Below are 72089 nucleotides of genomic sequence, written 5' to 3'. Positions count from 1 at the left end.
TTGTCAAACTGTAATGTTCTGCATGCTATGAATTCCTGATGCTATACTAGACTTTCTGGTCTAATAGAATCACCTCACTAGAGATACAATGCGTAAGTGAAAGGGTGAAGTTCTTTGTTGGTGTGAAATAAGTCATGTTACATATTCATAAAATTGTTCTGGCTTAGAAGATCTATATGCGCCTCATGATGTCTGTCTATTTTGTAAATTAGTAAGACTAAGCAGACCAGTGTTGTGTCATACAAGTTGCTGGTGTTATGTTTTCATCAGAATTCTATACTCTAGTGAGTATAGGTTCATTCAGACTGATGGTACCCCTGGTATGGAGCTCTGAAGAATCAGCAGAAGCTAACCTGTTCGGCTGTCTGTCATTTCTGATGAGTATGAAATCAAAATTTCCTTGAACTGCTGTCACAGGTTTGGGGGGGAGTGGGGGAAGGGAAAGTAAGATTGTGTAATATTTCATTTGTACACCTTGGAGCACAGAATATTATGAAACCTATCTAAGGTAGGTATTTCTGTGGGTATATGTATATGAGTGTGCAGTCTGTCTGTTTGACAGGCTGTTTTTTTGGAATGTTTCAAAAACTAAACCAATATTTCCAGGGAAAATATGTACATAAAACAACAAAAACATAACAGAAGTCTTTCCTTTCTCTTAAGCATTGACTTACAGAACAATGTGCTGTGAGCATGTTAAGCGATCACAGGTTGCTGCATTGAGACAGTGCTTCTCTGGGAACATTTTAAAAACCTGTGATCCATCATACTTCTACTTCATGAAAAGAATAACAGTGCTATTGGTACTTTTTGGATTCAAGGGCTGCCTAAAGATCTGTCAACACTTTCTGCTAAGTTACCTGCAAAAATGGGTTTTGAGTAGCTTTGTTCTGTTGTGAAACAGAACTGGTACACATACAAGCTGCTTAGCTGGCCCTGCTTTTGAAAGTGCTGAACTAAGACCAGAAAAGGCAAATGATCAGACAGGAGATGCAGAAGCTGCACAATGAAAAACTTAATAGCTTGTAAATGGTGAAAGAAGGAAAGAGAGGTTGAAAGAGAAAGGAAGAAGGCAGATAAACTTAGCTTTCAAACAGACGTTTTGCCTTTCTGAAATTTCTTTACTTTCAGATTTAACAGGAAAAGCATTTGCTATTTTCAGAATGCTGGGTTTGATCTTAAAATAGTATAAATACATTTAATATAGAAATAATTCTATGTCACAACAACAAAAGAATACATAAACCCCCCCTGTCATTACTGTCCTAGATGCATTTACAGTGTCCGTTAGTATTACCATCTCATAAAATCAGGCCATTTCCCTGAATACTTAAATATGGTTTGATGGTACCTACTCTTAGGTAACCAAGTTTAAAAAAAGACATTACTTTTTACTTATGATGAGAAGAGACGTGATGCATTCTGGAAAGCTGTAGAATGAAAAATATAAATATATCATTCTGTGGAGAAAAATTTTTAAAAAATACAAACATAATTTATAAAAAAGCAAACTGAATACATCAGCATTAATATATCTGCAATACATATTTAACTTGTATAGCCAACACAGTCAAACATGAATCCCATGTTCCTGTGTGGGAAGTCCAAATAGAAATGTGGGTGAGTGTATGGCATACTTTACTCATTTGTGTGGGATGCTTGGGTGTCAGGAAACCTGGATGATGTCTGGGAGTTTCAATTGCCACACCAAGGTACTAACTTCAAGGCAAAAGTAAAGCTCCCCGTTAAGTCTTTTTCTGTCAATGGCAATATACTGTAAGTTACATAAACTTTCAAGGAAAACTGAATAGAACTGAGAAACTTAGGTATAAAACTTTTCTAGAACCTACTAAGTCAATTTCAAGCAAATGTTGTTAAATAACCAGGGATCTTTCAACAACTATCAAGTATGTGTCCAAGGCTTTTATATATCTACAGGTACATAAGTGTGTAAACACATTGATATACTTATATTTTAAAATTAATGTAATTAAATGTGCCCTGTAGACAAAAAAATAAAAATCGCAAGTGCAATTAGAAATAAGAAATAAGAAAGCATTACATAGCTAAAATGGACTTTTCAATATGTCAAGACAACAAAAAGAGTATCTCCACATCACAAATAAGAAAAAACAATAGATAAGAAGCAAAATAAATGGTGAAATTGAGAAATAGAAACAAACAGAGAAAAGATGAAGGAGTTAAGAGGACGGTGTGAGACATCACTTCCACTATATCAGGAAAAAATCTCTTGTGATAATGCAGGTTATACTAAAACCATGTACTGACAAGCAACTTTTGGATATGAATTTAGGAAAGAACTAAAAGAAAAATCTCCAACTATAGAAAGATGTGTAAACAAATAACATTTAGCTATACACAGCTAGATATAGAACAGAACCCACGTTTTGATAAAACTTCTTTAGACAAATGAAGGACCTGGTAAATAATAAGGGTCTGTTCTCCCTTTGTTCTGAGTGTGGCTCTCCCAGTGAGATCAGTGAGAAATATATTTAGGATATTTGTAGGATCAGACTAACAAACCACTCTGATTACAGGGAACTTGTATATCTTTAAAAAATGAGTGCTTTCTCTTTCCACAAAACCACTTATAACACCAAATAATTAAAATGCTAACTTTTCTTTGGAGCAAAAAGGTAAATACTTTTCATTAATTACATTTTGCATAATGTGGAATGATTTTATTTTACAACACATGTATTATAATGCCTTATTATATGGGAAAAATAGAGCCATAGAACCAATTGTCTATGGATGTCCATTTCTATGGATGAATACAGTTCCAAACTTTTTCAGTTGTGCTCAAATCTAGCAGGAGGCTTTGAAACTTTCACTGTTGGTATTATGCTCCAGAGAAAACCAAAGAATGTCTATGAATCTTAAGAAACTATGCATAATGTACTACGAATCAGGTCTTATGGCTGCATTTAGAGCTGTAAGACACAAAGGTGAACTGAACCTAACTGATACCAAAACTAATATTTTGGATACCTATATTGGAAATTAATAAATTTAGGTGCATAGGTCCAAGTAAGTGATCCAGAAAGTTGTCATTCCAGTAGCTAACTAGTCTAAAAAGTGCTTGCTTTTCACTATGTGTCCTATTTATTTAGACTAGTAAATCAATAGGTGTCAATACTGCACCTAGGCTATTGAGTTCTAGATTGACTCACAAGGGCTGTCTTATTTGTTAACTGTGAAACAAAAACTGTAATCAGAAAACTACATGTGTCATTTACATCAAAACACATAAACGATGATGCTTAGCAAGCAGCAGACTTCATTGCTATTTCCTCCTCTCTGCGTTGCTATTTAATCTAGTGACTAATACACCATGGGTAAAGAGACTGCAGATTCTGGGAGTAGTAACTAGAAACGTGGGGTTGTTTTTCCCCCCACAGACTTGCATGCTCCAGAGTCATGTTTCTTTTTGATTAATCTCCATGTGACTTTATCAGTTTTTCAGTCTTGTAGGCAGTGATTCATGTATAAAGGGATAACTTTCCTGCCTATACTATAAGGTACAAACACGAATTCCAGTAACCTGAAATGAGCAGTAAGTTCAGGTTCCCCATTTCTGAGGTAAAACTGCCACACAAGCAAACAAAAAAAGTAGATACAGTATGCATGTTAGACATATTTTGTAACATATTTTGTAATGAGTGAATTGTATTCATTTAATGTTCTAATCCAAGAAAGGCTCCCATGAATGGACAAGGGTATTAAATGTGCTGGTATGAGTCAAAGACCAAATTTCAGAGACAGAACTTCATGTTTACATTAACAGTTTGGATGCTAACTTCATCCATATCAACCACTTCTAAAGTCTAGACAACAAACTTCTGGGTAGAGAGATGCTTTGCTGGGTACACAGCATTACATCAGTACCAGAAAAACTCCAATGTATAATGAAGGTTAGATATGCTCCCTATATCCCTAGATATATTACAGAGAATATTGCCAACTAGTGTCTCCTATTTCTGCATACAACTATTCTGTGCATGTAAATCAGCTATTCAAATAAGCACTTTGTATATTTGTTTTTTAAAAAACCCACAAACCAAAATGATGTTTTATACCCTCAGATCAATGCACATTAAATTTAATTATGTGGAAACTCAACTGCCCATACCAGCAGTACATCTAGAAAATTGTATGCTGAATATTGAAGTAACCATTAAGTTACTGTTAGGTAACCATAACAAGTTAGGTAACCACATAGTTGTGTAACCACAGTGTTCATAAGGAAGAATGTATTTCAGAAATATCTTGGAAACCTAGTGACAAACATTGATAGCCAGAGATTCCACTAATAAGAAAAGAAACATGAGAGGAAAGCTTGTTATAAAAGCAGGGTACCTTTTTGGTAATTTTCAAACGTTTCATATTTATAAGACATTTCTAATTTAAAATACATTATGTCTGAAAACTATTTTGTTTATTTTTTCAAATATATTTCCTGTGATAAATGCAAAGAAAAGGATGAAAACGTGATTATTTAAATAGAATTTTGCTTCTATACCACTACAAGCTAATAGCTTCAGTATTTGTAGAATTATGTTGTATACATATCAGCCAGCTACCATGTAATCCATCTTATTCCAATGACATATGCCACGCTACTGACTGTGGTCTTACTTTTCCTTCCAGATAACACTCACGGTCAACTGCTTTAATTTGGGATGCATAATATGTTTTTAAAAATTTATTTTACACCTCATCTTTCCCCAATTTTAGCAAAGTCCTGGTTCACGGTGAAGTGTAATCGCATTCTAAATGGTGGTCCATATTGTTATTTTTCCTCATGGTTATTCTACATTTATAAATTAATTTCTCTGTCCTTCTAAATTTCAGAAATGGCAATGCTTTTATATTTGATTTTTCTTTCCATTAAGAGTGATCTGCAATTCCATTTAGTGGCAAGTTACATGTAACACGTCATCTTACCCAAGAGAAGTTTATTGTAACATATAATACAGATGCTTAGAATAAGGAAGTGAATGTTATAGTATAAAACTAATAGGATATAGATACTGTAAATTCTAATTTATTTATCCTTTGAAAATTTCAAAAATAGCCTCAAAATTTCTCTAAGTGTCTGATAATTTCTATGGGGGTGTTGTTGTTTGTTCGCTTTGTTTTGGTTTTTCCTGGTATCTCCCAAAAAACTGTTTATTTGTACATTGATTTATCTATATTTATCCATGGGCTAGGGTTTTACAAGAAAAGTGCATAGTTGTATATGACAATCATTTTAGAATGCATATGCTAATGAAATTTAAATTAATAAAAAGGTACTTGCTTAGGACAGTTATCACAATATAAATGAAATAAAATCTTGTCAACAGAATAATTCAGTCATTAGTAAGCACTATAAAATTAAAAGTATGTAATATGTAAATAATGACCATCTTTAAAATTCACAGTTATGTGACAGAAAGTACGCATGCATTTAACACCACTTTGATGCGACTGGTGTAAATTGTAGATAAAACACATGGAAAACATACAAAAAGCATCCTCTTCATACTGCCCAAGTGATTCAAAAGTTAATTTATTGGCCAACAATATTATTAGTCTGAGCATCTACTTCTGTAGTATTTAGTATACTTTGCACACACAAAATACATTTACAGTCTTGCTAGTCACTATTTTTTTCTCTGGTGTTATAACATTCTATCTAACGATTTAAGGACCTCATTCATTTTCCATTGAAGTGATGGGAGTCTTCAGACTGAGTGCAATGTATTCTGTAACAGTTCAAGAAATATAAAGATATGTTTGGTTTAGGTATCAGTTAAGTTCTGTACATAATATACATAAAATCTGTACATACGTATAGTAGACCTGATAATATACCTACTGTAAACATTGGAAAGACTGCTATTAACTTCAGTGGCTTTTGATCTAGCATTTTAAGTATATCAGGTATCAGAAAGCATACTAAATTCAGATGTTCCCAGTTCTGATGTTTCTCATACCTGAAAACTTATTTGCGTATATACCCCCGTGTACTGTGCAGTGGAACATTACACTTTTGCCTGTTATGTACATGCAGTAAATATTAGGTATGGTCTGATTGACAGTGGAATTTAGCATTTGTTACTTGACAACAGAGAGGTATACTCCTCATTGTCGACAGCAAAACCCCACTAACACATCTAGCACAACTGTCTAATTACACAGGGTAAATGATGTGAATGTAACTTGTCACTAAATATCAGATGACATTTGTACCTGAAGCCACAAAAATATACTTTCTCCTAATATAGTGTCACCTATCTAATATATCAAAGAGAAGAAATTATACATAACAAAACTAGATGAAGAAACACAGTTTGAGCTTATCTATTAGCCCTCTCTTTATTCTTGGAAGTGCCAGGTGGAACTTTTAACCCTTACATTTCGAAATGGTGCACAAATCTTCTTGTTTCCTGATATTAAAGAAAATGTTTTAGCAAAGCCTTCACAAATAGCTTTGAAAAATCAACGTGTTCATCATGTCAACACTGAGGGTGTTGTTTAATGAAGCATCCTTTCTGATTTTAATGAAATGTATTTGGTATTGTGTTGGTGTTTTGGAAAAGAAAAAGTAAAAAAAAAACCACACACACAAAAAAAAAACCAACCAACAACCAAAAACTTTGTCATCATTATAGAGCCTCTTTCCCTGAGAAATTAGAAAGAAAACATTATTTAAACATACGGTATTCCTGTTGTTGAGACAGGGCACCAGATAACCCCCTATCACTATATTTTGTCTGCAGTCATTTGAAGCTGGCAAAGATGCTCCTTGGTTGTGGCTCTGCAGTCGGTTGACCATTGTAGCAAGTAAAGCTACTTGCTGTGGAAGCCAATTAAGAGCAAAATGATTTCTGCAGTGGTAAATTGCAATGAGATGACTTGGATATGTGCTTCTTTTCTCCTACATATTCTTTTGAGATTTGTTAAGATCTACTTTCTCTTCCATGTGTAAAATTTATGGTTCTGCACAAAAACAGAAAGACAAGTGTCCTCAGCAGACCACTTTGTTCTTCTCCTCAAATTCATCATAATATGAGGGCCTCAGACACTTTATGGCTTTTCTTTGCTCTTTCTTCTCATTTTAACTACAAAAATAAGAACATGCATGTACACCTATATAAATATGTCTCATGGAGTTTATGAGGTACTTATGACACTTATTAACACTGCTGCTAATCCATTTATGCTGAACAGTGAAAAATACTTTATTTTACAAATGATTTTTTGTATTTTTAGATAACTTTTCCCTCCTTTTTTCCCCACCTGTGAAATTTCATCACATAGCCCTAAAATCTTCAGCGTGACTGGGTTTCACTAGGGACAATATTTGTTTCCTATGAATAATGCAGTCACCTAAAATCAAGTATTTAGAAATTTTTCATAAGGTACGACATTGTTCATATATATTAACTTCTATTTTTATCGTCAAACAACACCTGTATATGTCTGAATAGACTCTTTAAGATGTTATTTTTGCTAGCTAACTCCCTATCCCTGATGTTAACCAAGACGTGCAGTATTTGCCTTCTTTAATCGTTATCCAAACTCTGATACTTTTATAACATAAGTACACTTATTTTCTTGGAAAGAAGAGATTCTAGGGAAGGATGTGTGCTGGAGGACCCCTCATCTTTCTGCAAGCAGCTGAAAAACCCATGGATGTATCCTCATGTTAGGAATGCAGGTAAAAAAGGAAATAAAATAGCTTTTGACTTCTATCTGTTGAGTTAGGACTTTCAGGCTGGGATTCACCTTTCAGATTATGCAAATTTATGTGTTACCATGTAGATGGCTACAGATTAAATAGGTGCCTAATATCCACCAGACAACATATATCTAGATGTGCCTCAGCTACCCACCAGCTGGCATGATGCCACACCACTGGAAGTGCTCCAGCAACCTGGGGGCACCTGCAAAGCTGACGGACAGGTTGCAGGACCTGCTGGGGCCCAGCAGACATAATGCCCACAGGGCATTTTAGACCTACTTATCTGTGGACAGCTGAATGCTTCTGCCTCTTCATCAAGAAGGAGAGGTTGTTCTTTTCCATATCATGAAGGTGGTCATGCTTTGACTGGAATACATTTTTTCTTTCTTTTGGCCCAACATGTTACACAATACAGAACAAAGCATGCCAATCTTAATATTGCTAAGCTGATTAGGGTTTGAAACTAAAATAAACTAGTAGGAACTAAAGGAAAAAATAATAAGGAAAAACCTAAGAGAACAGAGGGGTAGAAGATCCTATAGATGGAATAAGAAAGGAAGTAGAATCTTAGCTGAAACTTGCATATATATTTAAAATCAATTGGCCAAGACTTTCACTGAAGAGAATTTTGCCTAGGTCTCCAGCCAAGGAGAATCAATAGCTTGTTACTTATCTGCATATTAAAATTGTCAAGATTTTTTAAAATGCGAAGTAAGTCCCTTCATTTCTGAACCCTTTAAAATGGTTAATATTATCAGTGTTTTCCTCAAAATTTGACTTTTCTGAGAAAATATTAAATTTGTCAAGATTTTTTAAAATGAGAAGTAAGTCCCTTCATTTCTGAACCCTTTATAATGGTTAATATTATCAGTGTTTTCCTCAAAATTTGACTTTTCTGAGGAACACTGAAGTGATTGCCTCGAGGGCACTGTTTCAGCCTATTTCTTCTATTTTATCATACCTTCCCAGTTTTATGTGTGCCTGCTCACCAAACTGAAATTGTGTTTATGTATCAGCTCCATTGTATTAGTGAAAATCAATACACTAAGACTCAGTGGAAACCCGTACAAGGTTAGACTGAAAAGAGGCAGAGAAGTTATAAAAAAGTTAAATGCTATACAAATTATAACTGTTTTATTGGACAAATTGTGGTTTCGCTCCCCACTAAGCCTATCTTGCCTTCTACTGCATATTTATTTCTCCATCTGAGTAAACAGAATATAAAAGATTTGCAGAAAAAATCCCCATGAAATTTCACAGCCCTTTCCTACTAACAGTCACGTCTGACCATCTCTCACACTGGTTTATCTATTTTTCTATGTTAGAAATTAGGCTTACTGATAAGTGTTGTAAATACATTAAAAGTTGGAAATAGCAGAGTATTATCACTGTCCAGGAAGATCCATCAGCTTCTAAAAGCTAGAATTTTCATTTTGATGGTATATCCAAAATATGGATTAAAAAATTCATGGCAGAATGTGAAACCAAGCTCTAGAAAAAAACAGCTAAGTATAGCAAGGATTCATCAAATTATAAAATTACTCTGAAAATTAATACAATACAGGTTTCCTATAGAGGGAAAAATGTATTTTTAATAGGAAAAAAAAAAAGCCCTTAGTCAATCCATTTCTATTTCTTGTATTTTGCATAATGTTGAATGGAAAAAAGGTACAAGCTTCAGCTAGCTGGAGAAATATTGTGTTATCAGCAGCTACCAATATTTATTCAAAACATTTCAAGTTTCGCCTGTGAACAAAGTTAATTACATTTACAAATATTATGGGCAGCAGCAGAAGAAATGATGGTATCTGAAAAGATTTAAAGCTTCAGATGACACATTTACTGCAAGTGTATAAAATATGCAAGTCAATTGTGTCAAATTACACCTATACTTGCTGAAATATTTGCAGATAGTAGTGGCAGAGTATTAAAAAAAGTTTCAGCTTAGACAAATGCATAAAAATTAGCTGTAATTCATCTGATAAATTAATAACTTATACCAGTTTTTCATGGTGTAAGTGTCCAGGCAACATCAATGTTAGGGCAAATGTTCTGAGGTAAGTGTTCTTGAGTAATACATTGAACGCAAAATGGAATCAAACTACAAATAGACTTGTCGATTTATCTACTAGGAAATAGTTAGTATGACAGTACTTAAACCTAACAGCACAACATCCTGACAATAGAAATACACCTGTACACTTTCTCATGCCATTGTTTTGATGATTTGAAGCTTTATGGCCAAATAATGAGAGCACAACATATTAACTATTCGCTACAGACCAACAAAGCAGCAAAAATATATATGGAGTGAAAAAAACCACCACAATTTTCTCACAATACTTGGTTCATCAAATGATCTCAAAATAGACCTGCCTGTTGAAGCATGTGCATCCAAATTTTCTCATTATTAAATAAATGAAAAACACCCACAAACTTTTTTACCCAGAAAAAAATATTTTGGTCCTTGGTAAATAATTACTTGTATGGTATTCTTCTTGTGTGGTAGAAAAATAGTATGTAAAGCATTATTTAAGCATCCTCCCAGCAGAGACAGTTTTTAAGCAAAGAAAGATATTAAGTTACTTATTAAGCAATTCAAATATAAATATAAACCAAAATATTAAAAATTATTTTAATGTGTTGCAGTTTTCAGATAGAAAAAGGTTTGATTAGTCTGAGAAAAGCTCTGCATGGGTTTTCCTGGAAATTAGCATGTTTATAGAAATACCATCCATACTCAACCTTAAGGTTTCCACGGCTTTACCATAGAGCTTTTCAAAGAGGTACGTCTAGTAGCTAGCAAAGCCAGTGCCTGCTCACTTCCACTCACAATCACAACAATCACAACAATACATGCCTATTTACCGTTTTAAAACAATAATTATATCAACATTTTGGTTTATATTATTATTTGGTTAACTTTAATTCAGCTAGCTAACTGTGAAAACATGTAGTGTACCAACACAGATGAACACAGGTAACTTATAAAAAAACCAATTATAAGCCAACTCAATAATAAATACTAGCCCAACACTTGCATTCATTCGTTTTGCAAAGTTTTTGGTTGTGCAGTTACAGGGTCATGAAGAATGTGCCAGAAGGACAGGACTACTTTTTGCCTACTTATATAACTTAACTCCTCGTTAAAATACTCAGAAAGCTCACTTCCTTTTCTTGACAGGTTTTTCTGCCTAATGAAAAATTATGATTGCCTGTATCAGTCAAGATTTCATGGCTGTGGGGTTTGGGTTTGTTTGTTTGTTTTTTCTCATTTCCTCAGTGGTAAAGGCAGTGAAATAAAGCACTTGCCTTTAAAATAAGCCCTCATAGATACAAGTTTTCAGTTGTACTGAGGGATTAAAAGCCATGTTCTGCCTGTCTGACATTTACTGCAAGATCAAGGTATTAACTTGTAGATAACCGTAGGAGAATGCACATGAGTATGCTGAGTCCCTGTGCTAAAAACTCCTGAAATGCTTTTTCACTGAGAATGTGAAACATATTTTATTTTTTATTAAGATAATAAAAAGGATTAGTCACATTACAGATTAATTGCCAGCACAATTTATAATCCGTATTATAAAATGAAGCTCTTTGCTTAGCTGAATTCAGAAATCCATCTGAAAATGTAATCGTCCCTTATGTTTGCAGGTCTGTAAAATATAAATTAATGCTTTTCTGTGTTAAATATTTTGCTTAGTGGTGAGATATATGCCATGCTTTGGCCTGGATAAAAGATTTATGGAATAAACTTTTTGAATTAGAATGAAAAATCTGATTGTTTACTTGAGACAAAAAAACTATCAATGTTTTGTGGAAATTTTGAAAAGAATGTTAGATGTTAAATATCTGTATGGATTAACTTATCCAAGCTCTAATATTATCACTCTTTTAAAAAATATGTCACTGTTTCAAACATGCAAACTATGAAATAAAAGTGTGAAATAAAAGTGAAATCCTGAAAACCTGCATTTGATCTAACTTCCCTCTTTCATTTATTCATCACTAGACTGGTACCTTGAGCAAACTGGTTTAAATATTTACAAGTAACAATTCCTGATATACCACCATTCCACCCTTTGTATGCCCATAAGGAAGCGGTAACATCTCTCAAGAGCTGACATGACATATCAGAACATACCAGCCCATTGCACTGAGTAATGTCTAGTGAACAGCGCTAAGGGAGTAGACTAGCCCACTGCACCTACTAATGTCCAGCAGATAAGGGTAGGTAGACAGCCAGACAGACACCGTTTCTGTGAACAATCAGTTCTTGTAGAAACTTTATTCCACATATATCCCTGGTGAATTAATGAGAACTATTCTCTTCTTTCTGTACAAAAATCCCCTGGTTACTTGGGCTACAAATCTTACTTCTTTTGTAAAAGCTCTTCCAAAAATCTGTTACCTTGCTTACATTCTCATAGCCAAACATATAACCAAGCAAGAAATCACTAGATGAAATGTAATTTTTCTTTGTGAAAGCTAAACATTCCTTTGTGATTTTTATTATCATTATTATTAATAATAATAATTTTTTTTAGTCTGTAAAAATATACTGATTATCTGTAGCTGCCTGTCTTCTGGTCTTTGTTTTCAACGATTTAATAAAGCATGTTAGAGACATGATGCATACATAATATTTCTACTTTTCAACATTTTTATTTTTAGTGTTTTATAATAATTTCTCATTAATCATTGATGGTTAATTAATATCCTAATTAGTATTAAATTATTTGATAATAATTATTTCTAGTTTTTTCTAGTTGGAATATTCATGATACAACAAAAATATTGTTATGATCTCTTTCCCATTATGCGAGATAGCAATTTATCTGATTAAATTTAGGAACTGAACCTAAACACATAGAATTAAACAATTTTTTTCCCTACTTTCAAAATCAGAAAGAGAAGTAGTGTTGAAGTTTCAAGAGCAACACTCACAGGTGAGTTTACTTTGTTCAAATGCCAAGAAAGTAGAATGTTTAGGTAGTTACGCTTGTCTTTTCCCTCATCTCCCTGAACTCTTACATGGAAAATGTAACTTCTTTGGGATTGTTTCATAAGCCCCCACACAGCAGTGTATGCTATATTTTACCCATACTCCCCTTCACACTAGTGGATCTGTCATATTTCATGATGATCAGGAATGGATGAATGAATGAGATTTATGCCAGCTCATAGTTCAATAGTTTCTTGAAAGGAGAATTTTCATTCACCTCTTTAGGAAAAGTCTACACTGCACAATCTGAAATGCCTCACAGTGTACAACTGAAATGCCTGTGAAAGGATTCAGAATAAACACAGAACCTGGATTTCAGGATTTGGACACAAACTGTGTTAAGAACTTTCCTGAAATTTAGACAGATTTTTTTTTTTTTTTTCTGTCTGTGATAGTTTCTGAACACGTTGAAAAGAAATATTATGAGATTTTATATCTCTGCCTGTCTTATACATACCTTTAAATCTATCCCCAAACAGATAAACCAGATTATAAAAGTACTGCTATGTACATTACAAACACATAGAAAACTATGTAAGACATAAACTGTATTACTGTTTAATGTTATTATATATATACTGTATTAATATATAATATACTGTATTGATGTTATGTAAGACATAAACTGAAATATTTCAAATCCAGCTAATGAATAAAAGGGGTCTGGAAATAAAAGCATAGATGTATTTCAACTGAATACAGAAAATACATCAGCTTGAAAAATTATTTAGTGTGACCAATAATTCACTAAGACTATTAGGTAAGATATTAATAAAAGGCAAAACGGTTCCAACAGTCAAAGAAAAATGCAATACATTACAAATGCTATACAGGTAACTCTTTCAAACCCAAGCACTTAATGCTTCACTTTCAGATGTGTATTTGTGAGTGGACCTTGATATTCAAAAAAATTTAAACCCTACACATATATGTTTCAGTGAGAGTAAAAGCAGCCAGCATTCCCAAAAGAAGAAGAACAAAATATTATTTAAAAATTATATAATTTTAAAAATTCTAAGCTTTTAAATAGCAAATCATAGATTAATCCAGGCTAATTTTAGGCACTTCTGATTTCACCTCTAGTAAAATCAACCTTTGACAATACCTCTCTTGTTCTCTGTTGACTAGAAATAGGTAGAAATCGTTTGATTCTTTGTTTAGGTACCTTTGATAGGTGCAGTAACTTATCTGATATTAACCCAGCACAAGGGTTTAAAAAGATTAGCTAGTCTAAACTGTTTCATTTACACTAACCCTTCACCATGAATTTTAAAACTGCATACATTTCTAAAAGAGATATTTTCTCTAGCTAGCCTGAATGATTTTTTAGATCTCACTCCTTTATTTTGGTTGTTGAACCATAAGCAAGTTGTTCTAGTTAATGCTATTTGGGTTTACATTTTTGTTAAAAGATGTACCTCAAAAGGTTAATAGAAAGACGGATACTGTTACCTGTTTCAAGGCTTTCAAAGGAAAGTTCCTGTTCTATGACCAGTCATAAGACACTAAAGAAGGTACTTGAAATTCATACATAATTTACATTACATGGGGTAAAAATTCCTATGTGCAGTTTACCTGCAAATAAAAGCTGAATTCATGAGAAAGAAAAGACAAATAAGAAGCCATAAGAAGCCAGTAAGTTCTGAAAAAATCGATTAAGAAACGTCCTTGCTAGGAGTCTTAAAATCATAGAGTCATAGAATAGAACGGGTTGAGTTGGAAGGGACCTTTAAAGGTCATTACTCCAACTGTCATGACACTGTCAGGGATGTCTTTCATGGAGTTTGCATCAGCCCATTCCTCAGGGTCTCTCTGGATGGTATCCTTTCTTTCAAGAGTATGAACTGCACAACTGATCTTAATGTCATCTGCAAACTAACTGAGGGTGCATTTAATTCCACCGTCTATGTCATTGCTGAAGATAGTAAATAGTATTGCCCCCAGTAAAGACTTTTGAGGGACACAACTTGTTACTGGTTTCCACTTGGACATTGAGCCATTGACTGTAACTCTTAGGACATGGCTGTCCAGCCAATTCCTTATCCATCTAACAGCCTGTCTGTCAAACCTACACCTCTCCAATTTTGTGGCAAGGATGCTACGAGGGACTGTATCAAAGCCTTTACACAAGTACAGGCAGATGGCAACAGTAGCTCTTCCCTTGGTCATTAAGGCAGTCACTCCATCATAGAAGGCCATTAGGTTGGTCAGGCATGATTTGCCCTTGATAAAGTCATGTTGGCTGTCTCTAACCACCTCACTGTCTTCCATATGTTTCAACGTAGCTTCCAAAAGATATGCTTAATGATCCTCCCAGGCAAAGAGGTGAGGCTGACAGGTTATTACTTCCCAGGGTCCTCCCTTCCAGCCTTTTTAAAAATGGGTGCAATTTTCCCCTTTTTCCAGTCACTGGGGACTTTGCCTGACTGCCATGACTTTTGGAATATGATGGACAGTGAGTGGGCAATTAAATCAGCCAGTTTCCTTGGGACCTTGGGATGCATCTCATCAGATCCCATGGGCTTGTGTATATTCATATTCTTCAAGTGGTCTTTAGCTGACCTTTTTCTATGATGGGAGGTAATTTTTTCCCCTCAGGTCCTGCCTTGAAGGTCAGGAACTTGAGACAGGAAACTTGAACCAATTGATATTAGTGTCAGCGTGTCCTTCTAATTCAAGTGCTTTAGCATAGGTGTTGGTGACATTTTAGGTGTCCTAGAACATGGTATCTGGTGTCCAGCTTTTGGTCCAGAAATATATGAGGTTCTCATAAGTCCCATGTCACATCTGCCATCACTATACGGATTTCTTAGCTACCTTAAAGTATCTTAAATGGTGCTAGGCACATACATTAGGGCCCTAATTTGCTTACTTTATTCCACACTTCTGACATCAACATGGACAAGATTTCTTCTGTGTATATAGTTATTCAGTTCTCAAAATAGGCAGAAGTAACTGAGTTTCTGGTGAAAGCACCACTTCATTAACCAGAAAACTCAACTATATCAGCTCTGATTCAAAACATAAGTTTTAGTTATTATGTTAATATGATTCAACACTGGGACTTAACAAAAAGCAAAATCTATTGGTCAAAGATTTGCCCATCGTTACTGCATTATTTGCACTGAATACATGGAATACATGTGCAATGAACACAGGACTATAGTATTCACACAGCCAGGCAAACAGAGTATTAATTTTTATTAGGCCTCATTTATGTGAATTATTCCATTAATGTAAAATACCATAAATGGACATAAGTCAATCCTACTATTAGAGTCTCACACTCGTTGATTTGAATGTCAGTTTACAGAACTATACATCAAAGTGAAATCGGATTATCATATTGACTATGTGGCCAGGTGTGCAATATACTAAAGGTATGTTAACAACTTCCTTACGTAAAGATCAGTAGGAAGGAAATGGTTATGGAAGAAGTTAAATCCCGTTCCATGTGTTTGGGAATTTATAGAGTTGTATTTTTTTATATTTTAAATATGATACCATTTATTTACCTTCCTCTGTTCTATTAACATTATTACAGCTTATTAATTGAAATTCTGTATTTATTTGAGTTGATTTTCTATTATAAAATATCAAAATATAGATGTGCAGAAGTGAGACTGCTTTTGAAGCAGCTTTGCATATTCAGTGTCTGAAAGCTCAGAAACTGCTCAAACTCTGAATACAAAGCAAAGATCTCCATTTTGTAAAGGGTCTCTCAGGATTTACACTAATGCATTATTGTCATATTGTCTGTTGAACTGACAAGGCCAAAGTCTTACCTCACGTGTTTGAAGACTTATCTACGTGTTGCAATTGATTTTCCATATGACTATTTCAAAATATTGGGAAACTGTTAAAAATAGAACACTCAATTTAAAAAGCCTCACCAGGATCTATCCAGTCATTTACAAATAGCTTGTTACACAAATAATATGATAGAATATAAGCTTGAAACTTTACTTTGATAAATGGAAAAATTCAAGAAAAGTTAATGAAATGAAACTGTTCTACCATTCTGTAGGGAAATTCAATGAAAATTTTAAAAACACATTGAACCTGATGAGCAAGATAGTGTGATGATGAACATAATAGTCATGTACAATATCTGGTTTGAAGTGTTACATTAACATGAAAAATAATTAAAACTTGCTTACAAAACTATGTTTATATGCATAATTTGCAAGGAATCAGAGTCAATTAGGAATGAAAACTTGAGCTGGTTTTGTTTGTCACACACAGTCTGCCTAATGTAGTGAAAAATCCAGCATGAAATACCTCATTCTGCTTCCCCCTCCTCAGACTTCTCTTCAAATGAAAATTTTATTTCATTGTAGACTTTGGGGGCGTTGATTTTTTTTTCGAAATAATTTTCTATGGATTATGTATGGTGGTTATGTTGTACAGCTTTGCTCATGGGAGACAAAAAGCAGATGACAACATTTACTTTTAAACCATCGCTGATGTTTCTGAAGCTAAGTAACTTAGTCCAATTAGTTTCCATTTATAACTCTGTTTCATGTAATCTTTTAAATTTGACTGAAGATAACAGGTAATTACTATAAATCCAAAGATATTTCTAGTGACTTGAACATAGAAATGGAATTTACCACTTGTTTCTGAACGATGCCAGGGAACTTTGTTATTAGTTTTGACTCCTCTTAACAATTTCTGCTAAAGTCTGCCAAGTTCCCTGCTAATCCTTCTCATATCTTCAACATTACTTTCAGGAGAAATGTTCAAACTTTTCTTCACTATGGACTTTTGTGTAATAGTATGCAATTTTGTGCAATAAATACCACATGGATGCATGAAAGGAGGAAAAGAATACTTTAATTATCAGCCATCAGCCTGATTTCTTTGGAATTGATATGACGTTTCTGCATATATGAGCTCTTCCTGAAACAGGAAACTACTTCCATGTGTTTTTTTGGTTTTGGTTTTTTTGGTTTTTTGGGTTTTTTTTTAACAACCCTGGAATATTCAGAGCTAAAAGGCCTATATTCCTCCCCCTTGCCCCCCTCCCCAAGACATAATCCAGAGCAAAGATATCTGTGCCTAATAGGGCCCTTTCCTCATGGAGTTAGGCTCCTTGAAGTGAAGGGGGGTCCCTTTGGGGTCTGAGAGCTCAGATGTGTTGTGGGGCTGGTGTTTTCCAGATACACTGCCTGTTGAGGTAAGGGGGGAGAGGGAAGGGGGAGAGGCCAGACACCCAAATCCTTACATCTCCCTTCAGGAAGTTCAATGAACTATGCCATTTTACAGCAAAAGAATATATGGTCCAAGTGAAGACTCAAAGTGTGGAATTAATTTGAGGAAATGTAGATGTTTATGGATGTAGATATATAGATATATAGGTGTCCTAAAATCCTGCTAGAGTTAGTGGAAAGAAATAAAACTACTAAAACATGCTTTATCTCTTTCTCAGTATGGGTAAGGCTTACTTAGAGATTAAGACTTCCAAACATAGATGTCCAAATATGAACTAAATATCTAAGTTCCACATACAGTCAATGAAAAACTTGGTCTTGGCCAAGGCATAAATGACTGGTAACATTTGAGATGCTGTAGGATATCTCAGGCATCCAGGACACTCACAAGTATGACACAGGATCTATGAAAGAACTACAGCCTTCTAAAATGCAGCCAGAGGCCAGGTGGGACACCCCAGGAAACCCAAAATAACACTACATTTAAAAGTTGAGTTCCATGTTAAGCATCTGTTTAAACTGAGCTGAGACACTTTCTATTCTCTGTTGACTGTACCGACTAGACCTTTGATGACCATAATCAGAGTTTATACACCCAGTTCACACCCATATGACAGTGTTTAGTGTTAGTTTAAGTTTGGTGCCTTAGTCTACAGTTGAACTGTTCTTCACATCCCAAAATGTCACATGAACCTTAATAGTTCCCATTTCTCCCCACTGACTGTGCAGAAAGCCAAAGCTGACTTGCTCAGCAGGAGGCCTCTGCACTGCAGGTGTGAGGAATTCAGCAGAATGAGTATACTGAAATTCAGCTTCAGAACTTAATGATGAAAAAAATCTCAGTACCCATATCTATTAATCTGATGTACATAATCTATGATCTATATTTTCAGGAACTTTATCCCTTTTGTCATTATCAGTGCATCGTATAGAAAGAAGGGGAAAAAAAAAAACCCAAAAAAATTTAGTATCTGGTTTCTTGGCCTCTGCCCTAATACTGTCAATTTGGCTTGTCGGTTAGTGTCAACTGTGGTTATACTGATCTGTGTGTTTTATGGATTCTACCTAGCTTTAGACTCATTCTACAAACACAGATATTGCATCAAAGTCCATGGCTTCTAACTTTCAATCACTATTGAATTAAATATTAAAGGTACTTTTCTAAGAATGAGTTGGGCTTAGTTATTTTCATTTTTCTGATTTATTTACTGATTTTTTTTAATTGGATCAATGTTAGTAAATTGGGCCAAATTTTACCCTGTTTATTGGGGGCATTATTACATAAATTATTCTTTGGTTATTTCATAATTAAGCATTCTGTAATATGATGAAAGTAAGTTAGCTGATATTCTTTGCCTTATTCTGATCCTATCTGTGTTGCACTGAATTGAGGATGTTCTCCTGAAGCCAAGAGAGGGACACTCTTGGGGGGCAGGGGGGAGACAAGAAATAATCACAAAACTCCTAATTGTTGTTGTTGTTGTTATTTTACTGGAATATTATTCTACTTTCTGATATAATGTAACATGAAATATTAATACACTGTAAAAACTTTACCAAGCAAATATATATCTGTCTGTGTCCTCATGTTACAACAAACATCACCAAAGATAATAATTTCTATGTATAATCTGTAGTATTTTTTTTTCTTTTAATAGATTGTGATTTGACAAGGAAAAAAACATTTAAATACTCTTTGGCTGCCTTCTTATGTGTGTGTATTCTTTTTTTTAATTGAAAGTTCCATCCTGAGGATGTTATTCATAAGTGTGAAACTCATCACTCTTAACTTTAGCAACATAAAAGTTAAATAGCTTAGTTGTGATTTAGCTCACCCAATCTTAGAAGCTGCAATTCAGTTACAGACTGAGATGTCTAAATTCATATTCTCACAATACAGCTGTTACATTTCAGCCAGGGAACACTTAAAATGCCTTAACATAATAATCCATAACACTTAAGGTATGCTAAAGTATCTTGCTGGGACTCCAGCTGCCAGTCTAGAAAAGAAAATGTGTTAAGCCTGCGCAGGTATCTCAGTACCTTAGGACACCTTAAAGACTGTCTAAGCATGCACAATTCAAATGATACTTAAACTCTTTTTAAAATCCAGTCCCAAATGTCTACTGTGAGTTCAAAAAGGATGGGATTATAGCTGAATGCCATTGGTAATAACTACAGAAATTTACATTAACTAATGTAAATGAACTAATTCAAATGAACTAAAATAAATTAACTAAATGCTAACACATTCTAGTAGTTCTAATATAAATATTAGCCCACATGACAGACAAAAATAATTCCTGGGTTTTATTGTTTTAAGTAAACAAAAATTCTCATTGACATATTCTTGTCTGCTTGTCCAGTCGGGCAATGTTGGTCAAAGCCAAAGGCAAGGACATCAAAGGTGGTTACAGATATCTACAGGATATCTGAGAAGGAATTGCACAAGCAAGCCCAAGTGAGCAGGAAGTGAGGGGCAGAACACAGCAACAAAAAATCCCAACTTTTAAGCCCATTAATAAATATCTGAGGCAAATGCTGAGCCTACAGCAGATATACTGTGCATACTAAGCAAGAAGAAAATTAAATCCCAGGCTCTAAGTCCAAGTACAAATTGTCTCATGTTCCCATTACTGAGGGCTAGTCCCCTCTGTAGCAATTTTGTCTTCAACAAAGTAGTGGAGAACTCCAAAAACGTGCTAGGTTATGATATAACAGTTATTCAGTAGGGCTTCTCCATTATGGATTATCTATTATGGATTATAGCTCCAGTGCTTCAGTTCACTCAGGTTCTGTTTTCATCAATTTAGCAGGATAGCGGATCCCATTCCAGCCGAAGAGGTATGGGCCACTCAATCCAATGCAAAAGATCTATGTCACACAGTTATGTTTTCTAAATTTTCTCTTTCTTCCACTACTGTTTGACAGTTTGGTCCTGTATGAGAGACTGATTCCTCATTAGTCCAGACAAAGCACAGATTTGCAACTGGCTTCCTTCTTTCTGCAGGAATAATTGTTTTTGAATTTAGTAAACCCCAACATTTGGGAAAAAGTTTTAATTCAGTGAAAACTACAGAAACCTATCTGTGCACGGGATTTAGTCTAAGAAAACATATATTCTGATGAAACACATGTGTTGAGAACTTCCATTTGCTTTCTGAATCATTCTAGATATTATTAAGGTTCAATTAATACCAGTACTATCAACTCTTCCATAGCAATTATCGTAAATTTAGTACTAAATGTCTTTATCATAAGCTTGTTGTTTCATAATCAGAAATTTATTGCTTTCAAATAACCAACTGCACTGATAAAATCCATGTAAATGAACCGTATTGCAACACTGTTGGACCAGTACTTTGCTAATGGTGTAACAGCAGTAGACAGAACTGATCCTTTAAATGTGCAACCTATTTTTAAACCTTATTAGCAAAATTTGTTCTTCACTTTTATTTCATTCCTAATTTCAGCCATACAATGTAATGGACATGCTCAGGTACAATACAGAATGAGGATAAGAATCTTTACACTTATTATTCAGATGGAACTTATGAATACTACAAATTTATTCAGAGCACAAATGGGCCTAATTTAATATACAACTCTGCAACTGAGCTAATAAGTTTGGGCAGACAGCAATTTATGAATCTCTAGTAAGAACCCCTTCCTTCTCAGCTTAATTTCAATATTGCCTTATTATAAGGCCCAAGTCAATAATCTAATCATTATCTTAAATATACCTTCTTATTTAGTTAGTTCCAGAGGACTGTTGTCTTATACTAAAATTTTACTTGGTTAAGATCATCTTTCACTTATAGCAGCATAGTCATAAAAAGACCTTTCAAAAACATGAGTGCTTCCTGTTCCCAATGGCACCTTTAACCAATGCCAGTAACATCTTTCACTCTGCCATTCAGACCTGCAGTTCTTCTTCCTGAATAATTTCAGAAAATCTGCAGGGGCTAGCATCTGTATTTAGTGCATTCCTCTTGTTTGTTCTTACAATGATAATATTTTGTTTCTGCATCATGTTCTTACATACAAAAGTATGTATATCTAAAATAAAGCACAAAAAAAGACAAAATTTAAATTAAAAAAAAAACCCAAAAGCCAGAGAGAGGGAGAAAATATGTTTGCATGTTTTTCTCCTTATAGGATATATGCATCTTAATTTACTATAGGAATTAAGAAAATAGAAAACCTTCTAAACATGAAAGGTATTATCATTATTTTTACTGCTATTAATATTATTATTCTGTGCCACACATAATGTCATAGGGAAGAACACAATTTCTGATAGGGATCTAAGATTATTGCAAAAGTAAAAATCACTCAAATATTTATAAATTTATTTCTATTTCAGTAGCTTAGAGGTATCCATCGACCTAGCTTTTTGAAGAATGTTTCCAGGAAAGGATCATCTTTTCATTCACATTATTTTTCAACTACTACAAACTTCACCACATACCAGAGAAATAGTACTATGCTTACGTTTTGAGTAGATCCTCTTTATCAATATTTTTTTTACCAACTAAAATAGAGAAAATACCACAACAAAGACACCTGATACAATAGCTTTGATAACCACATTGGCCAGTTTTGACATGTTTGCTTCCCAAACGGTAACAGTGAAAAAAATCTTATACTATATTCATTCTCTCCATTTGTACCAAATCTAAGTGCTGACATTCTCTATAAAAGTCAGTATTGTTTGCAGAGTGCCCAGTACACAATATTGCCAACTTTGTTGTGCCATATTTATCATGGGCAACTTGATACATCCACTTACAATATGACTAATAGGCTCTGGGGCCTAGCCACATATTTTACATCCTGTGCTTAAATCTTTCCTACCATCTGTCTTTCTTTTAAGATATCTCATGTGAATAAGTTGTTACTGTGTGTCCATAATTAAATTACATTTTTCCCTTTTCAATCCTCCTGTGAAAGACCACTTACAGTTTGGCACTTTCTTTTCATAAAACAGATTTTTTCTGAAACATTCTCTACTGTATTTTCTCATCCATTGCAAGCATTTATCTCTCATTGTGATCATCTTAATGACTTCAATAATGACTACAACCCTGAAGTACTGTATTCCTCGTTTATGTTTCAAGCTTGACCCAAGAACCAGCTGTTTACTATTATGGTAGCAGCAGTAACTGTCAGGATTTTTTTTTTGTTACATTTTTGTTTCCTGACCCTTCTGTTACTTTATGTTGTTTCTATTACTGTTATTATGTACTATAGCAATTTCTAAAAGCATCAGCTGAAATAGGAGTCCCATACAAAAGCTACCGTTAGGATACAATCCCCCAGTTCAAGAGCTAGCAATTTGAAAAGACAAAAATAAAATCCAAGTTCGGGTGATGTTAGAACAGATGGGAAAAGTGTGTGGGATGCATGTGACCTAATTGATACCCTCTAAAAATTAACAGTCATCCTTTCAAAATTAATTGTCATGTCTCAGCTAACTATCTCTGATATAATTTATTTTGTATAATTTTAAGGGGTTGATTTAGTTCTCATGTGCATTTAATTGTCTGCAGTGCAGGTGTATATAACTGAGCTACATTTAGGATTCAACTCCTTTGCCCGTTTATAGACATGCAGTGCCATTTGTGGTATTTTAAAGTATCTTGCCTGAGCACCAGGTGACCATATGTCCTACAAGCCTTGAGTCTTTTTTGTCAGCACCATGCAGATACCAAGGTAATTCAAATTACTTATGTAGAACAAATGAACCCAGCCACCAGCCTCTCCTTGTAGATCCAGAGTTCAATGCAGTTGTTACCACATGGGTGTCTACTCCTATTTCAGATACCCTAATCTATCCCACCTAGGCTCAAGCTGCCACTTCAGAAATATATGATTGTACCCTAGTCCTTATTTTGTATCTACCAGCCTCATACACATCACAGATACTCCAGGACACCTCCTAAGGGCACTAGTGGCTTGTGCTAGGGCAGCTCATACAAGCCGGTGAAGCTAGGTGAAACAAATACCACCTACACTCTAGGTTACATAGTGATCCAGAAAATGAGTCACATTCCCTAATTTTCTTCCACCAGACTACACTGCTCCTTATTTTCTTCATAGCTGCTCTGCATTATATTTTTCACTGCTCTCCAAAGTTTTCATTGCTGTTCTCCAGCCCATCTTTATTATTTCAATTCTCATTTAAAGGAAAAAAGAACCCTTAACTTCCCGTTCTTTTGTTTTCCTCAAGTCACATTTTAATGCACCTCGTTGGCTAAACTTCCCACTTGCAAGAGATTTGCAGATGATTCAGGAATGATAAAGTAACACAAACCAGGCATGAGAACCCATGCTTTAGACATGCTTTAAGATCAAAGCTTGAGGGGTCTGTCTGAACAATCATGACATCAATAAAGGTCATGAATAGCTAAGGGAATTTGTTCCACTGGCTTAGAAGCTATCTAAGATGCATCAATCTTGCTATCTAACAGAGAGAGAGAAAGAAGGAAAAGGAGTTCTGATGTCACCAATATTTCTATGGGGCAAATGCTGGAGCACTTTGTGCCATTGATACCGCTAAAACAAAGGCACTTAAAGCAGTCATTCACTTAGAGTCAGCTCAGTGTCTTCTACAATGGGTTGTTTCTGTGCATTCTTTCCTCTGCTATGAATTTTCAGTCTTAGCCTTCAAGTGCTTGATGCAGGAGACTGCTGTTTCCATCAGGGGAATTTCTGCTGACTTTGTTCCTCTCCCGCATAACTGAAGAATGCATTTAAGAAGTATACATAGAAATTGATTGAGAAAATGTAGCTGGTAAATGGAACCATTCAGTATGACAATATGTTAATTGACCTGGTAATTAGTCTTGGAGAACCAATACTGATGGATCTTATTTATGTTTATCCACCTATAAGATATTGTTGGAAAAGTTTCTGAAACACTCAGACTATTATGTGAATATCAGCTTCTGTTACAAGTTAACCTATTGGAGTACTGTTGCTAAACATAACCATAACAAATGTAATGTAATTTAACACAGTACTTGCAATACTTTTTGGTCCACATTTTTCCAGTGCTAATATTCCTCTGTCTGGGAAAAGCTGACAACACTGAAAAATATTCTTGAGATTTTGATTGGCAGTGTCCATACCCCTAATACATTACACACTTTAAACAGATTATATAAATATCTGGGTGATCTTAGGGCAACTATAGCTTACCAACACAAACCATTAATTCTTCACTTTCTGACTTGTTCCCAAATACCAAAAAAATGTAATAATGTAGCAGCCAGCTTAGAAGTCCTGCTCATTGCCTGGAAATTTCTGTACTATAAATCACAAAGAATTCACACAAATTTGAACTGCATAAACATATGGAATAAGATTCAGCCACAGAAATTGTCCTACTTCATGTATACACCTACAAAAACTTTTCTAAATACAAAAGGATCTACCTGCTGAAGTCCATAATAATCTAAGAATGCTCACTTTCGATCACACATAAATAAAAATGTAGCCAAACCTCCTCTGACTGATCCAAATAGTATAAACAACGATACTAATCTCTTGAACAAAATCCTGCCCTGTTTTGCAACTGAACAAGGCACAGACAAAAATACAAAGAGGTTACCCCTTTACTAAGAGTCACTTGTCTTTGGAAGACTTTCATATTTGGGAGACCTACAAAAGTTCTCATGGGTAATGAGAGTTAGAGATTACTCTGTGGGGCAGGAGGAGCATTTTGCAACTTCTTGCTGCCCTAACTTTCACCTTCATGGGTTTTGCCACCCGGTTAAGGATGTGTGAAATGTTCACCTTTTGTAGTTAATGGCTGTTCTACCCGAATGAAGACCAGTACACAAAGACTTTTTTCCTCTATCAGATAAGATCTGACCCTGCTTTTGCATTAAAAAAAAAAAAAAAAAAAGTTTACATCCTCTTACTCTGCTTGCAGATCTGAAACACTGTTTTTTCAATTCAACTGCACTAAAGTCATAAAATAACCTGGCACAACCAATAAATTTAGTAAAGCAATACAGTAACACATTCCTGTGCAGTTTCAACAGCACACTTCTGCTCAAAATGATACGTAACACCTGTGGGTGTAAATTTAAAGTTTTATCAGGTTGCTTCTAAAGTTCCATTCAGTCTTCTGCAATGGCATGCAAGAGGCTACCATGCATACAGACATATATTTCTATGGCAACAGTTTATATTCTAGGCTATTCTTATTTGAAGTTTTTGCAGGAAAAAAAATACAACTTTTTTTTTTTTTTAAAGCAACTAAACAAGTTATCTGTTCCTTTCCTGTCTGTCCTTTCTGAAAAACAGAAATCTCTTTACTATGATGATCAATACAGGATAAGAAATAACTTAATGTGATGTATATGTCTGATGTTACAATATTCTTCTTAAGTTAGCAGGAAAAAATGCACGTTTTGACACAACATTGATATTATATAAGCTTTCAATGTTAGAACTATTATCACAATAGTTAAGCTCTATCAAAATGAATAACATTGAATATTTTTTGTTATTGTTGTTAACACTGCACAGCTAAACATATTTAAGATATTTGCACTACACTTTCCTTCACTACATCCTCAATCATCCCTTTTCTTTCTCTTATCAATCTCTTTGGTTGAATGTATTGTTTTGATAAAAATAACCTTGGAAGTGCTAAACATGCAAATAAGATAAGCATTGTAATTCAAAGCCTGGTAATTATTATAACATCTTGGAGAGTTCGGTGATCTATGTGTCTTAAGGGTGAGTGTCTGCAAGATGGAAGAAAGAATCATGTGAATGTTAGAAAATGACATAGAAAGAGAAAGGGTCATTTTTTTATTTTTCCCCAACCTCAGCTTAGAAACAGGTGATAAATGCATATTTTCAACACCTCAATTGAACTGACATTTTTACTTAAGCGTGCCAACGAACTAGCACTTTGAGGGAAGGAAATGACCAAAGTTACAAGTTTATGCTACTTCTTAATGATGACATCAAAATGATATATTTAGCATTATATTCTCTGGAATGCATGCATGTCTGATCTGTCAGTGATTTGACATCTGTAATTCACTATATATTTTATTTTTACTTCTCTAACAGTGCCTGTAACATAACTATGATTTTTTAGCATGGGATGTATCCTTAATGCTCTCAGTTCTTCAGTTTCATCTCCACAATACCATGGAGAAGGCAGCACAACTTAGGTAGTCATCTAGGGGTGCACTGGCTTATTCTTAAATGTTTTTGGTTTTGGTTTTGTTTTTACTATGCCTAACCTAAAGTTGATGGCCTCCTGAGGACAGAAATACTGGCTCACATGTAAATGCATTTTTTTTCTTCTGAATCCGGCAGATTGTACAACGCACAATGGCAAACTAGTGCCTCTACTGCCATCACTTTGTTTTACACAGAATGTCCTGGTAGAACAATCAGTCTAACAAAGAAGTGAGGGGGAATAAAGAAGGGCCCTCAAAATAGGACCGGTTGGTATAGTTAATCAGGACATCCCGTTTTCAGAGCTACACAGCCAAACCTCAAGGTATTTTCTAGGAGACTGCAGACCTTTCTACAGTGATAAGGGATTCTGGAGGAATGAGCTATTCCGCATGTTTAATACTTCATGAACACTCAGGATCAGGCTTCTGCCTCGTTTTTGAGAGTGTATCCGTTGCAATGTGTGTGTCAGTATGTCTGTTTTCTCCTCGCATATCCCAAAGGTGGGAACTTTCTATAAAGCAAACCGAATCAGTATTTGAAGTTTAGCAAGTCCCTTACGGTGTTTTATTCTTTAAAAGGATTCTCTGCCTGGAGAAAGCCAGAAGCAACGTGACTGAAATTCTCTATACCTCCACTGGGACTCGAGCTGTGAGCTACAAGTGATTTGCAGGGGCGTTCGCCTTTACAGGTTTTACTGGGTTTAGGGGCACTTTTCTTTACAGGAAGGGGAACCAATGCGAGCTGCCCTGAAGTCCAACTGCAGCGCTGCGCCGTGTGTTTCTTCAGTGTTTAATATCAAAGGGTGCAGCTACCCAGAGCAGGGATGGGAAAGTCCCCTCGCTAATTAGTTTTCCCACTCGCAGCAGCAGCTGCTGGAGCCCCGCAGCCGGCAGCGGCCCCGCCTCGCCGCCAGCCCGGCAAGCTGCCTGCCGGCCAGGGGTGCTGACCGGTGAAATCCGGCTCCGGCTTAATGAGAGCCAGCGAGGCAGAGTCAATTAAATCAAATTCCCTCTAACATCCCTAATATATCTGCAGTGTGCAGCAGAGGCGGCGGCGGCAGCGAGAGTCACAGTATTAATAAAGGGATTCACTGTCTTAGTATAAAAAATACAATAAAAGAAAAGGAGGCGAGGCAGAGGAGGAGGCAGGAAAGTTCTGTGTATTATTTATATTGGGGAAGGGGTGAGAGAAGGGTGTTTGTGGCTCTGCGTGTGAATGAATGAGAAAAGGGAGGGAGGAAGGGAGGGAAAGAGAGAGGGAGAGGGAGAGAAACACACACAGAAAGCACTGAAAGGAGGCTCTGTCCCCTAAACCCAAATCACCCACTTGCAAGAACTGATGCTGGAAAAATGGTAAGGACCCGGAGTTGAAAACATTTTCACTTTAATACTGAAAAAATATGCCATTATAAAATCCTCAAATAGAATTAGTAAGTTTCACTTGCTTCCTCAGTTCTGGTTTCCTCAAGTTATAGTAAGATTTACAACAGCACAGAATTTTCTACCATTAAACTTTGCAGCCTAAGCACTAGAGTGACATTAATTGGTCATGCTTAACTGCCTTGGATTTTTTTTTTTTTAATGTTTACACTGTTACCATAATAGAAATCAAGGGTACTAATTTTTACATTCAGATGGAAAGGCAATACTGAATATGTATATAGAAAAAGAGAAAAAACAAAAGCCCTCCCCCCAACCCCGAAAAACGAAACACAATCCACCATCAACAAAGCAAAATCTCTCCCAGCAAAGTAATTCCCGCCTCAAAAGCAAAAGAAAGGGAAAAGAAAGAAAGAAAGAAAAAAAATCCAATGAGAATATTCATGCAACTATGCCTTAAATAAAACCTTTACAATTTTTTTTCCACGGTAAAAGTACGATGTCTACTGCCTATTGATCACACAAAAATGGCGAAATGGCACTTTTTATTATTATACTGTATTTCGTATATAGAAGGTTTGATACGAAGGGACTTATCAGGTAAGAGGGATGATGGTGTGAACTAGACGCTGCTTCCAGTCGGGGGCTGGAGCGTCCCTGGGGTGCGTTGTATCCATGCGAGCCATGCAGCACTTTTTTTTTTCTTTTTTTTTCTTTTTTTTTTTTTTTTTTCCCTGTCCATTTCTCTGTTTCGGAGTCGGAGTCATTTATTTACATTACATTCATGCCTTCGTGCAACTTTCCACTCCTGCTTTGCAGTCAGGAGGAGACCGACACCAGCCTTTCCTCCGCTCTTCCCTCAGCCTTTCCGGCCCTCTGCCCGGCCTCTCGGAGACGGGTCGGTCCACAAGTGAAGAGGGCAAAAAAGCAAAATAAACCCCAACACAACAGAACAAAAGCCCAACACAACCGGGAGCCGTGCTTCGTCCTGCCGCAGCCGCAGCAAGCGGGTCCTCGCTTGTCCGCTGCTGCCCCGGCAGTGCGCGGGGGATGCGCCCACCGCGCTGGCTGCGCGGAGCTGTGGGGAGGCGCCCCCGCTCCGTGCTCCCCCCGCTGCGCCCTGGGCCTCGGTGCTTGCTCTGGGGGTCGTGAGGAGGGGCGTGCGTGCGTGCGTGCGTGTGTTCTGCTTCTCACACAAGGTAGCCGAGGTGCAGAGCGGTCCCCAGGCGCCGTTCGCCGCCCCACCGGCCGCAGCGCGCAGGGCCGGCCCCGGGCGGCGGCCGCCCCCGCCCCACCCGCCGCCTCAGTCCGACAGGGAGTGGGAGCCGCAGTCGTAAACCCTGTGGGCCCCGTCGGAGCTGTAGGGCCCGTTGTGCCAGTAGGACGAGTCGCAGACCGTCTGCAAGGAGTTGATTTCGGATGCAGAGGAGTTGGCATCCCTCCTCTTGGACCGCTTTCTGTTCCTCAGGATGAACACCAGCATGCCAACAACCGTGAATGCAGAGGTCACAAAAACCAGCAGGAGCCCTGGCACCAGCACCGAAATAGAGACCCTGCTGGTCTCCAAGTAGGAGTTGGAGTGAGTACCTGTCTCTGTCAACCCGGTGCTGTTTTTGTTAGTAGAAGTTAATGTGGGTGAGATTTTTAACTGAGGGCAAATCACATCGTTGGAGAGGGACTCGAAATCCTCCTTGAAGAAATCTTCAGGGGACTCGCACCTCAGGTCACTCATAATCACCTTGGGGCGCAGCATCTCTGCCCACTGTTTGAAAGGCACGATAGGGCAAGTACAGTCCCATGGGTTCCCATGCAGGTCAATCTGGGTGATGGAGGTGAGCTGGTCCAACACCCCCGCCACTGGGAGGTACATGAAATAGTTGTTGTGTATGCTCAGCTTGGAGAGTGAGACCCCAGCGAACACGTCTACGGGGAGAGACCTCAGCAGGTTGTTGTTGAGGATGAGGACTCTCAGTTTGGGCATTGCATTGAAGGTGCCAGGCATGATCAACTGGATCCCATTAAACTCCACGTTCAGATACTCCAGGTTTTGCAGCCCAGTGAATTTCTCCCGGGACAGGGTGTCTAAATAGTTGCTATCCATGTAGAGCCATCGGAGTTCAAAGAGGTTCTTGAAGGTGTTGTTCTCAACAGTGGCAATGTTGTTGTTGCCCAGATCAAGTAAATTAAGTTTCCGGTAATCCAGAAAGTGGGATTTCCTGATGGTGTGTATTTTGTTGTCTCTTAGAAACAGCTCCTGCACGTTGGAAGGCTTGGGCTTCAAATCCACCAAGCTGCTCACATTCCTGTCATTGCAATTAACCTTTAAACCCGAGCCAGGGATCTGATCACAGCTGCAGATCTGTGGGCAGGACATGGTAGCAGGGAGCTTGCTCTTTGCACTAACTGTTGACACAGCAGCAGTGGGTCTGGTCTTGATTTGCCAGTTGACGGGAATCTTTGTACCTCCATTTGGAGCAGATCCTGGTGTGGCAGGGTCTTCTTTGCCATGTATTTTAAAGGGGGTTGGAATGGGACCAGGATCGCAGGTTTCTTCTTCGGCAGGGGGAGCAGCTAGGCTAGAATCCACTCTGTTCTTTTTGCACAGCTCTTGCTCTGTGGTCTCATTTAAATCTTTGCCCTGCAACCTAGTGGGAGCCTCACAAATCACTCTGCCGATCAAAGCATTTTTGGGTATGTTTTCCAGCCATTCCTTCAACGACAGCAGATCGCAAGTGCAGTCCCAGGGGTTATCCTCTAGCAGGATTTCAGCAATGCCTGGGATCTGCTCCAGGACCTCCTCATAAGGCAAGGTTTTAAGACGGTTTCCCCGGAGGTCGAGGTGGGTGATCGGCACATACTGAAACACATTGGGGGGTAAGGTGCTGATGAGATTGTCATTTAAAATCAGAACCTCTAGCTTGTTTAAGTCCCTAAATGCTCCCGGGTCAATATCCCGCAATAGATTAAAATCTGCCTGAAGGTATTCCAGATCGTCCAGCCCCAGGAAAGTCTGCTTCCTGAAGGATTTGATCTTGTTGTTGTTTATGTGCAAGCGTTTCACCAGCTGCAGCCCAAGGAAAGCCCCAGGAACAATCTCATGCAAACCGTTGTTTTCCATGTGCAAACTGACTGCATTGTAAAAGTTAGCAAACTCATTAGGGAACAGTCGAGTCAGGGAATTGCCATGCAGGAATAAATGGTAAAACTGGGAAGTTGGGGCGGTGAAATGTTGCAGGCTGGTAAATCCCTTTTTCTCACAGTCTACGTGCAAATCCCCTTCTATCTCGTTGCAGGCACAGATCTTCTCTTTGCAAACGTCCCCTGTAACGTTTCCAGCAGCGAAACAAAGAGACGTCTCCAGCAACAGAATCCAAAGCAGCATTTTTAAACCGAGCAATTCATTCCCGATCTCATCACAAAGTAACAGCAACCATCCTTCTCACACGGAAAGCAATTCCAGTTCATTCAATACATTAAATGTCCGAACCGCCACCAAAGGGGGAGAGAAAAAAATATGTGGGGAGGGGGAGCAGGGAGGGTCGGCGGAGCGGGGGACACACGCTTTCTTTTCTCTTCTCTCCCTCTCTCCCCCCCCCCCCCCCCCCCCGTACAACTGCAACAGCTCAGATTCCAGTCAATATCCACAAACTATCGAGGCACGTACTGCAAGGCACGCAAAAAAAAAAAAAAAAAAAAAAAAAAAAAAAAAGAAGTAGAAGGAAAAAAAATCCCCCTCCTTGATCGCCCTCCCTAACGCCTCCCGGGCAGCTAAGTGGAGGTCTGCCGGCCAGGCTGGCTCACCGGCACGGGAACGGTGCTGCTAGCCACCGGCCGCCGCTGCATGTCAGAAAGGCGCGGGCGGGCGGCGCTGCGCTGGCCGCGGAGGCGGCGCTGTGCGCGGCTCCGCGCCGGACTGACCTTGCCGCGCGGCCGCGGAGCCGCGCTCCTCGCCCGCCGCCCGCCGGGCGCTGTCCAGCGCCTCGGTGCTGAAAGCGCGCCCAGCCTAGGCGCTGCCGGCCGAGCCGCCGGCGCTGCGCGGCGCCTGCCCCCGCTGCGGTGCGCGGCTGCCCATGCCCGCCGCCGGCCCGAGCCTGCCGCGGGGCCGGGGCCGCCCGCCCGCCCGCGCCGCGCCCTGCCGCCCGCGCTGCCTCCCCTGCTCGCTCGCTCGTTCTTCTTTTTCCTTCCGCTGCTGCCGAGCCGCACGCTCGCACACACTCACATGCACGCAGAGGGAGAGTTGCTAAGAGGCTCAGCTCGTTTCAACCTGGTGCACTCTGAAAGATCTGACACCCTCTGCTGAGCTGCAGTGGCAAAAATCCATCTGCTGAGGGAATGCTGGAGAAAAAAAAAATCAATCCACGTACAGGGCAAGCGTTAAAAACGTTGGCATTAAAAGCTGTCGATCTATTTAGATGCTTTCTCCTAAATGGATTGTTTAATTTATTTCTTTTATTTTAAGATGGAAAGTTTAGCATTCACCTCCTCCCGACCATTTCCTTATTGCCCTCGTTCACACACACTCACATCTGTACAAGCAGGCGAGGAAGGTGTGCTTGCCTTATTGAATTTCCCAATGGCTTGAACAGAATTACTGTCAGGGTGTCAAGCGAGTAGCAATTTGAGGTAATTATTCTGCACGCCATTTTTATCGTTGCTTTAAAATGCGTTTCTTCCTCCCCTGCAGTCTATAGTGTTTCATGCCAGATTTGGTCTCTTGCTGGCGTTCTCTATGCAGTGTTGAACTGTGGATTATTGCATTATAAATATATATTTTCTTATAACTTACATGATCACAGAGAAGAAGGGGGGGTAGGGAGGAGGGGATTGCTGCACTGTTAGTGATTCATGCTACCTGTTCCCACAGAGTATAGTGTCTCCCTTAAGGAGGGGAGGGCTGAAACTGACAGTTGTGCATCTTGACGTTCTTATCTATACATAAAAATCTAGAGATGCACGTATGTACATGCACAGATATTTCTCTAGAGATGTTCCTAATGTCCCCGCTCTGGAAATACAATGCCTGCTTCCCTCGAACTCCCACCCCACCCCCGCCGCCCTTTCCAGCTCTCACCCTTCTGACAAAAGAGATTACACAGCGGAAAAATCGGTGCCTGGCCTTAAAGAAAGGAGCCAAGCATACAAAAGTTTCTGCATCATTTGGACGGGTTTCAGACGCCTACGGGGGAAGAACCAGTTGCACCTCTGGTGGTGCAAGTGGAAACCCGCGTTTCCCCCTGCCTTGTCAAATTGCGCTGAGGGGGAGGTGGAGGAGGAAGAGGAGGAGGAGGTGGAGGAGGAGAAGGAGGAGGTGGAGGAGGCGGTGGGGGAGGAGGAGGAGAAGGAGGAGGAGGAGGAGCGGGAGGAGGCGGGGGCGGGAGAGACAGCCCGGTCGCCGGGTGCCTCCTGCAGCCCAGGGCTGTACCTCTCCCGTTCGGCGCCGCTGGTGAACTTTGCGGCACGATGGCAGGGGGGGATGTAACGGCAGGAGTGGGCTGGAGGAGGGTTATTTACAGGAAAAGCCAGGGAGCCATATGGAGCCTGCACCCCCTGGTCCCGGCGGCATGCTAATTTGGTCAAAGCTTTTCCGTGGCCGCCTCTTGCAAGTAAATTAGACATCCTGCCGACAATGACCTTATCAAATTAATGTAATTATAACACAGACAAGTTAGAGTAGTTACCGTAGCCATTTTGGGTCCCCAGGATGAAGACTTGGCCTTTCGGTTCGTTATGGTGTGCAGGGACTACGGAAGGAAGGGGAAGAGAAGGGAGGAAATGGGACAGGAGGAGGAAATGAAACAGACAAAAAGAGAAAAATCCTGGCCCTGAAAATCTGCCCAATAAATACAAATGGGCCAGGAGAGATAAAATACCACTGAGACAGAAAGTACCACAAGACATATATTAGTGGTTTCATTAGGGAAAAAAAAAAAAAAAAAAAAAAAAAAGGAAGGAAACTTGGTGCCACATTGAGGTGCGTTAATTAATTTTTCCCTATGGTTTCTTTGACTTTGTCTTTTGGTGGTGTTGGGGGTGGAAGGTGCTAAGCTGGCTGGAAACTTCTGTGGATAAAAAATTCCAGTCTTGAAGTGCAAGGGGAGCCAGAGGCAGGGAAGTCCCCAGGAAACTGAGTGGAGGGAAGAGGGAGAGGCAGGGGAAAGGGCAAGAGTCAGGGTAGGGGCTGTAGTAGAGGATGCACTCATGGGATATCAGCAACAGTGACAAGATCACCATGAGCAAAGTCCTGGGGGATGAAAGGCTGAAAATCTGGAGCCTGGTGAACACTCACCAAGATGTGGGGCAGGAGGACTAAAGAACTTGTTCTCTTCTCACCTTAGAATAAAGCTTCTGAGCATCTTTAACTTCATGTTATTAGAATTGCTCAGGCACCGTAAAAACAATCAGAATGCAACCAGAGGACCTGAACATTATCAAGATATTAAATAAATAAGTACAAATCAAACAACAGGAGGGAGACAATGACCTGTTGTCAGAGCATGAAGGACAAATTTCCTGCTTCTTCCAAGGGATCTTCTGAGAGGTGGGAACTAGTGGAAGCCATCCGGCACCCTAGAATTTCAAAGTGGAAAAATCTTCCAGAAGATGTAAGGGTGTTTATGGGTGCTATGTAACTTATGAAAGAGTATTTAGATAAGGAACTCATTGTGTTCAGCTGTATACTTTGGAACTATATATAGAGATTCATGTCTCATATATATGATATATGTTTTAAAAACAAGCATAATCTATTTTGGTATCTGAAGTTTTGGTTCTGTAAATTGAGTAATACAGGAAAGCTGCATCAGGGTCAGGAATTTATCTATCATTACTCAGCACCATAATCCTAAATTTCTAGATTTCTAAATTTCTCATCTTCTTGAATGAAGTTTGGAAACATGTATCTTAGGAGAAAAGGTCTGCCTCTAAGTGTTTTAAGGAAACACTCCTGGATCAGGTTGGTCAGGATCTTTCTGTCTGAAATGTTTTGCTCTTTTACTTAGAGAGTGGTAAAGTGAGAGATCATGTAGCACTGAAGTGCCAATGAATCTGAGTCTTTAAAGTTCAGAATATGCATCCCAGTTTACAATCCATACACAGGCAGACTAACCAGAGCTCACATTATCCCCTCAACATTATCCAGAAGATCAGATAGGAGAAAGAGCACCCAAGTCTATTTCCCTTGACTCCTTTCCTTATCTGATGTTTTTTACCTTGCCTTTGCTTCTGCAGCTTCTAGAAGCCTAAGACAGTGAGCTTCCTACTTGTATCTTCTGGGTGTAAAGTCTCACAGTTAACCTAAAATGAGTATAATGACTTGGGTATCAGAGTTGCCTTTTGAATAGGCATGGTTTTACTCCTAATATGGAAAATGCCTTGAAATAGGAAAAGGTACTTTTACATTTTCCCACCTGTTAATCACCCATCTCCCTGTTGCTATGGCTATGTAAGTAACACCAGTTAAGGGTGTGTTTGTGCTATATCAAAACATGTGAAAAAGCTAGTTACCTTGCCTAACACTGTAGAACTTGCAGAGCAGAACTTAGAGAATCTGCAAAGTTTCTACAGAACAAAAATTTATTACTGTAGATACCCTGCTTTCAATACTTGTGCTATGTACTGTAAAAATTGGCTTCATTATTTCTGTGGGAGGTATAATCACAATAAAGACGTCCTACACTGTAGACATGATGCTGTGTGTGGATATACACACACACTCATGTGCACACATATGTATAAAACATCTTTGTGTGTGTGTATGTGCACTAGAAATTATGGTGGAGTCAGCAAATAGAAAAGTTATAAAATCATTATTTTATTTGAAGTTATGGTTTTATTCAGGCTTTGACTGTGCTAGCAGTGGAAGTTACCACAGGTGCCTCTATATGTTGATGCAGCTCCTGCAGACACTATGTTTCCCGAAGTATACAATGACTTTAAACCAGTTCAGATTATCAGGTTTTAAGAAAAGGTAGGAGGGGTTAAATTAATACAAGGATCTCCTCCCAGAATTTTCTATCTCAGTATGTTTCACAAGGCTGGTCTTAGAACTACTGGACTTCTACCTAAATTGCATTTAGGCCTAACAAGGTTTCCAAAACTAGATACGATATTTTCTTCTTCATTTTCATGAGGGCAGTGACGTGTGAGCATGTTCCAAGTCTCCCTGTGATATGTTCACCAGATGGAGTTCTGCAAAATGAAGCAGTGGCGCATGATGATGATTAAAAAAAAAAAAAGTAAAAAAGAAAGAAAAGAAAGTTAGAGAAGTGGTTTGCATACTTCTATCTAGTGAGTAGGAGACTGACTTGGGATGAGAAAATAAAAATTCTCTATCTTTTGCGGTGTAAGAGCCAGCCCACATGTTCCTCTTTCTTGGCTCATACCCTCAACCACCAGGCTACCAGCCCTCTTGCTGCAGCTGTTCCACTTTACAAGAAAAATAATTCTGAGATCCCTTGAACCAGAGAAAGCCAGTAAGGGAGCATGAGTTACAGCATCCACCAGGGTGTGCAGAGCCCTGGGAGGACTTGTTTGCATTGTGCTTTTGTATGAGACTGAGTTTGACCTAACAGACTTTACACACCAGATGTTTAGACTGTGGAGCCAGTAGCAAATCCCATAGATGTTCTTCGCCAGTGTACATATTCATCAGACCTTACAATAATTTTGTGTTGGAAACATTGGTCCAAATAGGTCACAGGGTTAGCCTTAAAAGCTTCAAACACTGTCAGAAAAGTGAATAGGAGTCACAGACGTGGACAGATTTTGCATCCAGCCTGGGTGTAGTCTGCTCTAAAAAGCATGCAGTCATTTCATTTTGAAATTCGGATGATGTGGAAGCAAGAGGTGTATTTAGTGAGTAGGCCAGACCAAGGTCCTGAACAGAATTTCTTATTTAAACTATACATATTGATCTGAGTTTCTGACCCAGTTTCCACTGTGATTGCTTGCATTGAAATCATTGAAATACCTGAGCAGTTCTTAAGACAGGACTGAGCCCCAGAACTACCGTCCTTACTGGTGACAGTATCCAGAATAGCTGTTTGGTGAAGGACTGAAGTCACAAAGACATTTATATTGTATCTTTCTCTCTCTGTTCCTTTCATATTTTTTTTCATTTCTGCCCCCACCTCTCCCACCCACACCCCACAGCTTATAGTCTCCATCATAGTCTTCTGGAGTGGCCTGCTTTAAAATGAAGAGTACTGCAGGAACAGACTTAAGCCCCTTCCAACTTAGCAGTGAATTGACTTTATGTCTCCACTGGGAAAGTATATTCTGCCCACTATGCTGTTGCTTAAAAGGAAAGAAATAAGGAGCTGAGTCACCCATCTCCTTTTATTCTTCTCATCCCAAAACTCATATACACTCATACAGACTCTCCCTCTCCCTCTCCCTCTCCTTCTCCCTCCCTCTCCCTCCCTCCCTCCCTGTTTGCTACAACAGAAGTGGGCTATCTGTTTTCAGGGGAGAATTTAAAGTTGTGGAGCGCAGATGGAGGAAGATGGTTTTGCTGCAGCCCTGACCCCAGAACGTGAACTGAGATTCCACTGCAGCATTTCACTGAAACAGTCTCTGAGCTGCATCTTTGATGCTCTCAGTCCTGATGTAGAGGCCTGATTTCTGCCTTTCCAGGTGCAGTATGTGAGATGGTTAGTTGCCTGACTCAGGGACTGGGCTTTCACTCCAGGCTTCTCTTCCTAAGTTTGCATTGCAGTGTTCAGCACTGCAGCAATGAAGGACACAGATTTTTTTCTTCTTTTTCTTTCCCCCCTTTTTTTTTTTTTTATTTGTACTAAAAGACATAAATTTAGGCCAGGGAAAATATCAATGCCACTGTGAAAAATATTTGTTCATTTGGTCAGCTATAGCAAGGAAAATACCAGGAAAATGTTATATCCCTTAATAAGAAGTGACAGCATTTGCACCATATTCTAACCTCAGCACAATTATTTTTTTTAACAGATTCTAGTGTTACCATTTTAAGTACATGTTACAAAAATTCTGAACATCCTGCAAGACTTGACTTCCATGTACTGTGATTAATATGCAATATAGTACTGCGGTTTTACTAATATGACCTTTTTATAGTTTGATTGCTTGCTAATTTTATTCTTTCCTGAAACATGTCGCTTTTCTGACTGGAAACAAAGCAAAAGGTTGAATAGCTGGTCACTCTGCAACATATTTAATTGGCTGAGATAGTTTACTAAAGTGTATTCATGCAATTTAACGTTAGTTAAAAATTACTTTCATCCTATTATGAAGACTTGTATGTCAAGACAGGAAGAGCATAACTTAAGTAATTCAAAGCACTGTGTCATTTAGACCTACACAAGGCATTTAAAAGTATCTTTCTCAAAAAAAAAAAAAAGAAAAAAAAAGTGTTCAAACTTCAATCTATTGCTTACACAAGTAATCCCACTGAATCACATCAGCTTGAATAATAGATCTATAATGTGTTTTCAATAATTAATTCTTTTCTTAACCATTTTCATGGGACAATCTCAGAGCAACATAAGGATCATTTACATGGACAAAAGTAGATAAGGGTTTATGTATCTGCTCTAACTATAATGTATTTCTGTTTAATAACGGAGAGGGAAACACTTCTTAGAGCACAGAACACACCACTGAGGCAAAGACCTGCTTCCACCAACAGTTTTCTGAGGTGACTCTGGACAATTTTCTCTTTCCTGGGCCTCAGTTTCCTAGTCTGAGAAAGTGGAAGAATTATACAGCCCAAAGGTGCTTTGAAATCTGTGATGAACAAACATTGTGACTGAGGTAATCATCACCATTATTCAGAGGTACAATACAAAAAGTCAAATCTTATGTAAGAATAGTAACCAGTTCTTCCTTTTTTAATCAACCCACCTCAGAGGCTTTTACAATGGAATACGGTATGATTTTATTTGCTCAACAGATTGGAAAACGGAAGCATCGACCTTGGGAAGGTCACATGTCAAGCCGTTGATAGTGCTAGAAATAGACCAAAGTCTCAGAAGGCTCAGCCCTGCCTCCTACCCCAGTATTTTAGAGATGCAGAACTACAGATTTATAGAAATAAGCCTGTTCCAAAAGAAAAGCTAAAGACTTCCTGCCTCCTTGTCCTCCTCTCTCAGACTTGATTTTATGCATCAAAGGTTTCATATGCCAGTCATTTTCTTCCTGGAGGCCTAATGTAGTTATGTGGTGTGGCAGCAATACCAAGCCTTGGTTTGCTTATTAATTCACATCTTAATTCACTGTAATTGAATTATTTTAACTGGGAAAAAAGAATGCTTTCTTTCCTCAGTCTTTTCCTGATTCAGACTTCAGACTTCAAAAACAAAGGGATTTCAGAGACAAATAACAAACCATTTGAAACATGAGGTACCTTTCACTTAATAAACATTTCAGAAAAAAAATAAATACTAAAGTCCCTGTTTAACCATGAGAACTGTGAAGAAGTGGTTTTGTTTTCAGGAAGTCTATCAGTTCCTTTTTTCTGTTACAAAACAAAATGAAACCAAAACCAACCAAACTGGTAAAGATGTAAACCAAATTAATAAACTTCAGTACAGTTTAAAATAGAAAACCCAAACAAACCATTTGGGTTGATTAAAATGTGAAATGTTTCGTTCTGGTTTTGTTAATTTTGTTTTTTAATGGACACCTAAGCACATTTTGAGATAGAAAATCAGAATGGAATACCAGGAGATCAGAATTTGATATCTTTCACAATTATTTGCTTTAGTTTCTTTTTTTTCCCCAAATTGTACTTTGTCAAAATTATTTTTCCTTTCTTTTGATTAAATGTAACTGAAATTTTCTGATGGAAAATTTCTGAAAAGCTTTTTGAAGCTATTCATTAAAAAACCATCCAGTGGTGTTTGCACATTAAAAGGAGAATTTCTGGGCATCAGCAAACAGTGGGAAGACTGAATAGATGAAACATTATTAACAATAGAATGATACCTTCTTCCTATTTATGCAGTGCCTAGAAAACATACTCTGTGACCAATCCCACATGACTTTTCTTTTTTAATTAAATAACATTTTAGAGACATAAGGGAGAAGAGGTTGGTGACCTGATTAATCATTGTGCTACTCGATTTTACATCACAGCATCCCAAATGATTTCAAATATATTTTTCTGATGTAAAGCTAGTATTGCAGTGGTGACTCAGGATGTAGTTTGCTGGTTTTTTCTCCGTTGCCAAAGCTGATCTGAGAAATTCCTTATTGCCTTCCCTAGTCTCCAGCCACTAATTTTAACTTCTTGAGGCTTTTTATTTAACCAAGTTCATTTTATCGATCCAGTTCATATTACAGTCTACAAACAATTTTGTCCTTCCTGAGTTGATGAGAGGATCAAATCAGCATTGCTGTTGAGGTGGCTAAGGAATGATTCCTATACCTAGGGGGGATGGATACATAACTGAAGTCCAGGACTCAGCCCTCACAAAACTCTATCTTGGATGAATCCAGACCTTATTATCTTTAAATTATTATGTAAAATATACAGAATCTAAAATCTAAAATGTAATTTCACATGAGACTGGCAAATAAGTATGTGTGTGTGTGCAGATATAGCTGTATGTATATATCGGGGAGTTGGATGTGACTGCAGTGGCAGTATTTAAAAGACAGAAATCAGGCCAGCATCAAAGTACTGTTTTACTAGACTGGCATTCATTAACAGCACACATTTCCAGTGGTAATTTTTTACACATTATTAATTATAATTACTGCATATTCAAATGGTTGTTAAGAACCATCTCATACATTAGCTGGGTGTATTCAATACCACAGAACCGATGCTGTGTAGTCAGCAGGGATGTCTGCAGTCAGGTTTGAGGATCAGTTTTGAGATCTCTTTGATGAGGTAAGCTGTGGCCAAAAAGTCATCTTTATTCCTTTTTTTTCTTATGTAGCCATGGAATTTTTAAGATACTTAAAACCTCCCCAAAGAAAGGGTGAATCTCATCTGCTTCCAATACTTATCATCTTATTTCCAGGAGCAGGACTTGTTCATTTTCCCAGGCATGTTTCCTGCCTGTTCTCCACCCACTGTTTGTATCTTGCAGAGTTTATGCCTTGTATGTGGTTTTTATTGTACCTTGTTTGTGCAATTGTATCACAAAAGTCTCCTTTTGCCTCTTGCATTTACATAGTAACTTTACATGTACAGGTAGCTGTGTTCAAGTGCTCAGACATTGTTGCTGGTTATGTCATTAGTAGCATCACAAAATGTACCATCTCACAAAGAGCTACAGTGCTGCTGATTAGTCATTTTAGTGTACATATGTTTAGAGTCCAGGCAAACTAATATCAAATATGCCCTCCTCAATCTGTTTTGACTTTATGGGTGCAATAGGCCTCTGCTTTGTCAGCAAGACTTCTATTTAAGCAACAAAAATATTTACTTCATAAGCTACTCCATAAGCTACATAGATATTTAAAATTCATGTGTCATAACTTCTACAGAAGTTACTTGGAAATAGTTGACTTCAGATGTGCTTTTAATAGTTGGCATAAGAGTCAGACCATTGTTTATTAAGATGGCTTGTATTCTTTATCTCCTTTGGATTTAAGTTCCTTGTTTACTCTCACATACAAGGGCTTCTCTGGCATGTTCCCAGTTGGAGAGGTTGATGAAAATCAGGACAGTTTACCATGGGATTGAAATAATGTTGACTTTTACTGTTTTACCTTATTTGACATGAATATTTATTTGCATTCTAGAGTTTTAGTATTGATAACTAGAAACAAAATATAATTTCATAAGCTGTAGACCAAGTCTGTATTATATGGTCCTGCATGTGATCTGGGATTTGTGTGCTTGTCTCTCAGACAGATTTGTTTAGTGCACAGAGCTCAGCATTTGCACTACAGAACCACAGAACCAACCCTCAGTCGAATTGACAGACATCATAAACACACTATGGTGCACACAGGCAAAGCAGTTTATGTTACCAGAGATTTGATGATTCTGTACGAAACTACTTCTTCCATTCTTGGACCAAGAGAAATTAAATGGTCTAACCCTCCCGTGAAGGCAGTACAGAATTGCCATAGTCCAAATATACCCCTCCAGCAGTGGGAATGCTACAATTCTTATTTTTATTGTGTCTGCTTGTGAGTAGCACCACTAAACTATAGTAGCGCTGCCTTGTCTATGGGTAGTGTAACAGATCGTTAAAGGACTCCAGCGCCACAAGTGGGAAACACCTGGAGAAGGTCACACAAAGTCAATGCTGAAGAACGCACTTCACTTCTCTCTGACACTCTTACTCATTTTTCTTCCCTGTAACACTCATCATGAAAGTTCAAGTCATTCAGGACTTATGCAATAACTTCTGTACTTTTGCTCTAACCATGGAAGGTGAACTACAGGTAAAGTGAAAAAAAAACCAAAGCAAAAAAGACATCAGCTGAAGATGTAAGGCTTTTTGTTGGAGGACTCAGAGTAACAGTCCCCTTTTTTGGTGGATTTCTCAAAACCTAAAATGATTAAAGAGTAGGTAACATTTCTCTGCAAAATTGATATTTATTTTTTTTAGGTCACTGCTGGAATATAAAAAATACTGATTTTTTGATTAAACCATTTTCATTTTTTTCTTAATTAATATGGTTTCTCACCTTTTTTTTGTGTGAGGAAAGTGGGAAGAGATTAAAAAACATTTTGGGTTTAATTTTGAATGATTTAAAATACATTGCTGCTTTTAAACGCAGTTTTTGAAAGTGAAACTGAAGCAAGTCTATGATGGAATACTTCAGTAGCCTGGTGACAGCTTTGGCTTTTAGCATCTAGTCTGAGATACCCACCTAGGCATCCTTACAGTCAATGGAGATAAATTAGCCATTCAGCTTGTACTAAAACACACACAAAAAAGCAGAATAGATTGTGTTGGGAAAGCATTACTTATGACACTTCGTAATAAAGACCCTTACTGTTTACATTAATTTACACTAAAACTAACTTTTAGATGATTAATTCTAGATGTGGCTAATCCCATTCAAGGGGTTGACTCTGACAACAGGGAACATTTATAAGAAATAATATTTCATTGAAAAAATATAAACATTTTTTTAAAAATTAAAGTCTGTTTCACTCATTTTTTGAACAGAATGAACCGTTGAAATGATTTAGTTCATTAGTGTATTTCAAGAATATCTAAACAGAATGTTGTCATCTAGATGTAGTCAGATATTCAGTATAAAAACAGAAAATTAATTTTCAAAACAGAATAAGCAGCAGAAAAGTAATCAAGTTATGTCTTCAAAGAATGTTACATTGTTATTTCTTACCTTTCAATATTACAATGAGCTGTTCATTTAATTTCCCTTTTACATCTCTACTAACATATCACAGAGAAATGAGGAGTGAAAGTGCTACGTCGATGGCTGTCATAAAAGCTGAATTTTATTCATTATATATATATCAGTACCTTTATTGTTCTGAATCTTGACTCATTAAAAAAAACTAGGCTTGGGAAGAAATTGTTCCAATTGTTATAAAAACTCCGTGAATTTATGATTTTATGTGAATACTTAGGAATATTTTCTTCCACACACTATTTATTACAAATATCTTGAATATTATCTACTTTGTAAGTTAGCATCATCTTGTTGCTGTCAAGGAAATCAACCTCTTTGAAGATCTCAATGTTATGACAAAGTAACATTTAAATTCAGGCACTCTTCAGAGTCAATAGTAAAATAGTAATGGTTAAACGAAACAAAAAAAAAAAAGAAGAAATTATACCTTAATGGCATTGCTGTTGCTAGGAGATTCCAGATACTGTTTATGAGATGAAAGTGCCCCCTTTTTTTTTAATTAAAAAATTGATTAATGAATAAATAAACAACTAAAATGTCAACCTTTTAGTAAATATCTGTAGAAGCTTCAAACATATAATCTGATTAAGCAGCAGCAACAACAAAAAATCTTGAAAGAAAATTGATCACACAAAGGACAGGGGACAAAAAGTAGGCCATGCTTGCAGTTGTTCCTTTAACCCGCCAGGCTACACCTTCCCAGCGCTGCAAACAGCCGCCTTAATTAATATTGGTCACTGTGAGAAATGGGACATAGGGTTAGACGGACAATTTGTCCAATATAGTACAATGTTTATTACGGTCTTCTGTTTAGTCTGTGTGTAATTCAGAACTATAATTAATTTAGCTATCACCACCTAGCTCAGTGGATATAATAGGATTTTGTTATAACTTTGAAGCTGTCAAGGTTTCACAAAGAAGCTAAAAGGCAAAACATTGCTCAAGAAGACCTCCATGGCAAGCTTCAAGTTTTTCCACAAAACGGCTAGAAATTCTCAACTTTTTAAAATGTGTTCTTAAATGTAATATAATAAGATATCACAATGAGATTAATAGTGAAACTATTTTAATGTAAACTTTTATTTTCCAAATGTCCAGTCCAACTTAGTGTTAAAAAATATCAGCCTAACGATTTCAGTTTGGTAAAGGCGTAAAAAACTGAAACGAAAGATCTGTTACAAAACCATGTTAGGTCATCATAGTTATAGACACCTCCACCACTTACTTACATGAATGTTCCAGAACTTGGAGAATCTTAAAAATAGCCCATAAAAATTAAAAAAAAGTTAAAAATTAAATATTGTTAAAAAATAAAAATTATTATTGTCAGGTGCCTTTGCTCCAAACTTTGGCACTTGCATCTGTTAGAATGAAAAGCAGAGAACAAACAAGCAAGCTTGACTGCTCCTGCAGGTTACAGATAGTTGAGGAAGAGCTGAGAATTTTTATCATTCACTCATACATGCTCATAGCCGTACCATTAAATCAGGGGAAGATATGTGATGTTTATTTTACTGACATTTGTAAAGTGTTTTGTGATCTTTGTATCTAGTTTAGGGCAATAATATGTATTTTATTGATACAGCACATAGGCAGTCTTAGGACTCTCTGAACAAGCTGTCTTGATATCAAAAACATCACAAGTGCACTGCTGCTAAAAGTTTAAACCTGGTAACCTTGCCCATCCATTGTGCTTCTGGAAACATACACACCCACAGATTTTATATGCCATATGTCCTTTTACAGATGCAGGTTCTGTAAGTGGAAAGAACAACTCCAGTTTAAGCAGCATTGTTTCTTGTAACTGTTTACAAGTCTTCAAAATTTGGTGGGTTTTTTTGAGGGTGTGTGTGTGGTGTGTGTTGGGTTGGGGTCAGGGGGCGGTACTTTTGTAACATATTAATATAAATGCTGATCCTAAAAGACCCAAAAGACTGTCTACAAATCCAAGTGAATTCTTTGTAAAATGGAGGAACTTAGTACTTTGCAGGATCAAACCAACACAGAACTATATGTGGTTGTTTGCATTTTTTTAGAATTTCTGCACAATGTGAAGAGGCCTGCAGGACTTTTTTGTCTTGGTGATACCATGTACAGTTCAGTCAGGAGTTTGAAAATTAAATCGAGAATAATTGCTAAACCTGTACTTTTCTGAGAAATGCATAATATATTTTGATCTTTATGTGTTTGGTTCATAAATTTTTAGTTCAGTATCTGTTTTCTGAACATCTGGTACTGTATTTGAGAAACTGGTGTTGGCCTACACTGTTTTATTTTTGGATTTCAGATATAAAAGTAATATATTCTAATATTGTTTAGACATGTGCCTTGTCCTATAATCCAAAGATAAACAAGTTGAAACAAAGATGGAAAATACTGCAAAATGTCTTCTTCACTTTCTCTCTTTATTCATTTAGCATAACTGAAAGCTAAACTGATACTGATCGTATGAAAAATGAACTAAAAATTAAATTACAGGGGTGAGTCTTTGGCTGGGTGGGCAGGAATTATTTTGAATGACATTCTTCTGCTTGTTGTGTCCTGTCTGTTAAGAAGACAAAGTGAGAAGGTATGTGATAGAAACAAAGTGAGAAAGAAGAGAAGACAGAGAGAAGGAGGAAGGGAGGGAAGGAAGGAAGGGAGGAAGGGAAACCAAAACAACAGCGATATCAAAAATAACTGTCTTTTAGAACAGGTATATTAATCTAATGAAATTTTAAATAAATGAATTGTGTTGCTCACCCATATGTAAAGCAACTGAGGAATAGTTTAGGCAGTAGAGTCTTTAGGTGAAAAATTGGATTGACGAATGGAATAATACTAGAAAAAAACTAGTCTTCTGCCTATATTAATCTGTTGATTTCTTTGGTTGTTTGCTTTTCTCTTTTTGAGTTTTTTTTTTTTTTCCACATATATAAATACACTATATTCTATATTCACTGCCTTGGATAATGTGTGTGTGTGTGTGTGTGTGTATATATAAAAATAAATAAATGTGTAGAAGTAATGTATTTTCAAATGACTTCTTAGTACCAATGTTGTCTGGGAATAATGTAAGTAGTGACATGTAAGTCATGACAATATGTATTTGCTAGCAATATAAGAATCCTGTCTGTTTATCTATGTAGAAAGCCTGTCTTCCTCTCAGTTTTATAACAGATGTATAAAAACTTTGATGCTTGTGGTTAAAATAAATATACAAATCACAAAGCTGAACATTATTCTACCAGATGTAATCAGAACAACTTTGCAATTATCGATAAACAAGTTAACAAAGGTTTATCACTTGCAAGAAACAAGTGGTATACCACATCTTAACATTATCAAGCTAGAATTTAAAATTACTTTGAATTTTGTTTAACATTTTGCAGCCCAGTGACATCCTGAAGACTTGGTCTTTATGATGAAGATGACTTTGGTGTAAGGAGATCCCATTCCCTTTCATGGTAGTGGATATCCCTGTACAAGTAAGAGGCATCTTACCGCTTACTTTGGTCCAGATCAGGAAGACAGCAAATGGCTTTAAGACTCAGGGGATGGATGTGCATTGAAAACCATGACCTAACCTAAAAAGCCTAAAAAAGGGAAAATTACTGAACTAGAACAGAACAGTGGAGGAATGTATTCAGCCTGAAAGAACATGGCAAAGATTTTTTCCTTTTTAAAAATCTTTCTTTTTTTTTTTTTTTCATTAAACTTGTCTGAACCAGATGACTTGTTTAATAATGTTCAATTTAGAAAAGGACCTTGCTTTAAACTGTAATAAAATCAATCCTAAGAAATTAGAGGTGCTTTAGAATCTTTTATGTACATTGTACAAGGAAAACCCGGTTGTGTTTTTAGGTTTTGAAAAATTAAAGGTCCCATCACAAAAATATTAACTAATTTTGATACACTAAATATAGGATTTGCACTAAAGACATTTAGGAGTCACTCAAGTGGGAAAGTTAAAAAACCCCAAACATTCATCTGTGAAAGTTGGTTTTAATCAAGAGGGCTGGGTTTTATTTTTGTGGTGGTCTAAATATCTAGTCTGCATTATTTTCAGTACAATATTCTGTATATCTTGTTGGATTCAAGATATAAATGAAGGTGGATTAATGAATGAGGGAAAGATCTTGTCACAGTGAAACAAATAAAGTTTTCCTATCTGAGGAAGAAAGCAACCCCGCACAGCAAGTCACCCCGTTCTCTTTTGTATCAAATCATACATATAGCTATGCTTATGTTTGTATGTATGTATTTATATACATATATATATATATATATTCAAGCAGCTTATACATGTAAACTCATAGGAGTTACAAATGTCATGCAAATATATACAGGCTAATAAAATACAATAGCAAAAATAATAGTCCCTCAACTCCTCCTTAGGCTAAACCCTAATCGTCCAAAAGACTGTAATTTCTATAGGGAGATAAAATAGACATCAGTTCTATGACCATTGAATTTTAGTGGAGGCAGGTCTTTCTTGCTTTGCTTAGAAGTAAATACATGAGGTTAATTCCTGGCACATGAGGGACTTAAGGCTATCTCATTTTTTTTCCTGGCAGTTTGATTCAGTTGCAAAAATATAAAAGACAGTATAGACAATCATAAGAGCTAAGCCAGTCCAAAGTAAGCTTATTTTTCTTAACAGTCACTACCCTTACTATTGGTAAGTCCAACAAATGGCAGTAACATTTAATCTGCAGTAATGAACAGATAGATAAGACATATGGTGGTCACGCTTGATGTTTGATCTTCATGGCAACACATAATCATTGGATGCTTACACACTGGATGTTTTAGATCTTCATCTTCAAAATACTCTGTCTGGGTATGAGCCATCTTAACTAAAATAGCACTTCTCTGCCAAGCAAGTTGCACCAAAACCAGAAATAGTCAGGGCTGATTCAGGTTAATGATGATACTTCTGCAGTTAAATCTGTTCATATGCAGACTGTACATTCCCACACTCTCTGCCCTCTAGGGTATAAAGGAAACTACATAGAGGAAAGGAGTTTTCTGCTTTCAGACCCTAATATTTTCAGCACAGACCCCACCAGATTGTTTTGTGCTGGCTTCTGAGTCATGAGAGGGGGGAATGCCCCTATTTGTCTCTGTGTTGTATTAACATTCAAGTGTTATCTTTGTGTTGTGTTAACGTTCCAGTGCAAATAAAGCTATTTCAGGTCAATGGACTTGATTCAACAATGGAGTGCTCTAGTTTTAGGTGACTCTAAGGAATGTAGCTGGATTGATTTCAGTGTACTGCAGTGGTTAGCTGAGATCGATATTGGCAACAGTAGTTGTAAGAAGGCAATATCCACAAATGATTTTCTTCACTGGCTAGTGCTGAACACAGACACATCTACTCCCAACTTCTACCAACTACCCACACAGACAGTATTGAATTTTTTTGTAGGACTGTGGCAAATGTTGCTCAGTAAAATTGTACAAGTACAAAAAGAGTTTGCCAGGTGATCTTTACCTGAAACATTGAAACGATAATTTACTATTATATTGTAAGAATTGACTGCATTACTGTAACTGAGGGTAACGCTTGGCTCTTCAGTTTCCAAAATAACCAGAGCCTACTTTGTCTTTTCATTTAACAATTGCTGAGAATTAAATAAAATTTTCAATTATTTTTAATTAACAGTCCACTCCACATAATAGTCTCTTCAAAATAATTGAAAGAAATGGCCTTTAAAAGGTCCTATTCTTCTAATGTAGTGAAAATTAAAAAAGGTGTTTAGCTGCAAAAATTAAAAATATAGCAGAATAGATGATGAAAATTTAGGCCTGCAACAGCGATACAGATACTCATCATTGTTGCCTCTTAATGCTATCTTCTCTAATTACCTCTGTGGATTCTTAAATGTATTTGTTTTGGGTTCCTTTCCCTTCTCCTTCCTGGATTAGAGGAATTTTGATTGCTTTTGCTAAGCTGATTCTTACAGTTCCTCATGGGCTGCTGATTAGTAGCACTCTGCAGAAGGCATTTTTGCAGCTGTAATCCAGAATGCTTGAGAAAAAGGAAACAGAATTAATAAAATACTGTTATTAATTTTAAAAAGTAATTAAAGGATCAAAGGTAGCAAATGAAAACTTTGTAATACTAGAAAATAATGTGTCATATCATATAATGCAGAGATATATTTTTTATTATTAATAATAAATAAAATGCTGGGGCGCTTGGTCCTTGGGGCTGCTAAACTCCACTGCAGGAAAGATGAACCAAAGCACTGGCACTTGGCCTCATTTTTTTCAGTTATAAATTGCCCTGATTGCAGGCATCGGTGGAGCTGAAGAGATGTAGTGAAGCAAGATCTTATTGCCACTGTTTCTCAGGCCTGCCTGAACAGAAAATTTGCCTGTCAGAAAACGAGCTGCACAACTGCAGCTACATCAATGCATGACTTTTCAAAGTACACAGGACCTCAGTGTCACTTCAGCAGCTGTTCAGATTTGCTGTGTGATCTCATTGTCTGCAATTTCATAATAATCAAACGCATTCAGTACCTGGCAGGATTAGCTCCCATGTTTTTTGTGCCAATGAGGAAGGTAAGATATTACAACAGGAAAAGAAGGAAAAGAATAGGAAGGACATTACTGTTAAAAGGTAAGGCAGGGAAGGCTTATAATGTGTACGATAGGCATTTTTAGTAGTTTCATTTGGTTTTGCTTACTTTGGGTGCTTGGGGCTTGCACTCACAAGAAAGCATCCATGATGAAAGTCAGATAACATTGCTTCCAGAAGTCCCCTGGAAATGGTATGTCACAGCCAGAAGCTCAGTGTGTTATGACTAGATCCGTTTAGGAAAGAAAATGTCAAAGAGGCTTCCATGAGAAAATGCCAATTTAACAACAAAATTAATTAACTCATAATTTTGATTCAGGTGGTATTTAATTCAGAGAAAATAGAAAGGTGTTTGAGGAGGAGACTTCTGAAACTTAAAATCCTATTTTGATATTTCACAATGAAAGTTTAAATATTCATTCCAAAATTATTTTACTTCCAGTTGTGGATAGAAACACACACACGAATGAAAAGAATACAAAAGATTACAAATGCAAAAAAACTTTCTGACTTGTTTCGGAAATGAAATATTAAAAATGTTGGGTTTTTTAACCTGAGCTGAGATTATTTAAATAAATATATACTTTGTTTTCATGAGATAGGCAACCAGTTTTGGCTATTACTTAGGCTGGTTCAATGCTTTTGCTTGTACCAAGAATATCCCCTTTTCTCTTAGTGTTCAGCATCATCTACTGAAGTGTCAAATCTGCTCTGATCTGCTATTTAAGTTTCAGCAAACTTTTTGATGCTGAGTTGTTGTCCTTTCTCAGGGTTGATAGTGAATTATTTGTCAAGTAGTCTTTATGTTCAGTAGGCCCAGTGTTTGCTGAAGCACATGGACCTAATCACGTATCTTGAGCTTCAGATCTGTTTTGCTGCACTTGCACACAAGGCCAAACAATACACCACTGATTACTGTAGTGCCTTTTGGAGGATTAAAAGACCCTCTGATAGCCCAGCGCAGCCATTAAATTTTAACCCTCGTTCTGATTAAACATACCTGAAACCAGGAACCAGAAGAGAGACACAAGTCAGTATGCTGTGCTACATGGTATTTGATGAACAACCAGATGACCCTCTAGACTATTCTGTTCAGCAGTAGAAATAAAAAGAGAAGTCCTAAAGGGAAGACTTGCATGGATGGCAGTTCAGGTCCTAAACACACATACAGACCAGTATAACACACAGTTACTGTGATTGCTCTGTTAATGGCAGATGCCACAGTTAGTCATAAGTCTTTGCCAGTGGAGAGTTTTCCAGTTTATGAAAGGTTAGAGTTTCCAAGATTCTCTGAAAGCCTGCAAAACCACTTTAGTATCCTTGGGAGACCCAATATAAGCGGGGGATTGATCCTCTTTTTCAGCACAAAAAATAATCCGATATCAAGATGCCCATAGACACAGGCACATGGGCACGTATAAATCAGGAATTTCCTGAAAGTGTACAACAAGCCTGCCCTAGTCAACTAACAAAAAATATTTTATTTTAGAAAGTTTTGGATCATAACTTTTCTGTACTCCCTTAGTGTTTAGTGTTTGATCTTCAATTAGAAAGAAAACTGTATGGTGTCAGAGCTATGGATAAAAAAAATAGATATCTGTACCTATGAATGAAAAAGTGTAGGCACATTCGCCATTTTTGCCTATTCATAACTGTTATGACTCTTCTCCAAGTTTTCTAACCTTTTTATGTTAAAGAAAAAAACACCTCTGGTAAACATGTAAGCATGTTAACAGCTTTTCTTACAAGTGTATTCTGTATGATGCTCACTGTATGTAGGACTGAATAAAAGACACTATTGTTCCATGCTGTCACTTCAGTAGAACCTGAAGTACATTACTTGCTTTAATTACGAGTTGAGGTTGCAAGATTGAAAATTATTTTTGTTTTGGTTTTTGTTTTCTTCTTGTAATCTGTAAAGACTTTAACACATCTGACTCTTGTGAAATACTAGCTAATAATAGGGACTTGTTCTTGCCATATGCAGGGAGATAAGCCTTTCATAATATTTATCCAGAATGGCATACACAAATACACATTTTCCATTTCTTTCTGGACCTGCTGAACCAGAGATTAAGGACTCAGTACACCTAATGTGTGTCATTTTCCTCCCCATGTACTATAGTAAGATTTGCAAAATGGAGTAAATAACAGACTGGGACCATGTTGCTAGGTAACATAGCATCTATGCATATATCTGTTTCCTGTAGGATTGTGATCTAGCCCTCTTCTCCCTTCTTGGAAAGGGTGATGAGTGCCAAAATAGTCATCCAATATAATTCAACATTTTGTAGGTGTTTTTCAGGGGGGATATTTGTATTGTAAATCCAAAGGTATTCTGTATAGAACTCACCTCTAAGTGTTTAATTATACTTTCTTCTGTATACTTTTTTACATGCTAGTGTGTGGATGCATTTGCTTTATCTCATATGCATTGCAATGTATAGTTGTATAGCAAAATAAGTTTAAAAAAGTTAAGAAAATGCAAAGAAAATATTATTCACAAATTTAAAGTTAAAAAGCCTTAGCTTTCTGTGCAAACTCTAACAAGCAGACCTATAAAACATCCACTCATCAATGCAAGCATTGGAGGAGGGTTGAGGGAATAAAGATATTCCTTCTTATTAGCAAGTTACTGAAGTGTAAAGTATGCAATCCGATCAAAATTAAGCTGGGGATTTTTTATTAAAAAGTAGAGTGAGAAGGTAGGTAGAAAACAAGCAGAGATTAATCAAATGAGTCGGAGGAGTATTTACTTCCCCTAGGATGCTAATGAAAACCTAAATATAGATATCATACTACCTGGTGAGGCTGAAGTAAAGAAATGTGCAGATCATTTTAATAAAAACTATTTATCTATCTAGTGCATCCTTATGTTTTCATTTTCCTGTGGTGACAACTACTAATTCAGGTAGATTTCAAGAAGGACATTTGACATTGTCATTAGCAAGGCTACTTTGCATAATATAGGCCACAGAACAGTAACTGTGATGCTCCAGCTTATAGCTCCAATTCTGTCTAGCAAAGCATACTCAGCTTAACCTTGGCAAGAAGAAAACAGAGAAAAAGTAAAGTCCCAAGATGAATTATATGGTTAAGACTTCTGACTGCTATCACTGTACATATCATCCACAAATCTCAGCCTAAGGCAGTGCCAGGAGCCTTGGAAAAAAGTTTGCATTCTGTAAGAAGAAATAGGATAGCAATACACATAATTCTCCTGGCTGTAAATATATTTCTTATACTTATCAATTAAGATATGTGTATCAACATAATATCAGCTTGGCCTACCTAAGCTCACTCCAGAATTCTTAATAAGAGATAGATGATGTTAGCAAGGAAGGAAGGAAGAAAGGAATTTTGTTTTCTTTCAGGATTTGAGAGCCCTTTTTTTGGGCTATTTATACTTTTCACTCCCTCCTTTAGGTTGGACAGGAATAATCAAGTTCTTTTTCCTCTCAGGTTCCATAATGGATAATTTTCTTCTTCCTTTCTCCTTTTTGTTTAATCTCCCTCAAAAATCAGAAATCTGGCTTGCGGTCTTGACCATTGACCTTCGTGGGAAAAAAAAGAAAAGAAAGCACTGGAAGGTGAAAGGAGATTTATTACTTCTCACAAATAGAACATTTGCTAATGAAAACAAAGAAATGCTTTCATTAGCAGGATTTCCCTTTCTTTCCATTTCTCCTTTTCTTTCCCTATTTCCTCACACTGTTCTCTTTGGCCTGAAGACTACAACTGCAAAAAATGAAATAGCAAATAAACCCTCTCCAACAAAGATTCTGTCCTCTCTTAAAACACCTTAATCCCATTAGCACCATCACTTCTCTGAAACCTTCCACTGAAGACTGTGTAACACCACCACCTCAAAAAATCCTCTGCTAAGTGTTCATCTTTTCCACAGAGAAATTCTAATGCACAGGTTAACCTGAAGTCCATCTATTCATTTGCTTTTCACTTTATGAGAGTGAAAGGGTATCCAATAGGGGTCATAGTCTGAACAGGAGGAAGAATCTGAGAACTTCACACTTATGTGTGGTTATGCTTATGGCATCTCTTAATGTTTTTATTCACGTATTTAATAAAAACCACTGCACATATTTTAGGTTAGTTAGATTTCATAATATCTTTTTTTTTCTCCTGAAAACCACACAATTAGAAATTTTAGACAAAGCATTAAGCGAACAGAAAAGCAGTCAGAAAAATATAACTTTTTTTAATATGATGAGAAGCAACTAATTTGTTATCAGTTTACCTGACAATTATTTTGAAAGCCAGCAAATTGTTCCATATGAATAACAAAATCAAAACTTTATCTTTTTTACACCAGGCAATTTATTTATTGATTTATATATGCATAACATTAATGTCTCACTTCTTCAAATAATATGAAAGTCTTTTAAGAAATATGTTGTGTAGCACTTCAAAAGTAAATTCGAAAGAACACAGCATATACCAAGATTTATCTCACACCTGTACACCTTTAAAAGTATGTTTTGGTTATTATTCTCCATGCTTACATAAAACAGCATCAGGAGAGTTATGTAATAACACTTAATTTTTTAAGTGTTAGGTAAACAAAAAAAAAAAAAAAAGAAGAGGAGAGAGAACTAACCTTGCAATAGATATTCAAATAATCCCCTACACAGTTAAATTTTAAGAACTGAATAACCATGTATCATTTTAAATTACTTACTAGTTTGTGTAATGCCTGAAAACAAAGCTTCACAAGTGTCTTTAAAAACAATCGTTTCAAAACCGAAACTGCTTTCCTTTCCTTCCAAACAGAACACACATCTTTCATAGAAAATTAAAACATTTACATCATACAGAGCAACAGGCAGATTTGAAATACAAAGTACAATTCATATTCAAGGTTAGTTTGTGACTGAATGTTGGAAATTATTCCACATATAAACCTAAAAAATATGACTAATAACATTGCAGTCCATGTTTCCTCTGAAAATGGTCTGTGCTTATTGCTCAGCATGAAACATAGCATTATTTTTTCCTCATATGCATTTGACAAAAGCATATCATGTAAACAATTTTTCCATCGTATCTATTTCAGATTCTGACATAAACTCAGGCAAAAAGGAAGCCAAAGTCAGCTGCATATGAGCAAAATGAATATATATGTACAGAGCAGTTTTGTTTGTTTGCTTATTTGTTTTTTTTGTCTTAATAAAAAGAACAATGAATCATTTTAGTCTTGCATAAGACTAAATACTTGTCAATTTGGCAACTGTCTTCCATTTTGGGTAGTTGTTTCTAAGGTGAGAGTTGAGGTTATTGAAAGAATCACTAAAAAGGAGAATCTTCATCCTGGAGGGATGATGCGTAAATTTCTCTTTGCTTATTTCCAGATACCTAACTATTGAGATTTACTGTTTCTGCTCTTCCTAATTTTATATTTTCCAGCAATATCAGGCAATTGGAATTATATAATGTAGTTTTTGTAGAGATACCCGAACCTAGTTCCAGTATTTTTTGTATGGTACATATCAAGTCATGTAAAGGAAAAAAAATCAGGTTATTCTCACCTTTTCCACTGTGCTTAGAGATTAATACTGTAACTGGTTTCCGGTTTAAACATCTGTTTTCATCTGCAGACCCATTCTAATGTGGGATGTAAATTTGAAGAAAAATTTGTAAGAGGTTTTATTCATATTAGAAAACTCTATCAGACAGTGATTGATACAACGGAAAAAATGCAGCTTCCTAGCATCTATTCCTAAACCAAAAGTATACTTTCCTGACATTTGCAATTTCAGAATTAGTTTGCATAGAATAGCAATTGGCTTATTAAAAGCATGTATGTTGAATGTTTTGCTGCCCTCAGCAGGACACCATATAATTTTGCATTTTATTTGCCAAACGCCTAGTTAAATGGACTCACAGCCATATTCCCTGCAATACATCAGCTATAATGAACAGTTCAGTGATTGATGTCACATGATATATGTACAACTGCTATCAGCTCAAATTGTTTTAACAGAAATTAGGAGAGGTTCAGTGATCAAAGACCTACAAAAATATGGAGTAAAACCAAGCTTCCTGAGAATGTGTAAGGCAAATATTTTAAAATCTATTGATGCAGACTCAGAGAAAAAGTGATAATTCATTCATAGATTAAAAAAATAAACATATTATCAAGCTTTCTTTGTGCAGACACGTCTTTTTGCAGTGGAACTGCGATGTAAAGCTCACTGTTTTATCATCAATGTTTACAACTGATCATTCTGTAAACAGAAGAGAAAAACATCAGCTTGTTAGCAAAAAAATGTTCAGCTGGTGGCAGAAGCATCTCTCTAATCAAAGCAGAGGGAAAAGTTCATTGACATTAAGACAATACTTTAGAGAATATATAGCTACAGTACTATAACATTCCCTGTGGCAATGAATTATATAGACATTGGCACATAAATATCTTTGTGGTTGATTGTTACCTGTGGCCTTTTCTTCAAGTTTATGTATTTTACAAGTTTCAGTGATTGGGAATCCATTGCTTCTATTTTAATATGGCCAGTGAATCCAGTGGTATTCCTTAATCCCTGAATTACCTCATATTTAACAAGGCAAACAGAAATTGTTATCGGTTATAGACTTATTTTTAAAAAATCTTCACTGATACCCAGATTTTTTCTATAACAAATGTGCTGTTATTTAACAAAGTTTATAAAGCAATAATCTTAATAAATTTTTGCAGGAATAAATTTTTTAACTTCAGTTTGAAATATAAAAGAGATAAAAGCAAATACATATCTCTAGGCACATCATTGATCATTAATGGACAACATGAAATTCAACAGTAAATGATAGACACTCTTTCTCCTTACATTTTTTTCAACTGAAATAAAACCTTTGCATGGGAATTGACAGATTATCTAACAAATTCTCTAGTCTGAGAAACTGGGAACAAGCCTTCAAGGTACACCAGGTATCATATTTGCCCCACAGTAGACAGAACCTAAAATAAATGTTCTAATATTAGATGGATCAGCCTCCAAAAATTTTCATCATATATAGTCCCTATGATATTACTAAAATTAGAATAAAAAGTAAGACTTCATAATAATTTTGCTGTAACTGCACAGTATGCAAAAGAAAAAAACCCTTAAGATTAAATCCTCAGATATCTCCAAACAGCTAATTTTTAAAAGATATAACATCTTTTCCATCCAAATCTATCTCCAAGAAGCTTATATATCTAAAGTGCTAACTTTGGTAGCATTTCCAGACTTGCATACTTCACACTACACTAATACTTCACCATCTAAGAAATATATTTCTAATCTAGGACAACAAAGATTCATGATCTTCAGAAGTGCTTCAAAGAGACTCTAGAATGGAGAGGCCCAGGTTTTGTCAGTCTCTGGGTCTAGTTCTGACTTTTAAAATATCACAAGGGTTGTATACAGTAACTTTGGATACGCTACCTGAACAGAATAAGGGCAGTATAAGTCATCACACAGGAGCTCTAAATCATCATATATGGTTCCTTTGCATTCATCTTTCCACCTAGTGTAGAGAGGCATCTAGAAGAAAAAGGAACAGCCAATGTGTGGAGAACACTGTTAAATCCCTGGAAAGAGAGGTCAGAAACCTTGCCAACAAAACCCAATACTTTCCAACTGTTGCCTCTGTGAATCACATATTTAAGAATTATCCTTGAAATCCACATTCATCACAGAAACTTCACAAACTTCACTCACATCAACAAAAGGAATTTGGCACACCAAAATCAAAATAACAAAATCACAACACTGAACAAGAATGGAAAATTTACACATAATCCACCCCCCATCTCTTCACCACATTTGCAACAAAATTTCCCCACGATCATTTTGCTCTTCACTGTCCAGCTATATTTTGTCCATGTTTTACCCGTTACCTTCCCAGTTACTATCTTTATCCTAAATTTCTCATGTCCCCTTTGGGATGCCAAAAAACACCATGGTGATTTGGCACGGCTGGACACCAGTTGCCCACCAAAGCTGCCCTATCACTCCCCTCTTCAGCAGGACAGGGGAGAGAAAATAGGATATAAAGCTTGTGGGTTGAGATAAGGACAGGGAGGTCACTCAGCAATTACTGTCATGGGCAAAACAGACCTGACTTGGGGAAATCAGTTTAATTTATTACTATTCAACTCAGTGTAGGATAATAAAAAATAAACCCAAAATTTAAAAACATCTTCCCCCAACCCCTCCTTCCTCCTCTGGGCTCAACTTCACTCCCAAATTCTCTACCTGGCACAGGGGAATGGGGGTTATGGTCACGTCATCACACATTGTCTCTGCTGCTCCTCCCTCCTCACAGGGAGGGCTCTTCACTCTCTTCCCCTGCTCCAGCATGGGGTCCCTCCCATGGGAGACAGCTCTCCACAAACTTCTCTAATGTGAGTTCTTCCCACGGGCTGCAGTTCTTCACACACTGCTCCAGTGTGGGTCCAGTTCTTTTATTCAAAGTTTTAAGATGAAGACAGTGGCAAGTGTACTTTCTAGTCAAATTCACTTTATAAATTGTTTTATAACACTTTTTGTTTGTTTGTTTTGGCATTTTAGCTTGGCTTTGATAGCTTTTTTGTTTGTTTGTTTGTTTGTTTAATTTGGGGTTTTGTTTGTTTGGTTTTTGTTTGGTTTTCCACCATGCCTTAATATTTGCAATATTGTGTCACTGTATCATTTCCAAAAGGTGCCAGAATGCTGTATACTATCTTCTACCAGCCTGCCTGGATCAACATAACATTTAACAACATGCACTTCCTCCCACTGTGCCTTTTGTTCAGCTTCAAGGACTTATTTTAAAAAGTGACTAGAAATACAGTAATACTAATTCAAACACTTATATGGTCCACAACTTTCTTGCTGGCAGTGAAACAAGAGTGACAGTTAGCATTAGTGCACAGTAAACTTGAAAGCTCTGCAGCAAAAATTGACACCTGACATTTCAGACTAGGTAGAAAGACATCGATGATCCAATAATCATCAGAAGAAAAATGTGCTTGTTACCACTGGCCTGGACTTTCCTCTTATTGATCATGTAGACAAAAAAAAAAAAAAGTATGTTATCTTTTAGTTACCTTTGATAAACATCCCTGAAACATTTCTTATGGTTCATGGTTAACTATTGACTTCTCATGCTCCTGTTAAGCAACGTAATGAAGAATTTCTGAGCACATAACAGCATAGCAAGTGTATCTGACTATAAGAGTAAAAGATAAATACGCATCCCAAGACAATTCCCCCCCATATAATTATCATAACATTACGTAGGAGTAGTAATTTGGTAATTTCTCTGTAAAATGTTTGTGTTTCTTTCTGCTTTGTAATTTACCACTTAAAAAAAAATCATGGAATAAATCTGACCACAACTTGTCAATTGAGTTTAAAAAACATCTTGCCCATTAATAAATTATATTAACTATACAATGTAGATTTTTACTGCACTACTATTGTACTTGGATAGGTAATAACACATCTGGAGCGTCTACCAGCAATTTCAAAGACAAGTTAGGCTTCTGAATGGGGTCCATTTCTTATCCATTGGATAAAAAGATCCAAATAAGATTTATGTATAAAAATGCAGGTGCTGCAACGCCTAATTTTTAGATACCTGGCCAACAAAGTTGAAAACAGAGCCATCAATAACATATCCACATTTTATAATGCATAGAGACTTACTCAGAGTGATGCCTTTCAGAAAGAGGTTTTAGACAGTGTAGTATTGTGGGTGTTTTGAATAAAACAATTATTTGCATGTAAATATTCCTGAAATAAGGACACAGTGTAAAGTTGTAGAACTCAGTAGGAAAGGATGCTGGATGATTTCCTTCATTCATCTTTCAAAGATTAGTTTATCCCTTTAAGGTTGATTTATTCTATTTATTTATTTATTTGAATGGATGGATGGGATCTTTTAGTAGAGAGTAGAAAAAGAATAATATGGGCTTGGTCTTTTTAGATATATCTTGGGACACCAATGCAGGCAGCTGAGAACCCAGTGGTGTGTTCTTAAAGTCTGCAGAAAAGAATATAAACCAGCACCCATCTGTCACATTGAAAAGTTCACAGACCTGTAACGAGCATATATTATATATTGCACAATGCCAAGTGTGAGTTCTTTTCTCTACTTCCAAAATGGTTTGGATATTCTGTTTTGAAATGGAGATGGGATTAAAAACATGAAAGATTCTTTGACACACTGACTGAGTGCCAGGACTTCTGCTTCCAGACTACTGAAATGTGCTCAAATGTCTGTGTTCTGCTCATATACTATGAGCATGTACTACTTCTGCCATATACACCTCCTATATACAGAAGTTAGGAAAACATAAATTTATATGGCAGATGAGTATGGGTTTTTTCAGATTACAGTTTTTGATTTAACACCTTGTTGTTTCTGAAATTCGTGTTCTTGTTTAAGATATTTTCTGTGTAGTCATTTAAGTTTTATATTTTTCTATTTTTGGTCTTCTTAATAATAAAGTACTGCCTCCAAACCAAATCTTGTCAAACAATTCAACATTTTATTAGTTTTATAGGAAACTTTTTCTCTTTTCTCTGAAGGATAACTATTGTTTAGGAATGAATATGGGGATGAGAAGAAAGATAAAAAGTAGAGAATAAGGTAAAATGATATAAAATACAGTAGAAGACAATGTAATACAGTGTAATAAAATATAAATTAAGGCTTTTGCTTGTGTAGGAACCTGCACCAACGATCAAAGAAACATCACAACTTCTCATCAGCATGTTTCCAGCTTTCTAGACACCAGCATTGTTCTAACAATCTTCCTTCTCAAGCATATTAGCCAGTGTTCCTATTATCTACTGCTAGTATTTTGTGCCTAAAAAAGTGTCTGGATTTAATCGTGTGATTGTGTGCCATTTCAGATGCCCTACTTCTGAGGGAGGTTGGCATTTTTGATACAGTCTCCATGGAGGCCTGAAAACATCAGGCAATGGAAAGCAGGAAGCAATGCAAGAGCTTGTTTCACGTGCATATGGGCCACGCTTGGCACTGGCCCACTTACACTGAGCATTGAAGATATTACATACTGGAAAAGGTTATGTTGGGATCTTTAGCTATTTTCAGGTACCTTTAGCTCTTGGTTAATTTAAATAGAGATATTTTTGTGGTTAAGGGAGTTCTTCGCCAAGACTACTTTTTGTGTTGCTACTTTATTATCCCATGAGAAATTAAATCAGAATGCCGCGATGCCCAAAGCCTAGATGGTGACGGGAGGTGCATGTGTAAATAGGTAATAAATAGGAAGTGCAGATGGTGAATTCGGGCCCTTATCCCAAACTGTGACTCAGACAAAAGGGATTAAATTGCATTCTATGTCCCTAGACATGGAAAAAGCAACTGAAATTTTGATAATGAATTGGACTGAGTTACTTGGTTCAGCTGATTTTGGACAATATGAATAGGGCTTTAAAAATAGTGATACATGGACCTGTAAAGACTTATGAAGTATATAAAAGGAGCCTGTAAAAGGCAAGTTTAAAAAAATAATAAAATCTACCTGTCAGTTGGCTTAAATTCTTCATAAAAGATCCAGTCAGAATTCTATAGGAATCTGTAGACTGAAGGAGACTGAAGCCACTGTTGCAGAGGAACATAGATGTAATCATTAACATCAGTTATAAGAAATGGACAATAAAGTAAAGTAAGAAACAGAAATATTTTTAATTACTATGGAAATTATGAACTTTTTTGGAGTCAAACATAATTACCACCAATTAGGATTTTTTATTATAACTTTTGTATGCTAGACGAACTAAGGACCATTTTTTGACTTTCCATGCACGTGATGTGATGACACTGCTTTTACACCAAAAAAAGCAGCAGTTATTAATAGCTTAATCAAGCAGTATAATCCAAGACTAACAGATATTCACATTTTAAAGCTCTTTTGCCCCTTTAGAACTTCTTAAAGCATCTTGATGAGTAACATTGAATCTTTTTTTATCATAGCTAATGATGTCCATTAAATTCAAGTTATAACAACCTGCACTTAAAGTATTGAAATGACAACAACCTGCACCTAAAGTAATGAAATCAGAAATAACATTGGTACATATTTCCTCCATCAAAATAAAAGCTCAATCCTTCAAAAGAAAGACATCAGTGACTTTTACCAAGTGCTTTAGCAAAACATAGAATATCAACCTGAGAAATCTGCATCCTGTTAAAAACAATGGGAATTAGACGCCCAAAAGCATTGTGAATCTGTGCAGTAGTTTTGAAGCTTCACAGAAATGTTTTAATGAGGCAAAAATCAACAGAAAAGCACTTAATGGAAGTTATCCTAGAACAACAGAATATTAAGGTAACAAAGAACAACAGTATATTTAGCGCTGGCTCCAAAGATCAATTCTTATCAAAGCTCAACCTGAATGGAAACATGTAGTAATAGGTTCTCTAACAACTTCTTCTAAAGACCACTAAAGATAATTTTTCCAATCTGTTTCAGAACTGAGGTTTTCTTACTGAGTACACTCTACTGGCAGCTTACTGCCTTTTAAATTAAGGCTCTACTGAGCCACATGTGAGAAAATTTGCTGTGACTCAGAATGCATAGGAGGATATATTCTGAGTACCTCTGCCAGCCAAAGCTGTAAGAGTATCCCAGAAGGAAAAATGTAACCACTCTGGTAGCAGTTGATGTTCATATTGAGGATTTTAAATATTCTCTGCAAAAGGGATCAAAAATGCACAGCCAATGAATAATTAAAAACTAAAATAGAAATATTCTCCACAGAATGAAAAAAAAAAAATCAAAGATATACATTTAAACTACATTCTGAAAACAACACAGATCCTGGAGCAGTAGTGACAACGGCTGCCACTGCGATGTACCAGTTAATACACTATTTATTCTGAGCTGAAGTGAGTTTTCTCAGAAATGGCTCCATGATGTCAGGAAGCAAAATGGCATATGCTGGTATACCAAAGAAATGTATCAGAAAAACAGTTACAAATCTTTAGGAAGGAATAGCATCATTTAAATGCATAATAAGTATTGTTTCTTCAGTCAGTAGACGCTAATCCTGTTAATTCCTTGGAAAGAAATCCTTGTGGATGTAAAAATGTACATAGGCTCAAAAATACCATCTTGGACCAAAAAAATTCCAACATTGAGGGAGACAAAATGTGCAAAACAAAATCCAGCTCAAGAAATCCTCTTAATTAAAAATGACAGAGAATGGAAGATTAGGGAGAATATCACATACACTTTTGCTGTTCCTGCCTTTCCTTAAGGGCCTGTCTATTGCTCCTGCTATGTGACCTGTATTGTGGTCACCTTGGTAGCATTCTCTACCCTGTTCTTACAGCTTGTGTGGCAATGCAATCCACAAGTAAAAGAAAATCAGCCCCCTCAAAAAGAAGCAACTTACAAATATTACATCTATATCCTCTCTAAAAAATGTTCCCTTCATCATTTTTCCAAATCTATCTTTTGATGTAAAATGCAAAAGAATCATCAGACTCCTACATGAAGTGAATTGTAGACAAGACAGTAATACCTTGGCTGCACCCTACTGTCACAAAGTAGCAGAATATCTTTGTAGCCTTAATATGCAGAGATTAATTTTTTAAATAGAAACATACCTTTTACAGCACAAGATGACAAAAAGAAAGCAGACACTCTGTTGCTGCAAGTGGAAGCAAAGATTTGTGTTTCATTCCTACTTCAGTATCTCTGGTTTGTTCCTGATGAGTTAATGTTTGTTGTCAATATGTCTAAGAAGAAAAAATAAATAGCAAACCCATGGACCTTGGGAAAATAATCTGTGACTTCAAAGTAAAAGAGGTCAGTCAATACATTTTACCAAGGTCTTTGTGTTATTTTCAAAGGATGTAATAGTTATTTAGGATGTTTTGATCAATATATTTGACACACTGAGAATTTCAAATCATATCAGCAATCTATGAGTCTCCAAAAAGATTTCTGATCTTTTTCTTTTACTTAAGATTAGCCCCTAACATCCCTCCTAAATGTCACAAAGATTTTCAGTATTTTTGTAGTGATAGCTGTTTTGTATTTTCATTCCTTTGAGAATTTCATACTCAGCAGTATGACTGTTTTCTGCTCAAGTCCATGAGGGCTGTTAGTTTTTAGTTATATATTACCCACGGGTATGATTAGTCCTTTCCAGAAACATGAATATTCTACTAAAGAAATTATTTGCTAAAGTTCAAATGTAACAGAAAAAAGGAGGAGGAAATAAGTGCAAGAATAATCCCACATGTAAATTTGAGTGACAATTGGGGTTCATTTTGTTCTTTTCTTCATATATACTTTTTTATTTTTTCCTCATTTTTCTGCACACATACAGGAACATATACACACACAGACATTCTTTTACATTAAATTTCTCCTGTCTTTTTTAACTTAGATGTTTCTGTTTATCTACACAACATTGTTAGGATATTCTGAAAGCTTGTCCACATATGTGAGTGCATATCCAGAGATATATACATGCATATATACATTAACAGCTTAATCAAATTACATACAATTTCAGTGCCATTTCAGATATCCTAGATCTTCTTGCCACTCTAAAGGATATAACTTTCGCTTAAAGCCTATGTCAGCAAGATGTAACACAAGTCAACAGGTATATTTCCTATGCTAACACATCTAAAGGGTGCTACAACAAGGCTTTACAAATCAGATTCTACTGTCTGTGCTATAGCTCCTTCTTCCACAGGCCACACCACTCCTCCTCCACCCAATCCACCCTCACCACCATCCTCAGGGCTATTTAACCACTTAGTGGGAATGAGCTACAGCTGCACATCATCCATGTCAACCAACCCACTGCCTCTGAGGCAAGGCCACAGCTGCATGTTGTCAATGCTAATCAACCCACTGCCTTCATTCCTCTACAAAAGGGTACTAAGTGCTTATAGGTGATTTCTTCCCTTGATCTCTGTGGACTGTAATGGGAGGTCAAGTAAGTAGTTCACATAAAGATATCCTCACTGTAGACACACAAAGTCAGGGCAAGCTGAGTCCCACCTAGATGACTAATCATAGGTGTCTAAAGTTATTTTACATGCTCAAAGTTGTTCCACCTTTGTTTAGTTATCATTTCAGAAGAGTATGGATCTCCTTTGTTTCCTGTGTCATACCTATCAATCCTAAACAGGTACCTTAGAAGCTTAATAATATCTCAAGCAGTTTAGGATGTAGGTAATTTTAAAAATGAATCACATCCCTAAAGTCTTTCTTCATTTAATAGAGATTATGTCAATCAAAAAGAAAAGGAATGAGATGTACAGATATCCATTCTTTCTCTAAAGTTTGCTTGTTCCTTTCATGCTTTTAAAATTCTGTGATCCTTCAGGCAGCAGAACAGTGTGAGTACATAAAAGAAAAAAAAAGTCCTATTCTTGATTTTATGTTTCCAACTTAAGCATCTAAGAATTAGATGTCTGATTCTTTGGTAGGCACTACATGATTCCTTATAGGCAATGAGGAAAGCAGGCATCTCTTGGGAGAGGCTTTTAATCTTTCATAAGTAGATAGAATGAGATGAGCTGTGTTCTGAAGATGTCTATTTCTATTCACTATACAGAGAGCTTACGATAACTAGCTCAGGCTTAAACAGGTAATTTTATAGTTCTAAATTTATGACAGACTAAATTTTTTCTTTGCTTACATTCTTCTTTTCCCAGGTTTCCACTGTATGGATGCAGAACTATCAAGGCTACCTAAGCTTTCTTCACTGGTGAACAGGACTTGTCAGTTCCAAAGGAGTAAAAGACATTGAGGTATGGTTTAGATTATCCAGAATGTGCAAGATTTCTTTCACATATTATTTCTGCAGGGAAAAAATCAGGCTGAAATAAAATTTATAAAAAATGAAAAAGCTGTGAATTTAATAAATATACCAAGACTGGATTACCTTTCAATTGCTTCTTCAGTCACACACCAATCTCCATAATATTGAAACATCAGGCTTGCTTGTAGAGCAACACTACAGAATTTTCCATTTTCTTATTTTTATGTTGTCTTCCTTTGTTTTTAGTAAAGTAGAAAGTACATACCTCTTCTACCCAGAAATCAGTAAAACTACAAAGTTAATTTAAAAAATCCTACTATAACTTTCATTGTTTTTCTTCATAGATAACTACAGTGGTAATCTGTTCATCTCTTATACTTGTCTGATACATTGGAAATATTGCTGCAGTAATAATGAAAAAAAGATAAATTCTTCTGCAGCAGGCAGAAGAAAATTATTACCACAGAAGTCTCCTTTAAAATCCTATGAACAAAAATTCAGCAAAAGACAGCTGCTTGTTCATGTGCAAAGAAAATAAGTCCTGTTGGAGCAAATTTAGAAGAATTTATGTAAATGAAGTACCGCTAGTAGGATATTAGGTAATAAAAAAACAAATAGATTGGAAAAAGGACAGTGATGGACACAAAAAGAATCACATCAGATAATTCTGAGAGTTTACCTGACTCCATACACAGATCAGCTATGAAGAACAGGAATGATTACTTCAGAACTCAATGAAAAATCATCTAAGGTCTCTTCTACAAATGCATTTTCCTGGACTCTCCCTCATCAAGGCTAGAAAATCAAATAAGTATACAGTAGTTTTCTAAATACTTTTTTTTCTTTTATTTCCCTTGGACCCCACAATGGACAGAAAATTTTCCAATATGAGCAATATCAACAGCTCACATATCAGTAAAACAAGTGTTGTCTCATTGGGGTTTATCTGCAAAACAGTAATTGGCTCAGAAAACTACTTTACAGGATTATTTTTTTTTCTGACTTTTTTTCTTTTAAAGAAAAGTTTGTCAGATATCAACAGGAATAAAACAAAAATGTCACTCTTCAGGACAGATAGAAAGAATGAACAGAACCATCAAACTATGAAAGTAAAATGCTGTCTGTTAAATGGAATAGACCAAAAGAGCCACAATCTATTATTCCTTGTAGCAATGAGACTTCCACATCATAATACAGCAATCATACACTTTTCAAAGTAATAATATTAGGAAAATGAAAATTGTAGGATGATTCTTGTGGGAATAGTAGTGGGAAACTACTCTTTAATGTGCTTGAAGATATTACAATGACTTCTTCATTAAAAGATTGTAGGAATACCTGTAAGAAGTGCATTGGATTAAAAAAAAAAAAAAAAAAAACCATTAAAAATCAAAAGGCTAAACCAAAATACACTTTGTGTGTATACACACACACATATATGTATTGGGTCTGGCTGATAAGGAGTTACTTTACCGCATAGCAGCCCTCACAGTGCTGTGCTTGTATGGGTAGCTGGAAAGGTGGTGATAACGCACCAGTGCTTGACTACTGCTGAGCCGTGCTCACACAGCATCTGGCCTGTCTGTCCAACATTCCCCCCTCACCAATAGGCTGGGGGTGGGCAAGATCTTGGAAGGGGACAGAGCCAGGACAGCTGACCCAAAGTGACCAAAGGGATATTACACACTATATGGTATCTGCTCTGAAATATAAACTAAAAGAAAGGAGGAGGAATAAGGGGGCGGGGGGGGGCGGGGACGACACGACGACACGACACATTCATTATTTACAACATTTGTCTTCCAGAGCAACCACTATGTGTACTGAAGCCCTGCTTCCTGGGAAGTGGCTGAACATTACCTGCTGATGAGAAGTAGAGAATAACATCTTTTTTTTTTTCTTTGCTTCCATGTGCAGCCTTTGATTACTTTTTTTTTTTTTTTATTAAACTGCTTTTATCTTGACCCAGGATTTTTTTCCATCTTACTTCCCACCCTGTCCTGCTGAGGAGGGGAGTGATAGAGTGGCTTGGTAAGTGGTCATCTGTTGTCCAGTCAAGGTCAAACAGCCAAAATATATAATAACCTCTTTTAACTACAAGCATAAAAACCCTAATAACCTCTTTTTTCGCTATTCCCAAGATTATTTGCACATAAAATCTGGAGATTTTTCAAACAAAAGAAAGGTAAATAAACTGTGCAATCTAATAGAAGCAGCCTAAAGGTAGAAGCCATGCAATACAACATAAGATTGATCTTTCATTTTCTGTACCTATGTGTTTTATTTGTCAGTGAATATTGACAAATATGACATATTAGTTTAAAATAGAGTCAAGATAGTAAGGAAGGTGATATTTACTTTTTGGTGAAAGTTAATTATAAACAATATTAATAGCTGCAATGAAAGCTGCCTGCTATTTCATGTCTATAAATCTGCAATGAAACAAGCCTTTAAACTTATCAGTCTAAATAAAATATATATTTAATGCATAAACAACTGTATTTGTTGTTTGTAAGAAAACTAAAATCTCTTCATGCTAGAATAAAGCCAAAGTAAAGCATTTTATCTGTTGAAACTCCATTTTACTTAAATGAGAAAATCACATACTGGATTCCTTCTCTTTCTTCACATTCTCTTTTAATGGACAATAATCTTGAAACAAAAAGACGCAGATTTGATCAGGACCTTGATTACTGTTATGAATTCTGTAAAGAGTTGTACAACAACGTAAAATGAGAATGACTGATACAGTAATATGAGACAAGACACCACAGATTCAGAATTTAGCCAGTAAAGTAGCAACTAAGCAAACAGAAGGCAGTTCTACCTGAATTCATCCATGAGAAATTGACTATATTGAATATATTTAAATATAGTCAATAGGATGCTAATAATTTTACAATTTAGAAGCCAGAACTAACAACAAAAATCTGAGCACAGGCAAATGGGTACTGAACATTCTGAAAACTGCAGGAATTCTAAAGACCAGAGGTTTGTGCCTTACGATTCTTACCAGATTGGCCTGAGGTTATGAACAAGAAACTGCTTAAATAATCTCTTCTACATTGCTTTGTTACTCTGTTTCATTTAAGATGGAAATAAATCAGTGTATCTCATATAACTGAAATATTACTGGATCTTGTTTATGGCCCCCTTATTGTTTTTTTGTTCAATTTTTGAGATAGGTTATGGTTTTTTTATGCTTTGAGTCAAGAAATGGATCATTTAAGTTAGATGTTGTAATTCCTAAAAAAACCCAAACCACCAACCACCAAAACCAAATAATTCATATCAGTTACTTTTAGATAGCTAAAAAGAGAAAGAGTTTTTACAAAGACCAATTTCTCTGAGTTATTTTGGATAACGATTTTAGGATGGAATTATTTCTTCATTGAAAACACTGATTTTATCTTTTGCTTAGAAGGATAACTAGCCTTCACTTAGCACTTGAGCATGTGAGATGCATGACCCTTTGTAATCTGCAGGCACCTGGGTTGCCTTGATAGTCCATGAAGTTTGACTAATTCAAAGCATAAGCCAAGAAGTCTGACTGCTCAATGAAGCACTACCTAGAGCTAGGCAAAAGAAATGTTCAATATTGACGAGTGTCCTTCAGTAGGCACTGAAGTGAACGTGTGAATTTATCAAGGGTAGCCAGCAGTGGTATCCATCAGTTATGCAACAGAAAGCTGCTAGGGGACTGTGGTCTGAAGTGTGAAACCTGGATTCTGTTTTTCTCCAAAACCTGAGGAAAATTCAGCTTCCCTTTACTCTGGAAAACATCTTAACCATTTGACTATAAGGCATTCTGGGAAAAGGTGTTATCATTTCCTCTACGTGAAACAGGGTCACTATACAGTCAGGAATGTAGGAGTCATAAGCAATATATGGATTGCATCACTGAAAAAATGATTAGGTGATTTGCTTGGGAGCAGAGAGCTGTAGGGTCAACACAATATTTCTCCGTATGCTTTGAATTAGTCAATCACTAAAAGAAGAAACAGGCAAAGGGAGATTTAGTGTGTTACCTTTAATTAGTCCACCCAACTAGAATGTTTTATAGAATAAAATATAGAAGTTTGTTTAAGGGTGGAGGCCAAATAAAAGGCCGTGAAAAAGTAACAGGGGTTTGGAAGATAATATAAACAGCCTTACATAATAAGCACTGCATGAATCATAAAGTGAGTCATAACACTGGGTAGTTCACATTAAGAACAAGTCGATGTTTTTCATGTCTGTATTCTTAGAAAGATACTATAGTGCATTTGCTCCCATTTGTATTTCTACACACTTTAATTAGGATAATTATCTAACAATAGGAAATCATTCTTTTTCACATCTATAGAAACTAATAGAAGCCAAATAATATAAACGTAGACTTTTTTTCTTATAGGAATATTTGTTTTCTGGAATATGTTACTTCTTCTGGTGCAAGATTCCTTAGCAGTATCCTTCATAAGGTAGAAGATTTCAAGATCTTTATTCATTCTTCAGAAAAATTAACTTTTTTTTTTTTTTTAACTCTTTGGTTGCATCTTAACTGTAGATCATGCATACCTCCAGATGAGGAGAGCTGTTAGTATACAGCACAGTTCCCACATGCTTGTACTTTGATTTCCCTTTTAGTTAAATCTAAGGGGGATGTAAAATGATGTACGCTTGGATCTCACACTAAAAGGAGATCAAGAGGTCTCTAGCCTCAGCAGCTGAAGATCAGTCCCAGATCCCTCGGTTTAGCCTCTGTCACTCACTTATTTTTGGTTCTGCTTGTCTAGAACCACTGCTGTGGGAAATGGATTGGCACTGGGCATCCTGAACACATTCTGGTGAGGAAATATATCTGTGGGAAGACACAGGGACATTATGGAGAAGTTATTTCTTTCCTTATGACTTATTTCCATTTCCTGAAGTGATTTCTGAAAAGAGATTAAATCTTTTGAGGTTATGGAAAAAGTGTTGATATACTGCTTGATTCTGTTTTCATTTTTTTTATTTCTGGGTGTCACAACAAAGACATGTGTAGGACAAATATATAGTTGTTTAGACTGGATTTTGTCGAGTGGAAGAATTTATACCATAGTAAGTAGCTTTCCATACTCCACTAGGCAAAGATAATACATGGCTGGTAAAAGTGAAAGTGTTTTAGCAGTCTCACATGAGTTTCCAGGTATTTTGTTCCATCTTGCTAGTGTTCTGATAGAAGTGGGAAAATATATTTCATTTCCCTCCCCCCCCCCCCCCCCCCCCCCCGCCCCTTTATCACAGGAGTAATTTATGATGCTTTGCAGCTTGTTGTCACTTTTACTCTGCATTCTTATTCTCTTCAAGTTTTCTCCTTTGCCTTTCTATCTGGGAGTACTTCTTACACACCACAGTGTCACAGGCTGCATGTGAATTAAGCCTACTAACTTTAATTATCTTCTTAATTTTATATTTATTAACCAAGAATCCAAAGATGGAAATTATTTAAATTACTAGAAAATGCTTAATTCTCTATTGATGCCTTGATGGGCTTTTCTGTTTCTTCTTTCTTTTTTTTTTTTCTTTTTTTTTTTTTTTTTCTTTCTTTAAAATTCAAAACCTCTAGTAATTCAGCGTTCTAACTATCACTAACTTTTCTTCACATTATACATTTTGGAGAGAAGTGTAATTCAACTTCATGGGAGCAACATTTTTTTCTATAGGTTTTAAACAGAACCAGAATATGTATCTTCTGAAATAGCTGGACAGGATGATGACTAGGGCTGTATGAAGTGCTAACATGCAAGTGTATGAACAGCAAACATAAAAAGGAAATTTACAGTCAGTGGAAATGGCAAAAAAACTATTTA

At 36.7% G+C, this 72089-nt stretch overlaps 1 protein-coding gene and 1 long non-coding RNA gene across 3 annotated transcripts; both read right to left on the bottom strand.

Moving 5' to 3' along the window:
* Window positions 1-28550: 28550 nt before the first annotated feature.
* On the bottom strand, window positions 28551-32164 carry SLITRK1 (SLIT and NTRK like family member 1). The gene has a single exon (XM_005238097.3). It carries the CDS (start codon window positions 31943-31945, stop codon window positions 29867-29869), a length of 2079 nt encoding a protein of 692 aa, XP_005238154.1. The 5' UTR covers window positions 31946-32164; the 3' UTR covers window positions 28551-29866.
* Window positions 32165-56557: 24393 nt separating this feature from the next.
* LOC129784388 (uncharacterized) lies at window positions 56558-64259 on the bottom strand. 2 transcript variants are annotated; one of them, XR_008747055.1, is made up of 5 exons: window positions 64079-64259; window positions 61989-62068; window positions 59541-59603; window positions 57895-57993; window positions 56558-57018 (listed from the first exon to the last, which is right to left on the bottom strand). It is a non-coding gene; the product is annotated as an uncharacterized LOC129784388 (long non-coding RNA). The 2 variants fall into 2 exon arrangements; XR_008747056.1 differs by lacking the exons at window positions 59541-59603; window positions 61989-62068 and having other exon boundaries at window positions 64079-64243.
* Between the last annotated feature and the right edge of the window lie 7830 nt (window positions 64260-72089).

Source organism: Falco peregrinus, chromosome 4 (assembly GCF_023634155.1).
Source record: "Falco peregrinus isolate bFalPer1 chromosome 4, bFalPer1.pri, whole genome shotgun sequence".
Classification (NCBI taxonomy): Eukaryota; Metazoa; Chordata; class Aves; order Falconiformes; family Falconidae; genus Falco; species Falco peregrinus.
The sequence above is the reverse complement of the archived record's forward strand: the minus strand, read 5'-3'. Positions and strand labels throughout refer to the sequence as shown.

Excerpts from the sequence above, each read along its gene's own strand:
- SLITRK1 (XM_005238097.3), bottom strand. The coding sequence starts at position 31,945 with ATGCTGCTTTGGATTCTGTTGCTGGAGACGTCTCTTTGTTTCGCTGCT.